A 60,948-nucleotide genomic window follows, 5' to 3' on the forward strand; every position below is an offset into this window, starting at 1 on the left:
CTAGAGCAAGGGTTTCACATGTTAAAGATGCAAAGACTGATTCTGGGTGAGTGGGGGAGGGAGGTGGGCATAAATGGCTTTCTCCAAAGCTCCTCCGCTCGGTGAGCAGCTCCAGAATGGTCATATTCAAACTCAGAGCCGCTTCCTGCCACAACAGGCTTTTATTCTAATCTGCTGCTCTTGTGAGTGCTCCCACGTGAAAACAACTAACAGCACCTCTCACCAGTGCTGGCCAGTTGCTTGAGGAGCGTTGAGGGTGGGGGGCCAGAGGTTGACGTCAGGGTGTCTTCTTCAGTTGCTCTACCCTATCTGTGTGAGTTTTGTCTATTTTTGTCAATCCTGCAAGCCAGGGTCATCTTAGAAGAGGGGACCTCTGTAGAGAAAATGCCTCCATGAGATTAGCCTATAGGCAAGTCTCTTAGAAGGCATTTTCTTGATTGGTGATTGGTCTGGAAGCCCACTGAAGTGGTGCCATACCTGGGCAAGTAGTCCTGTGTTGTACAAGAAAGCTGGCTGAGCAAGTCCGGAGGATCAAGCCAGTAACCAGCATCCCTCTATGGCCTCAGCTTCCCTTTCTGCCTCCAGGCTCCTGTCTTGGCTTCTTCCCTGCTTTCTAGTCATGGTGGACTGTATGTAAACTGTAGACTAAAATAAATCCTTTTTCTCCCCAAGATGCTTTTGGTTATGGTGTTTTATAACAGCCATAGAAAGCAAACTAGACAGGGTCTATCACTGAACCTAGAACACACTAATTCAGCTGGGCTGACTAGCCAAGGAACCCTCAGGATCTACCCCTTTGCCTTTCTAGTGCTGGGATTGTAAATGCTGTCACACCCAGGTTTTACATGAGTGCCCAGGATGGAACTCAAGCCCTCACGCTTGTGGGACCAGCACTGTCCAGTGCCTACCAGGAGACCTTCTCCAGAGCAATGCTTTCTGATGGGTGTGCGTCCCCATTCCCAGGAACATCCTGCCTTTAATCTTGAAGCAGCCTTAAGGGATAGGGGTCAGGAGCACTGCAGTGGGGTTGGAGACTATGAGGGTGACATGTGCCTGGGTGGTCTCCTCCTCTGCTGCCTCCACCTGCTCCCAGAAGGAAGCTCAGTGTTTACAGACCTGCGGGCACCCAGCGTGGCTGAGAATTTGTACCCAGCCTGTGTATGTCGAGTACCTGGTACAGAGCAAAAGAGCCTGGGACCTGGTGACCACCGCAGATGGACAGCTCAGCTACCTTGCCCTCTCAACCAAACGTTCCTTCTGCTGGATGGGAGGCTGGTGTGGATCTGGTCTGTGTGGGATGACCTGGTCTTGTCAGCTGCTCGCAGGGAGTCCCCAGGCTTCTCAGCACTCTCTTGGAGGCATGGGGGAGGGGCACAGGGAAACCTCCTCAACCCTGAAAGAGGCTGCCAGAACCCCTACCCACCTAACTCATGAAGGGGTTTCCCTGCCCCATGCCAGCTGAGCATACGCCCTTTGCCTCCATGGGGCCAAGGCAGAAAGTGGGACAGTGCCAGGCCCAATTAAACCTGCCAGGGGAATTAAGGTCAGCAGGATGCAATTATGACTGTTGGATTTAACAAGGCCAGAGGGAAGGCTTCTCTAGCCAGAGTTCACGGCTCCTTAGGCCACTTGCCCTGGGCAGCTCTGCCTTCCAGGAGCGCGGGCTCTGGGTCCTGCCCATCTCTAGACAATCACATTGGGAATGCAGGGGTTAAATTCACCCAGCGCTGCTTCTTGGCTGCCCAAAGGAAACCAGTCAGGCCAAGAGGCTTTACAAGGACCTGCTTGAGGAGACACTCCCCGCCTGACCCTTCCCGCTTGCTGGGCTGTGATGGAAAATCCAGGCAGTTGAGCAACTGGCCTTTCCCTCGCTGCTTCCACTCCAAGCCTTCTTTGAGAGTCACTGCGGCTGTCATCAGCACATCGTTTTCCTTGCCCTCTCCCACTCTGAGCCTTGTGGGTCCTTCCCAGGCCTGTAGGAAAGCTCTGTTCCTGCCACAGACTCTGTCCTTGCTACTGAGGTTGGTTGGTAAGCACACAATGGGACATTTCAAGTGTCTCTTTGTTTGGATTTTCTGGCTTTTTATATGGCCCATTATAGCTGTGATTGGATGAATAAATAAGTGAAGACATGTCAGCACAGATACACACAGAGCATGGTAAGGTGATGCTGAGCTCTGAAACACACAGAGAGCATAGTCTTGAGGACAGGTGGTCAGGGATGAGTCCTAAGCAGAAGGCGCAGCCCCCATTGCCACAGCTCCTGGGATCTGTTTCAGATGAGGGCTGCTTGGTTTGGGGTGCAACAGATTTGTCATTTTGAGCAGCTCTTCAGATGGTTTGTATGCAAACCCAAGTTGGAAGAGTGTGAAGCCAAAGACCCACTCCCTGGAAAGCATCGACAGAGACCTCACAAGAGGGCCAGCTGTGGGGTAGCTCATCTCCTCGTAACTCACGTTGGTACAGCAGGAGGAAGGTCCCACATCCTTGTCCAGGGCAGCCATGCTTATTAGCCCAGATGTACACAGAAGCACCATAGGGTTTTCATAACCTGTGATGTCTCCACCCCTCTTGAACTCAGGCCAGCTAGATCAGAACTTAGGGGCATCTCCCCAGAAGAATCTGAGATGCAGTCAGGGGCTTTCCTGAGGGCAGGAACTGCTTCTCCCTTGCCTTGAAATCCCGCCAGGGTTGGGACAAAGTGATGCATGTGACAGGTGTTCCTTTTGACTTTGGGGGCTGTATGCCCATCCTCACGTCTGAGGCCTCCTGCAGGCCCAAGTGTTAGGGACCACATCTCCATCATTCCCTGCATCCCAGTGGTACCTGGTGCTGTTGGGGTTGATGGTGACAGACGCTGATATTCATGGTGTGCGGACTCTGTACCAGAGACTCGGGTTGTTAGCTCCCCTCATTATATACAAAGCAGATTCTGTGATCGTTCCTTTTTTAAAGAGAAAACTGAGGCAGAGGAGAAACTGAGCCAAGGCTTCAGAGGCAGAGCTAGAATTTTAACTCAAACTTGCCCTGGACCCCGCAGGCTTCATTTCTTCTGTGTGCCAGGAGCAATGGTCACTGAAAAGCAAACTCCTGTGTGTGAAGATAATGAGAACTAGGTATGGTGGCATAAGCCTTTAATCCCCGCACTCAGGAGGTAGAGGAGGCAAATGTGGGCTATGAGACGAGGTCTTACGTAAATAAATAAATAAGAAGAATATTGAGACATTGTCATCAACTTGGTGGCCCCAGTAGGAGTTCTATTAATATGAAAGAATAAATACTCCTTCTTTGGCATGGCTCTGGGACAAGGGAAACCAGCCCAGCCCCTCCTCTGCTCCTTCCCCCACCCCAGCCCAACTTCTGCAGCATAAACAGCAAAGCTAAAAATAGCTACCTAATGACGTCAGAGGAACAAGGTCATCTGAAAATTGCCCAGAGCCACTGGACACCTCCCTATAGGATCAAGTGGCGGGAGGGTACCCCGGTCCTGTGCAGCTGTTCCAAGAACAGGAAATGTCCCCGGAGCAGGCTTGAGTGCAGCGCCCAGGGAGGCAAAGGCAGCAGAGTGAGGCAGAGATGAGCCGCAGAGGTGAAGCGGCCGTGTGGAGCGCAGACCCGGGAGTTTGTTCCTGACTTTGTCTGTTCGGGGAGTTAGTCTCAACTCATGATCCCAGGAAATGGCTCAAGTGGGGAATGTGTGTTCTGTCCTGCAGACAAGCGGCTCCTGGCCTGGCTTGCCTCTGTGCTATTTTTAAAGCTCCAGGTCTCTTGGCTAACTAAGTTGGGTGACCATAAGAATGAGGGGGTTCCTGGCAAGCTCCAAGCGGCTGCTGGGTGGAGGGTGCCCTGCCTGGGAAGATGGAGGATTTCCCAGCCAACAGTGAGGCAGGGGCTGGGGAGGCCCCTCCCGGGTGTAGCCCCCCTGACACCTGGGCCACTCTGGCCATCCTTCAGGACTGCCGAAGCCTGTGGCCTTGATGAGCAGCAGCCACCATATCCCACGTCCGGCAGGGCATGGCCCACACCGAGGGGATGCCTGTTCTGTTGGCAACAGGTTTAAAAGGGAAAGGATCTGCCCCATGGCCTCTAAAAGGCTTAACTGGAGACTCCCACACACACAACGTTGAGGTCGGTGGAGGCCCCAGCTCAAAAGCAGAGAGCTAGGCTTCACCCTAGCCCCAGAGGACACCCACACCCAGGCACTGGCTCTCCTCAAGAGACTTTAGGGGTACACAGACCTTGTCACTTCCAGTAGCATTTAGAAAAAAATCTCTGGTCTGTCATTTGACTTGTTGGATCTATGGAAAGGTTTATCCATCCCCTATCCTTCAAACAGCCACTCAAGGAACAACTCAGCAGCAGGGACCCCTGGGCAGGGAAACCCCCTCCAGCCCTGGGTAGGCAGGAAAGCATGCTCAACTTGGGTGTTTCTGATTAGCCTGGGCACTTAGGGTCACATGAGAGAGTGGCTGCCAGCTCTACAGGAACCTGAGTCCGGATCAGCAGGTCCTTTCCCTGGCACAGTGGTCCCCACACTTGGGCATGCAACACCCTCCCTTGGAGGGCTTATGAAAACACATAAGCCTGGGCCCATACCAAGGGTGTCTGATTCACTGGGCCCACAATGAGGGTGGTGAGTTTGCACTTCTAGCTGTGAGTGATATGCATTCTGTGGCTTCGTGGAGAAAGTTCTCAGGCCAAGATGCTGAGCCTCCCTCCCTCTTCCAGAAAGCTTGTGGCAATAGACAGCAGTGTCAGTGCGGTGCACGGAAGGAAACACAGCCCCTCACCTCACCATCCTGCCACGCTGACTGTTTCCTGCACTGGTCTTTCATCATCTCACTACAAACTTCAAGAAAGAGGGAAAAGGCCAATGTGCAAATGTAAGGAAGCTGAGGACAGTCCAAACCAAGCTCAGTGAGCCCGCCATCAAGACAGCAGCCAGCAGGACAGATCGCCACCAGCTCAAGCCCATACCTAGCTCCTCTCACTTATCCTCCCTTGCAAAGAAGGCTTCTGGTTTCCTTTAGTTGGCTGCTAACTAGGGGCCACTGAGCCTGTCCTGTCAGGCTCCATGCCAAAGGGTAAGCAGCAGGGGCTTCTGGCCACGGTGCTGACACAGGCCCACTGACAACTGAGTATGTGACCCGAGCGTGGTCACGGTCACAGAAGCTAGCAGTCATCCTCAGTGTCCACGGTGCCCACGGTCATTTTAGAGCTGGGGAAAACTCCCCTTCGTGGAACTGGTGCAAAGACCCAGTAGGGACACATGGCTCCAGCCTCTCCCGCCTCATTGCCATCTTTGAGACAGTCTTTAGCCAAGTGGGCTTCAAGCTTGATACAGCCCAGAGATGACCTCGATTCTCCAGCCCCCACTTGCCCAGTGCTAGGATTACAGATATTTGCCACCATGTCTGGTTTAACACAGAGGCTGGGAATTGAACCCAGGGCTTTGTGCATGTCAGGCAAGCACTCTATCAACTGAGCTACATCCCTAACTCCTACTGCTCTGACTAAGATTAGATTGAAGTCTGGAAAACTTAAATGTCATGCTTGAGGCCATTGAAGCCAGAGAAGCAACCCTCAGTCCCCTAATATCAGGTTTATTTAACTATCTTGAGCTCCTCCTGGACTTTGTACAAGAATACAAAGCAACCAGGCCCCTTGGCCGCCAGTGCCATAAAAAGCAAAGCACAGTGGGGAGAAATAAAAAGGAAAAGATGAGGTGCCAGCTTTCCTGTGATATCCTAAACCACCTCCAACAACAGGAGGAATACTTCCAAAAGAAACAATTCACATCTTGGATCAGGGAAGGGTAGCTCTATGGAATCTGTTAGTAATTGAACATTCTGTGCAGTCTTTAACCAGTTCCAAGGTCAAGAGAAACATCAGAAAATATGTGTGTGTCAGAGGACAACATTATTCAGGGATTAGTCCCCTGGAGTGATCTGGCTAGATTTCCGCTTCCAGAACAACCCTTGGAAAGTCCTCAACAAGATAGCATGCTGGCCTCCAACATGCTTTCTTGAAGTGCACATGGAAAAGCAGGGCTGGGAGCTAGACAGGTTCTTGCAGTGCAGAACAGCAGCGTTTGGAGAACATGAACATAAAGTGGAAAGTGGTCTCTCAAGACATGACCTAGGGAAAGGAGCCTCACGCATTGCCCTGGCTGTACTTAACAGAGGTAGAAACTAAGCCCCTGAAAAGAGGAATAATATGTTAAAGGTCGTTGCTTGTCAATAACAGAAGTGAGCGGCTATCTCTGCTCCCACACTTTCAGCTCACAGCCCCCAGAGTAAGAAAGGCTAAGGACTGTCTCCTTTCAGATCTTACCTGAAGGCTTGGGGACAACAGGTCCAGTGTGGGCATCAACTTGAAAATATGGTTACAAGGCTTTAAAACAAAATAGCTACAATTATGTCCAGGAAGGCTTGGCTGGGTGCCAATATGGTTTTTATTCTGTTTTCACTGGGCATGGGTGTCAGCTCAAAAGAGCTTTCCATTATGCAAGTACAAATAACTTGCAAGTAAGTATTCATGCCAGAATAATCTTACTGCCTGTGCTTTCCTGTGGACCAGGTAGTGGGAGCAGGTCCCCGTGTGTGAAGGTCAGGTGTCAGTGTCCAGAGTCCTCACTCTACCTTGTTGAGGCAGGGCCACTCACTGACCTCCAGGATCTGCCTGTCTCCCTGTCTGGCTTTTTCCATAGGTGCTGGGGGTACAGATTCAGGCCGTGTGTGTAGAGAAGAAGCACTTCACCATGTCTTCCCATATCACTCACTAACTGTAGCTCTTGAGAGAGCTTGTGTTTCTGCGTCTGTGCATGTGTGCACATATTTGTGTGTTTGGGAGCATGTGTGTGTGTACGTGAAGGCCAGAGGACAATCTTGGGCGGTGTTCCTTGGGGCACTCTTTAACTCATTATTTTTCCATTTGGGGGCTTTTTGGTTTGTTTTTTGGTTTTCTAAGACGGGGTTTCCCTGTGTAGCCTTGGCTGTCACAGAGCTTGCTCTGTAGACCAGGCTGGCCTGGAAATTCCGGGCGCTGGGATCAAAGGTGTGCGCCACCACAGCCCGGCTATTATTTTTCTTTTTTAAATCTATTATTTTTAAAATAATCTTTTTTCTTTCCTTTTAAAAATTCTATTACATTCATTTACTTATTGTGTATGTGTGGAGGTCAGAGATTAACTTGCAGAAGTCCATTCTCGCTTCTCACCATGGGGGTCCCTGGAATTGAACTCAGGTCACAGGGCTTGGCTACCCACCAAGCCTTCTCCCCAGCCCAGCCCCAACACATCTAAACAATTTTTTTTTTTTTTTTTGCGACACAGTCTCACTGATCTAGAACTCACCAGTTAGGCTAGGCTAGCTGGTTTGCAAGCCCCGGAAATCTGCTTGCCTACCTCTCCTCCTAACTGCACTTGGCTTTTTTCACATGGGTTCTGGGGACTGAACTCGGGTCCCCATGCTTGCAGGACAAGCAGTTTACCGAGTAAGCAATCCCCATGACATATGAAAGGGAGGCAAGCGGGGACAGTCCTTCACAAAGTAAGCATTTTCACCGGCGGGGAGAGGGGGCACTCAGAGGAGCAGCATGCTGCTATCAAGACTGGTGTAAGTGTGGTATAAGTACCGTATTATAAAGAAGGGGAAGGGAGGGATTGGGGAGAGGCTAGGCTGAAGTTTCACCTGGGGGCATGGCAGCAGTGCAGTGTGGCCGTCAGGAAGTCAGCAGGAACCTGGAGACTCCTCTCCCCTCACCCCCAAGCACTGTTAAGCAGCGTGGCCCCAAACTGCGGCTCACGTTTACTGTTTAGTAGTCTGACACGCTGAGACCTCTTCTGACCTTTGTTCCCAAAAGAAGACCCGCAGATGCTATCAAAACCCAAACAAGCTGGGCAACTGCCCTTGGCAGCAGTCCCTGGTACCCTCACACACTGGCCCTCCGTGCTGGGAGTGGCCGCTCCTAGCAACTCCAGGATCTGCAGATCAGGAAGGGAGAGTATCCCTGTCCAGCCTTTTTTTTTTTTTTTTTTTCCTGGAGAAGGGCAACTGATGCCTCCAAGTTGGTGTCTTTCCTGATAAACCTAAATCTCCTCCAGCCTGCCTGACTCTGCAACCACATTTTTTCCAAGTGAATGGCGGTATTTGGGCACTGCTTTCAGAGATCCTGGGACCACAACATACAAGTCATGGCTTGAGCTCAGCTTCTGTCATACAAGACAGTAAAGAGCAAAACCCGTCAGCCCATTTGCACTGTCAGTAATGACATGCCCCATCACACACACACACAAACACAGCACCTAGATGGTGGGTATGTAAGAAGACAGAGGAAATAGTGACCCATGCCTCTGCACATCTTTTCTGTAGCAACTGCATTGGCTTTAACTTGGTAACAAATTGTCCTGGAATTCTTGGCCTTGGAGCAAACATGTCAGCTCCCGGGTTACACCTTCGTCACTGTTCAAAGTATCACACGCTTTAACCTTCCTGCTCTTTCCATAGGCCTGGCTTTGTCCTGTCTCCAGGAAACTTTATATGTTGCCTAAAATGAGCATCCCAGCAGGCCGCGGGGCACATGGCAGCTCAGGCCTCAGAATGTGGATCACCTCCTCGGGATCCACACCGCCAGACTCAGCCCCTGCAGAAACATGAGCCTAGCCACGTGGCTCACAGCTTTTTTAACTGCCACTGTCAGCACAGAGACACTTCCCCAGAGACTTCAATGAAATTGAAGAGTGATGCCAGAGGTGGCCTGGGGTATACACCTGTAACTCTAGCCCTTGGGAGGCTAAGGCAGGAGGATCATGAGTTCAAGGCCAGCTGAGCTACAGAGTGGGGTCAAACCCTGGATAAATTTCTCTTTACAGGAAATGGAGATTCAAGCAGGCCCTCCAGCTAATAATGAGCAAGGCCCCCAAGGCTCAACAAAGCCAAGGCCGGATGTGATCTGCCCCTGGGCCTCAGGACTGCCACCTTACTAGATTATTCCCATGAGCCTTCATACTCAGAAAGCCAGGACACGCTCAAGGTAGGGCAGGAGTTTTGTCATTCAAAGCCACAGCATACTGAAAAGAGCAAGGAGCAGAGTGATGCGATTTGTACATAAAAATAAAGGCAAAAGTGGGAACGTGTGTGAACACATGCAGAAGCTGGGGGCAGGGGAAACTCAAGAAACTGGTGACACCATCTCTGGGAAGAACTGAGCAGATGGGCTCGCAGCTTTGAGCCATATGCATGTCGTAAAACTTTCTAAAACAAATTTTAAAAATTAATGCAATAAGCCTGGAGGTGGTGGTGCACTCTTTTACTCTGGAGGCAGAAGCAGGAGGATCTCCGAGTTGAAGGCCAGCCTGGTCTACAGAACAAGTTCCAGGACAGCCAGGGTTACACAGAGAAAAATAAAAACAAAAATGCAGTATGCTATAACTTAATTTTTTAAGGTATGTCCCTGGTGTGTGTGTGCATGTATATATATATATATATATATATATATTTTTTTTTTTTTTTTTTTTTTTTTTTTCCTTCCTTAAGGAGTAATGGAGATATAGCCAATGGTAGAGCACTTGCCTAGGATGCCCAATGGATTAAGTTTAGTACCTAGACTTCCTGGCTAAATGTATGTGGGCAATGCTTGATCATTGTATGCACATACAAAAACATTTGAAGGAAACAGAATAGTTAACTTCTAAACAGGAGGTGAAAAAAGGACAGCTACATGGTGTCAGTAGCCTGTATCGTTTTGTTGACAAAGACTAGCATGACTGCACTTGTTTTAAAGCTGCAAACCTCAGCTTCACTTCCATCAAGCGCTGTGCTCCACGGTGCTGAGCCCTGAGTCCAGCCCCAGCCCTTGCTGCACGTTCGGATTCAAGCCTCCTCTGAAACGCGACCCTAAGCAATATCAACTGCAGTCTGCCCACACTCAGCCCCACTTCCTAGGGACAGAACCTCCATGGAAAAGAACCCAAAAGGAACGAGACAACTAAAATGGTAGCCAACCTACAGAACACAGGCAGATGATGGGCTGAAGAGTGACAATGACCCTACAAGGGTTAGTACAGAAATATACAATGGGAAGCCACAATGTAGTCAAAACTATCATGTGATACACTCCCCAAATCATGGTGATTTCAGCGATGAGTCTACCAACACCCACCTGTAACTCCGGTTTCCACAGGGATCCGACACCTCTGGCCTGCACAGGCACCTGCACTCATACATACACAACTAAAATTAGTTTTTTTCCAAAACTTAAAATTCAGTATGAAGTAGTTACATGTATAAAGTGCCCAGATACAGAAATTCTTTCGTTTGTTTATTTTCTTGAAACACATTTTCACCCTGGCCTTGAACTCAGCACTTGCCTCTGGCCAGGTGCTGGGGTTAAAGGTGTGCACCACCGAGCCCAGCTTGAATGTATGAAGTTTTATCTCAGGGCATGTTCTTTGTTCAGAGAAGCTTCCGAATTACCTTTGAGTGTGGAAAGATGAAACTGCCAAGACAGCGTGAAGGATGAGGAGACCAGATAGCTGTGGCCTCTCCACCTTCCTCAGAAGGTCTAGGTGGAAACATCAGTGCTTACTCTAATTCTGTTCCACTCTAGCCTTGCACAAAGTTTTGTTCCCAGATCACCCAGGTCACCCTCGACAACAACCCAGTCCTCTCAGGATCATGGGGACATGACCGACGTGCCCAACTGTGCCCAGCGCCAGTGATGGTGAGAGCTGGTACAGCAGGAAGAACGACAGGGGACAGGCCTGGAGAAGGGACCAAGACTTGTGGAGTGAAAACACTGTGACCAGAAAAAAGTGAAAGCTGCAAGAACTGAGAACAAAATCCCAAGGACTGGGTAAAACTGGATTCTCTGCATCCCAAGGCAGATCCCTTTTGTTTGATCCATTCAGAGGAGCTGGAGCGGTGGCTCTGCTTAGGAGCACATACTGCTTTGGCAAAGGATCCCCACGCCAAGGAGGCTCAAATGCAGCAGCTCCAGCTCCGTGGGATCTTTTGGTCCACCCCCAACCCGGGCACTAAATAGTAAAATAAAAGCACTCAGAATCCAGTTGTGTTTACCATGTCTACAGCAAACTCAAGCCCAAGCTACAGTCAGTTCCTTCCTGGACAGCTCCTCATCAGAAAGATCCCGGGCTCCCAGGCCACCCTGGCTGCTCTCTATCAGACAGGAAGCACAGGCAAGCACCATTATCTTGTCTTCCCGATTAAAGTACAAACAAGTGTTTTCTGTTACTTTCATCCTCACTAGATTAGCAGAGGCTGAACCAGTGCCAACCTGTGTGAATGCAGCACTGTACTGTGAAATGAACCGATGAGAGATGATGAGAAAAAGCGGTGCTCTTTGCACTGTTTTGTGGGCTTCCAGGAGGAGATGGCCATCACACTGTAAGAAATGCTGTCTGATTCTGTCACCTTTGGCTCAATTTACAAAGGCTTGTAGAAAATAAAATTTTAAAGTAGTCACAGCATAGACAAAACAAAAAACAAAAAAAACAAAAAACAAAAAGAAGAATATAAAAAAAAAAAAAAAAAACAGGCTTAATGTCACACACAATGCTGAGGACGTTTTTTGAAGATGACCTGGGATTAGTTCCCAGCACCCACATGGTGGCTCACAACCATCTGTAACTCCAGGGCATCTGACACCCTCCGGGTCCACGCAATCTGACAAACTCCTCAGACATCCATAGACACAAGGTATGCAAGAATTCCACATGCATACATACAGGTAAAATACAATTCGAGTTCTAGGACAGCAAGGGCTACACAGAGAAACCCTGTCTTAAAAACCCAAAAATATAAAATAAAGAAATCTTGAGAGAGAAGAATAGATTACAGAAACTTCTGAAGTTGAAATACATACATGTGTAGTAGGCAATAACTGTGAGCCTACAGACAGCCCCAGCGGAGCGCTCTCGTTTAGATATCAAATATCTCCCCTATGCTGGTGTGCTTCTTGGTCCCTAGCCTGGCACTGCTTTGGAAGGTTGTACAGTTTTGGCCTGTGAGGCCCAGCTAGTGTATTTAAGCTGACAGGGACCGACCCTTGAAGGTTACAGACTAGTCTTAGCTGCCAGCCTCAGCTGTGCTTTCTGTCAGACTGAACTTCGTCACCTCACCATCCCCAGGATGGACTGCATTCTCCGAAAACAGTGAGCACAAATAAAACCTTGTGACCTTTAAAGAGAAGGTCGTTCCAAGCCAGGCTGGAAGATGTCGGCTGTGCCACTCCACTGTCAGCAGCAACAGTGAAGATCGTGCTTCAACAGCAGCTTTGTAGGGTTTCTATGAGTCCACACAGTGTCCTCCTTGGTGCCATCAGCAGGTTCCTTGCCTCGCCGCTCGGGGCTCCTTCATAAACTCTTCCTGAACAAAGAACCAATCTGACAAACTGGCAGCTGCTCATTTACTCTGTGACTAAACCACAGCCTAGGACTTGACTGCCTTTATTTTATGCTTACAGTGCACATATAAAAGGGGTTGGGGAGATTAGGTAAAAAATTAGACTGTGCCAGAACAAATGTTTGAAATTCCAGCCAGAGATAAGACTAATAGCAAAAAGCCAACTAATGTCTGAAGGAAATAACTACAAGAAGTCTGATTAAAGCCTAAATGAGTTGTGTCTCATTAGCTTCAAAAGTTTGTATGTAGAATGATCTTCACAAACACTGGCATCCACAGTTGTCAGGTACATTGCCACACATGGGTGGGTAAGTCTGAGAGAGGGTTCTCTCCATGCCTGTGTGACGTAGAGAGCAGCTTCTACTGGAATCGAGTGGAGAACTTGGGAGACACGGGCACAGTCAGAGGCAGCTCGCTTGATTTCACCTCCACTGCTGAGTACTTGCGTATTGGATTTGCCTTGTGCACCTGCGGAGTAAGAAAAGAAAGTTATCACTGAGGGGGACGCCACAGAACTATGTGCAGAATTGTTTCCTTTTGTCTTTTAGACAAAAATGGTTGGACAGGGTTATAGGTCCTAATTACAAAGTTAAGGGGAAGAAGGGCACAGTAAAATGGAGGAGTGTGATGGCCAAACAGGTTTCTACTGTTGCTCACTGGGCCCCTCACTAAGAATTTCAAACTTATCCCCCGTGTAACTTACTGGGGAGCAACAGGGCCTTGCTTAAGTGTAGCACACAAAAGTTACAAGTTAAAATGTTGTGCCAGGGTCTGGAGAGATGGCTCAGCGGTTAAGAGCACTGGCTGCTCTTCCAGAGGACCCAGGTTCAATTTCCACCACCCACACTGTGGTCCACAACCATCTGAAACCCCAGTTCCAGAGCATCTGACACCCTCTTCTGACCTGAGGGCACCGGCACACACATGGCAGATATGCCGACATGCAAGCAAAACACTCATACGTATAAAATAATAAATAACTCATTAAAAAGTTAAAAATAAGTGTAATGATGTCTTTCTAAAGGGGACCTGCTGTCCTTTTCCGGTTCCTGTAGGCACTGCATGCAAGTGGTACACAGGCATACAAGCACTCAAAATGCTCATATCTAAAGAAAAAAAACACTTTTTTAATTGCCAGAGTGAAATTTTACACTTAGCTGATTGACAGTTAGTACTCAACAAAATCACAGACCAAAACAAAAAGCAAAAGAACACTAATCAAGAAGGGCTGTGAGAGTGCAAGAGCACTTCACCACAGTGACCAGCAGCACCGATTCACCACAGTGAGCAGCAGCACCGATGCACTGCGCTAACGGGCATTGCCGTGGGCCCGCTCTGAGAAGTGCTCTAGGAAACAGATTTACACTGGGAACAAGCTCAATAGGCAGGTACCTGGGGGAATAACCACGGAGAAGTGACGGCTGACTTTCAAAGTGGACCAAGAGAGACCGCACTGCCCGCTCACACCGCCATGTGGATGTTGACCACATCAGCCCTTCTCCACCAGAACACACAACAGAGACAACCCAGGGCTCATCAATTACCAGTTCTCTCCGAAGCCTGGCTAGCTCCTCCTTCTGCTGCTCCTCTTCTTGTTGCCTCACTTCCTCCAACTGCTGCATTTTCCAGGCCTCCATTTCAGCCATTTTCTTTTCCAGCTCCTGCCGTTCCTTGGCTCTCTTCTCAGTGGCCAGCTGAAAAGGTTCCTGAACTAGTGAACCAGAAAGGTTCTCTGAGCACAGAAACAGAGACAATATTGATGCACATGCAGTACACATAAACCTAGCCCCCAGGACTAGGCCAAGCAGAAAGACATGGCTAGCAACTAAAAGCTACTGAGGAAGAAGCCTGGAGAAAAGCCGCAGCACATGCCTTAGAACGCTGAGAGGTTGGAGAGGCCTCTGGAATCATTCAGTATCAATGAGACAAGTGCGGTGAGGTAGCTTGCTCAACACCGCCTGCTGCTCTTCTACATAGGCACTTAAGACAGAAGAAGAGCCCCAACCTCCTGCCATGTTGCCCATTGCCTGAGAAACCAGTCTTTTTTGGATACAGAAAGAAATCCCAGCGCCCTCCCTTATCCACTTGCTCCCCTTTTGGCTGTGGATCACCTATGACTGTCACTGAAAGGCCAGTTGTGTCTGCCCAGCACACTTGACCACACTCAGGGGCGCTACGGGGTCCAACAAAAGCAAAAGGCTGGTCTAAGGGAAGAAAGCGACCATGCCCTCAGATAAAGCATTTCTTGATGACAGAGCATTGTTCTGACACAACTGAGTCCTAGCTTCCCCTGCAAAGTGTGACATTCTGTCCCAATCCCCAAGACTATACATAGAATACTACCAGCAGCTGATTTCTTCTCTTTCTTGGGAACAAAGGGCTCTTGGAAGATGACAGTGTTTGGACGAGCCTTGAAGCAAGCTGCTTCCTTTTGCTGCTTCAGTTCTTCCTCCAGCTGTTAGAAGAAAGTCCATCAGCCAGTAGCATACAATATGTCATGACTACTGTAGCAGTAACACATATCCTGAGGGTTCTAGACTAATAAGACAGAACGTTCCATCCCTTTATTTTTCATAAATGAGTAGTCAGACCCAGAGGCTTGATTAAATCCTGGTTAGTTTTTGTCTTGAGGTGAGACAGAGAACAGTGAGAGTGGCAAAATTACATTCCAATTATACCAACCTATAACCAATCATTTGTCTTTAATCTTCTATTATGATAAAGAGCAATTATATCACATATCATATTGAAAAAACAGCCTGTCTTATTGAGAACCAATTCTCCCATCCTGTTTCTTACAAAACACCAACTTAAACAGATGAGATCCTACAGAAAGAAACTCCTGACTGAGAAGGTGTCTCACATTCCCCAGGTGACTGCTGAAGCAGACATGAGCAAAACTCAGCCTGCTGCCAAATGCAACTTGAACTGATAACAGTCTCTACATGTTCAAAGGGTCAAGTAAATCGAGAGGGGTGAGAAAATACTCGACAGAAGTTGTAGGTAACCTATAAAATCTAAACCAAGTATTACCTGACATTTTACAAAAAAACCTAATGTGACTCCTGGTTTACATATAGACTACATTAAAATGATCCAATCTGTCATCCCGGATGATTTCAGTATACATAGTAGATTTACCTGCCCAATATACCTAAAGGCCTGCCCACTCACCTACCCACCAGCCAACCAGCTGTTCCCTATTCCTACCTGGTGCTTCCAAATCTCAGCTTTGTAGGCACCTCTCTTGTCCGTCTCCAAGGAGAAAGGCTCAGCTTGAGTCACATTCTTTACCTTTTTCTCTGGCAGATTAACAGTGTCAAAATGGGGCAGAGGAAGTGCCTTAAACTTGGGCACCTAATGGAGAAGCAAACATAAGAATAACGTAAGGAACTTTCATCAGTGGGGAGACAGGAAAACCTATCCCACAGAGGACATCAACAACTTCAGTGCCTCCCCACCTTCAAGTCTCTGAATAAAATAGGTTAATCACAGAAAATTATAGAGAATTCTTGCCAGACATGGCAATGCACACCTATAGCCCCAGATCTCTAGGAACTAATGAAGGTTCAGGAGCTCAATACACCTGCTTAGACTACATGGTGAGACAATGTCCCCAAAGACAAATGAAACAACAACAACAAAAGCCTCTTATCAAGTATGCTGGTAAGCATTTTGTCAACTTGACACAAGTCAGGGTTATCTTGGAAGAAAGAAGAAACTTCAACTGAGAAAGCATGGCCAAACAAGCCCTTTCTTCCCAGGTTGCTTTTGGTTTTATCACAGTAACAGAAAGTAAACTGAGACAGAGATAAAGCAATATTTACTCCTGAGTATGTGTATGAGCCTGAAAGACAAGGAGAGTAAATCAGTTTTCAAAGCAGAAAAACAATGGACCTTTTTAGAGCCAAGAGAAAACCTAGGTTTTCCTAATGCTTCCCAAGCTGGCAGTCATAGCCTCCTTGTGCCAGAGAGATCACTTAAGTTACCTGCCCAATAAGTAACCTCACAGGGGGTCTTGCAGGCATCAGTGGAAAGCAACAATATTAATTTTATATAAAAAGTATACATCTATATATAAAGTTAACTTTATATAGAACACTCCCTGAGTGAGGTGTGGTGATGCATGTTGTAATCCCAGTACTTGGAAGGCAGAGGCAGGAGGACAACCACAGATTCAAAGCCAGTGCGCTCTACACAGCAAGACACTGCTCAAACCAAACCAACAAACAAATAGGGGAGAAAAAGGCTCCCTTTGGGGGGAATTAAAGAATAGTATTTTGCAAACTACACCTACCTCCCCCTTCTGCATTTCTTTTATTTTCTTCTCCTTCTGCAGCTGGCGCTCTTTGTCCCGGGTGTCAAAAGAGAAAGGGCACACCTCCACGTTTCTTGCCTCTGGGATGTGGGGCTTATAAGGCACCCCATAATGTGGCACAGGTTGAGCTTTTATCACTACTGGTTTATCCTCTTCCTAAGAGAGAAAGTACAGTTTAGAAACAAGACCCATTTCCCCACTGCTCACCCTCCTCAGAATGTGTACTCAGAAAACACTATATGGGATAAGCCATCAATTAATACAAGTCACTCAACTCTGGATATCCCAGCTTCCTTTTCTTTCAAAGAGACAATGCCAATTCAGTGACTGCGTCATGGGTCAAAGCAATGTAAAGCATTCAGTAAATGACTAACACAATTACTCCTTAAGATTTTTAAGTTTCTCATAGGAATGTTAGGCTAACAAAATTAGATCAGACAGATAATGGAGGCCAGAAGAAAGGTACGAAGTAAGCATACTTACACCTTAGCCTCTGACTCAGACTCTAGACTCCACTAAAACATGTGACTGGAATTAATGGTTGCCAAACCCAGAATAGGACCAAGTAAGTTGTTTGGGTTCAAGCTAGTAACATAAGATTACCATGTATTTGAGTTCCAACTGAACCTATAAAAAGGTTTATGCCGAGATCTGCTATAAAATTACCCTAACTCTGGATATTTATAGATAAAATAGGAGCTGTAATAAGAAGCTAGCATGATCAATGACAGTTCACATTTTACAGTTCCATGAATCATCACCCTCTGTCACCTTTGTGACCCTTGATTATCAAGGATAATACAATGTAACTGCTTAGCATGAATTTTAAACTTCCCTTACTGAACAGTGACAAAAACTCAGGAACCTCTTGACAATGTTACAAAGATAGCATGATGTCAATGCTCCAGGAACAGACAAACCTCTAATGCTTCACTTTCCCGCTCTTTTCCATAGGCTGTAACATGCAATCACTAGAAGCTAAGGGTCACGCCTTACCAATTTTAGTGCTCTCAGAGGAACAAAACAGATGATCAAACATTCATATTATTCTTACAGATAACTCCAAACCAGAGCTCATTGCCTCTGGGCCCCAGGAAGGGTAAAGAGCGGCAATGACTCAGATTGGTCTGCAGAAGAAAAAGGAGGCTCCCTCCTCCCAGGCATCACCTCTTCTCTAGTGGGCACTCGGATCCTGTTCTTCAGTGCAAACACTGGCGACTTGGGGACCGTGGCTGGAATCACCTTCTTCTCAGGGACACCCTGGAGAGAACGCACGACTCAATCAGACATCCCACAACAACTTTCAGTATGCTGCACGAGATACCAACAACCAGGGGCGGAGATAGAACACAGACAAGGGGCCACCTGCCAAGCAAGCCTGACCCAGAGCCGTCCTCTGATCTCCACATAAGCATGGAAGAACTAACACTCTCATATAAACAGCACACACGCGTGCACGCACACACGCATGGACGCATGCATGGACACACATATGCATGCACACAAGATCATGTGCCAAGACGATAGAAGCCTACACTGCCAGCACTGTCAAGAGTCTAGAAGCCCCACTCATAGAAATCAAAACTAACAAATATGTAAATCCTTTAAACAAAACCGTGTGGTATTTACATGTAACCTATGCACATCTTTCCATATATTTTATGTCACTAATATAATTCCTAACACAATGAAAATGTGTTGCATATACATATTACATCATATTTGTAGAGGGAATATCAGTCAAAGGAAAAAGTCTGTACATGATCAGTGCAGATGCATGTCTTTCATCCATGGTTAGCTGAAGTCCCAGATGGAGAGCTCAGAATGGTAGCTGGTTATGCATGACACACTTTCCTGTGTTTTCTCGGATGCTCACCTCCCCGGCCTAGCCTGTGAGTGCTGCAGGAGTGGTATTGTTCTAGTCCTTAAATCTCTAGCCCCTAGGTAGACCCTGAGTTCCTCCTGAATACTGGGGTTATAGATGTCCGTAAGTCATGGCTTCTGTGTACCTGGGACTGGGCCAGCGTGCCACGCACTATACAAGCACTCCACCACCTTAGGCCCAGCCCTCGGGTTCTCAACGCCACTTTAGGGATCATGTAAGCACTTGTTTGATATCTACTTTTCTTGTTTTTGATTTTTTGTTTTGTTTTGTTTTGTTTTTTAAGACAGACTTTTATTACGTAGACCAATCTGGCCTTCAACTCAGTGATCCACCTGTCTCTGCCTCATGAGTGCTGGGATTAAAAGTGTGTGCCACCACGCGTGGCTGATATTGAATTTTACAAAATTATTTCTACCTCTATTATCTTGAACAACGTAGAAAACACGATTTTAAAAAAGTTTTAGTCACACTTTTGGGACTAGCTTCTAAAAGCTATTTAAGCCAGGCCTGGAGGCCTGCACCTATAATTACAGCACCCAGAGGGTGAACAAGAAGTCAGACTCCACCACACAGCAAGCTCTAGGCCAGCTTAGCTAATGTGAATCTTCTCAAACAAAATAGAAAAAGATGCAAACAAATTAACCTTTAAACATGAAGACTTGCTACCATGAAGGGATCAGAAAGATGGTGCCTTGGTACCAGACAAACGGTCTCTCTACGTGACAGTACTGCTGCCAGAGGATGCACAGCCCCTCACAGGACCACCGCAGCAGGGATGCTCATTCCACTGAAAACTTTAGAAGATGATTTCCCCATGTGGATGCGTGTTTGCATGCATGTACATATGTCACCATGTGCATGCCTGGTACCAGAGAAGGTCCAAGAGGGTGTCGGATCCCCTGGGACTGGATGCTATTTTTTTTTTTAAGATTTATTTATTATGTATACAGTGTTCTGTCTGCATGTACACCTGCAGGCCAGAAGAGGTAATGAGGTATATGCTGTATCTCATTATAGATGAATGGTAGTGAGTCACCATGTGGTTGCTGGAAATTGAACTCAGCACCTTTGGAAGAGCAGCCAGTGCTTTTAACCTCTGAATCGTCTCTCCAGTCCACTACAATTACTCTTAACTGCTGAGTCTTCTTTCTAGCTCCAAATTTTCTGTTTTCTAAAGACTGGTATCACTAACAAAGGAGACCCTGTCAGCAGACATAGTGAGTGCACTTCCACAAGATTCTTACAACAAAATCTGCCATTGCTACATCCTGGACAGATGGACAGCACCAAATCATGATGAAATGAACTAGGATTATGCGACATGGAAAGAAACAACCCAGAACCAGGGCTCTGCTCTAGCCCAACTCTGCTTCCCACCTGCATATGGACACATAATAGTCTCCAAGGCCAGCTTTCACAAATCCCACCAATCCCTGGGCTTGCGCCTTGAAACTCACCAATTACCACCCTGAATTTCTAGAAAACTCCTCCCAAAGGAAACCTGTCTCTGGCTCAGTTCTTTGTAGCTTCTCACTGAGCAGAGGAAGTCACTTTCTTGTGTCTCTTCCAATAAACCTCTTGTGTGAGGTTTGTTGTGCAGTGACTCTAGTATTCCTAGGTTTCCGACTGTCAGAATACCTTTCCCTTCAGAACAGCAACACTTGTATAGGGAAGCCTTTCTCCTCAGCCATAACACTTACACACAGCACCTTCCAGAAGACCTGGTGAGAGCATGTGGTCTGCTCTACCAGCCTGTAGCAGCTTGAGGACAAGTGCCTGTCTTAGTCCACCTTTAAGCTTCCAGTGTCTAGCACAGCCTGTAGACACATCAGCCTTGGCAGTAGAACATGAGGCTAGTTGCTTTTGGTTTAATGTGAGGAAACAGAATAAACAAAGTTGTGCCCAGTGATAATACATTACAGTTTTGTTCATAACTGACTCTAAAGCAAGCAAAGGAAAACATGACAAACAGTAAGCCAGGCACAGTGGCATGAATCTGCAGTCCCAGCAACCAGAAGCTGATATAAGGACACCTCCGTAGCCTAGAAGTTTAAGACAAGTCTGAGCAACAAAGCAAGACCCCATCTCAAAGGAAACATTAATTATTTAACAGTGTACAGTTTGTTAGTTTATATTTTCTAAGACTTGAACAACTACAGAGCCTGGTTATATAAGCAAGGTTCTGAAACCAATCTTACAGAAACTGAGGGATAAAAAGGGGACACATATGAAAAAGGGACACATGTCAGTCATCATACACATCAACACAATGACAACATGAGGATGTCAGCCCTACTAAACATCACCAAATGCTGCCTCCTCAACATGGTGCTCTCCGAAGCTTCCCTCTTCTCAAGTTCTGCAGCCCTTTAACCCACACCTCTTTTCAGAACACATCTTCCCAACAGTCTGCATTATCAAACCACACACTGACTCTCTCACTAGACTTAAAGAAACCAAAATCCAGTCCTGCTGCATCTCTTTGTCATCTCCAGCCCAATATGCTGCTGTCCTGCTCACAGTATCAACTGGAATATTTCTGGGTAGATACTCAGTCTCAGGCAGGACACTCTGCCAGCACCCAACATCTCAAGTATTCTTACCACAACATCTTCCAAGATCTTAGTAGGGCAAGGTCTGGAATGAAATTCAAAGTGCTCTTCCTCTGGTTTTTTCTTTGCCTCTCGCTCCTGAATTCGTTTCTCAATTTCCAAATCAAAACCAATAGGTTGAGTAGGAGGCTTAACAGGCTGTCTCTTGGGCAAGATTGGGCCACTTTCAAAAATCCTGGCATCAAGTTCCTGTGCTTTGAATTTGTATCTGTAACAAGGAAATTGAAGTAATAAACACAAAAGGCTTTGGTTGTTTGTTTTCAAGACAGGGTTTCTCTGTGTAGCCCTGGCCGTCCTAGACTTGCTTTATAGACAAGAATACCCTCAAACTCACAGAGATCCACTGCCTCTGCCTCCCTGAGTGCTGGGATTTAAAGGCCTTTTAAATTAAATAAAAACTACACAAAGTAGAACAAAATCTAAGCATTAAGATGCTCCACCATGTACAGCAAAATCTCTCCTTTTCATAACCATGTTCTTCGCCTCCTTAAGAAAAGAGTACATGATACAGTCTAAAATCCTCCTGGGCTGGGGCTCCATGAGGGCAGGGACTTATAGTCCTAGCACTCAGCGGGCAGAAACAGGAGGGCCAGAAATTCAAATTTGGGGCTGGAGAGATGGCTCAGGTAAAAGTACTGGCTGCTACTCCAGAAAAACTTCAATTCCCAATAACCACATGGTGGCTAACAGCCATCTATAACTCCAGTTCCAAAGGATCCAATGTCCAATTCTGGCTTCCAGGGGCACCAGGCATGCCAGCGGTACATAAACATTACGTGGAAGCAAAACTCCCAGAAACATTAAAAACAAACAACCAAACAAACAAACAAACAAAGTCCTCTTTGGCTAATAGCAACTTTGAGACCAGCAAGGGATACATGAAACCCTGTACTCTGGTGACATAGGTCTGTAATCCCAGCGATTTAGGAAAATCAAGATGTACTTGAGCTACAAAGCCATCCCAACCAACTGAGTGTGGCTCTAGTTGAAAACTAAAGTTTCAAAAATTAAAAAGGAGCTGGTGTTTAGCTTCACAGCACAGTGTTTGTCTTACACACAAAGAAGGGTACCACAATCGTCAGGAAGCTCTAGGGAGACAAGGTTTCAGTGCAGACACTAAGTTCTGGCTTCTTCCAAGAGTGAAGCTGCAGATCTCCTGAGAGTCGGGGAAAGGTAGGACTACCTAGACCAAGCTTATCCTTAATTAGAATTCAAAGTTAGCTCTGTCACCCCCATTGCATTACATTGCACTGGATGTTTATCAGAGTATGCTCCAGGACCTCCATAGTCCCACTTTCAGTCAGACAGGAGCACAGCCTACAGAGCCACTAAATGCCACACATTTTTCATGGAAAGGTAAACAGTCACTGCTGCCGGTCTTCCCCTGAAACAACCAGTGAAACCTACTGTTGCAGTTTCTCAAGCTCCTCAGCTTCCTGCTCTGCTGTACTTTTGCATGTCACAGGCCTTGCACGGTATTTGGTTTGCAGTAGGGGAGTCTGAGGATCTCGTTTGATCTTGGTCACAGATTTGGGGGGTAAGAGGCCTATAAAACAAAATCACAGACATCTGCTTAGTTCCTTGAGATCCAAGTCACCTGGCCCAAGATCCAGGCTACCTGTAAGTCCTGACCCAACTATGTAGAAATGGAACCAGAGTAGTTGACTTGGTACACTCAAGTCAGCTCATGCCAGTCAACCTGACAGCTGTTTCCTCCCTCCCATCATTTTTATTAAGGACAGTCTTTGGGTAAATTCTTCTGCTATCTTCTGCACTCAAAATCTAACCATGTCTGATAGGGCCCTTGCCACTGCATAGGCCTTTCTATTAACAACAGTAACTGATTTGCTTGTTGTTGACAATGTTTTTATTGTAGTTTTAAGACAACAGACCTTTACAAATCAGTGAGTAATTCCCACCTGTATGAATTTCACAAAAACATCTGTTTCAAAGTATCCAGGCCACTCACAGCAAGTAAAATGGTAAAGTCAGGCATGATGGTACATATCTGTAAGCCTAGCATTTAGGAAACTGAGGCAGAAGGATCAGCAGTTTATTGCCAGGCTGCACTACATTTCAATTTTCAAAACGACCTCACTATATAGCTACAGCAAACAGCGAGGAAAAGAAGGGGAAAATCAGATAGTCAAAACAGACAGTCAAAGTTAAAGAGTTGGAGACAAAGGGAGGGAGAACAACTATGTCAATGCATCATTATTTAGAGCAGTGGTTCTCCCTTCCTAATTCTGTGACCCTTTAACACAGTTCCTATGTCATGCTGACCCCAACCATAAGCTATTTTTGTTGCTACTTCATAACTGTAATTTTGCTACTGTTATTAATTATAATGTAAATATCTGTGTTTTCTGATGGCCTTAGGTGACCCCTGTAAAAGGGCTGTTTGACCCCAAAAGGAGTTGCAACATATAGGTTGAGAGCCACTGGTTTAGAGCATTACAAACATTCACAGAAGGTATTGGTTTCCCTGATCAGTAACAAGCCTATCAATTTTCATATTACTCAAGAACAAATTCTCCTTAAATAACAGTGAGAAAAATTAATTATCTGTCCATTCGCTGGCTTCTCTTTTGAAACACTGTCTGACTATGGTGCCTTGGCTAGTTAGAATCTTAATTCCTTGAGGATAAAAAGCTTCACTAGGAAGGGCTTTCCACTGTTGAACTTCTAAAGACATCGTGTCACTTAGAAAGGAACAGTGTGCCTGAGCAGCTACAGGGAGTGCCAGAATAGGGGAAACATTCCTCCTCATTGGAGGGGCACAGAGCCAGTAAGGTCTGTAAAAGACAGATTAAAAAACAAAACAAGACAAAAAAAAAATCACTATTTTCATAATAGACAATTAAAAGAAATACTGTTTTTAGGAAAAATGTAGCACACTGGTAGAGGGCTTGCCTAGCATGCACAGGATCTTGAGGCAGAGTCCCATCAGTGCACAGAAAAGAGAAATACTGCATTTAAAGCAGCCCATGTGGCCACATAAGCAAAGTGCTAAACACTGCCTAACAGACAAGAAAATCTGTACATTCCTCAAAACAAATCCTGTTTTACCCAAAATACTAGCCATATTTGTTTTTGTTTTAAGACTGAGTCCTGTGCAGCCCAGGCGAGTCTCAGTGTAGTCTCAGTGTACATGGGCCTTGAGCCTGTACCTCCAAAATGCTGATCTTACAAGCATGTACCACCAACCCAGCTTAGCCAGTCTTCTCATAACTGAAGTTTACATTGTTTTCAGTCTTTAGATTTTCTTATCTTCTTGTAGAAATTACTTTTTTTTTTTTTTTCTGGGAGAGGGGAAGTTTGAGACAGGGTTTCTTTTTTTTTTTAAGATGTACTTATCTTTTATGTATGAGTGTTCTATCTGCATGTACACCTGCAAGAGGGCATCAGATCTCAGTATAGATGGTTGTGAGCCACTATGTGGTTGCTGGGAATTGAACTCAGGACCTCTGGAAGAGCAGACAGTGCTCTTAACTACTGAGCCATCACTCCAGCCCAGAAATTACTTTCATAAAGACAGAGACAAATAAAATCTCTTCATCTGTTCACCACCAAATCTGTACAAATTTATCCTCACTCTCCCACTCCCCCTTCAATAGTCTCCTGCTGTGCTGTGGATGGGGAAGAGACTCTGGCCAGCAAGGCACTGGCAGGAAACTCACTCTCGTCCTTCTTGTTCCTCAGATGATATCTACTAGGGGTCCGTCTGTGGAAGGCTTCAACCTGCTGTGCAATGGGCACATATGTAGAAGCTGCTTCGTCAAATGTTCTTTTCTTTCCTTTGGACAGATTGAAAGGCTTAATAATAGTACATCCTTTAGTCACTCGGGCCTGTGAAGAAAAAAGTTGTTCGGCAAATTAAGTGAGATCTAGCACAGCCACATATTCAGCACAGGTGTGCAGTTACCAGCCCTTTATCATTTTTCTTCTTGTAAAAAATCTGGCTCTTAGGAGACTGTTTTGCAATAGAACATATGCAATTTTCCCCAAGTGTATAAATGTTTTGAACCAATCAAGAGCAAGTATTCTTAGAATGTAAAGGGAAAGGAAAGGAAAAACCAAACATATAAAATTGGCATGGGCTGCTGGGCCTGCATCGGTCAGACAGAAGCCTAACTTAGCATCTCCACATACACCCTCAAACTGACTGATGAAAAAGCCTACCCCATTGTGTATCATTAATTTTTTAAATCTTTTTTTGTTTGTTTGTTTTAAGACAGGTCTCTCTGCACAGCCCTGGCTGGCCTAAAACTACTATGTATAGCAAACAGCCTTGAACTCGTAAGAAATCCACCGCCTCTAGCTCCCCAAGTGCTAGGATTAAAAGTGTGCCCCACTATGCCTAGCCGGATCATTAATTTAAAACTGCTCTGAATAGAAGCAAAGCTCAAGGACAATGAGGCTGCAACAAATTCAGGGTTTAAGGCTGACTCAAGACGAGCCAGAGCAGGACCTCAGTTCAAATAAAGGGCAATGGTGACTACAGATGTGAAAAGCTCACTAGCTCCAGAACGCCACCTTAGGATCATCAGTGCTTCTGGTGGTGCTCTGCTAATAAAACTGGACACATGTGGGCACCAGTCGTACACATGATCTATAGACATTCATGCTGACAAAACATACATAAGCATAAATAATTAATTAAAAGGAGGGGATGCTGGAGAAGTGGATCAGTGGTTAAGAACACCTGCTGTTCCTCCAGAGGACCTGGGTTCAATTCCCAGCACCCACATCAGGTGGCTCAGAACTGCCTCTAACTCCAGCTATCCAGGTGGGGATCCTATTCTCTCTTCTGGCCTCCGTCATCACCCACATATACAATGCATACATTCACAAGATACATAGGTATAAACATGAATAATAAAAGGAAATAAAACTTTGCCTGAAGTCAGGAGTGGTGGTGAACATCCTGACTTACTGGGAGGCCATTATTGGGAGGCGAGGCCATCCTCAGGTACACAGTGAGTTTAAGGCAAGCCTCAAGTAATTTCGACCCCATCTTTGAAAAGGGGGGGGCAGGGGGGCTGGAGAGATGGCTCAGTGGTTAAGAGCACTATCTGCTCTTCCAAAGGACCGGGGTTCAATTCCCAGCACCCACATGGCAGCTCACATCTGTCTGTACCACCAATTCCAAGGGATCTGACACCTTCACACTAATGCACATAAAAGAAAAAATTAAATAAATTAAATAATTTTTTTTAAAAAAAGGCATGGGTCTACAATTCAAAGTGCCCACTACTCTTTTTTAAATTGAAAAAAAAAAAAAAAAAGCAGATGGTAGCGGTGCATGCCTTTAATCCCAGCACTGGAGGAGACAGAAGCAGGCACAAACTCTGAGTTTGAGGCCAGTCTCAAATACAAAGTGGGTTCCAGGACATCCAGGGAAACACAGAGAAAGGTCCTGGCTTCTGTAAGAAAGCATGCTGAGCCAAGTGTGGAGGCGCACACCTGTAATCCCAGCACTCAGGGAAGCAGAGGCAGCTGGATCTCATGAGTTCGAGGCCAGCCTGGTCTACACAGCAAGCCCAGCCAAGGCTACACAGAAAAAACGTTTCAAAAAACCAAAAAATAAAAAATTAAAGAAAGCAAGCTGAGTACGCCACAGGGAACAAGCGAGTAAGCAGCACCCCTCCACAGATCCTGCACCAGCTCCTGCCTCCACAGATCTGCCCTGCTTGGGTTCCTGTCCTGACTTCCTACAAGATCAACAGTGCCCTGGAAGTATAAGCCAGATGAACCCTATCCTCCCCAAGTTTCTTTGGTCATGATGTCTCATCACAGCAACAGTAACTGTAACTAAGACGGTCTGTATAATGTTATTTTATGTATGTTTTCATGGCTGAAGCTTTATATAAATTGGATAACCTGGTGTATCTTCCGGGAAGACAGTTTCTCCAGTTATCAGCACTCCTGAGTTGTAGTTTTATGTTAGGCTTGAGGCCTCCTGACCTTTCCCTTACCCATGTTAACAGGTCTATTGTGGTTGTCCTTAATTAGTTCATGTTCAGGTCTTGTTTAGCTCATATTTAGGTGAGACTCTATGGTCGTACCTTCTGACTTTCTTGGGAGACACAATGTCACAGAAAACTCCCTGATCCAATTGGGGCTGGGGCAGACCTCTCATATTGTGTCCAGTTTTATTAGCAGAGCAGCACCAGAAGCACTGATGATCCTAGGTCAACATTCTGGCACTAGTGAGCAGCTCACATTGTAGTCATCATTGTTTTTATTTGAGATGAGGTCCTACTTTCCACACCTGAGCCTGAGGTGTAGGAGAAGGCCTCTACAAATTTGCCACACATAATTTTATGTGCTTCGTGTTCCACATTTTTTTTTACTTTTTTAAAAAATTACATTTATATACTCTGTCTTCACACACACCAGAAGAGAAAATCAGGTTCCATTACAGATGGTTGTGAGCCACCATGTGGTTGCTAGGAATTGAACTCAGGACCTCTAGAAGAGCAGTCAATACTCTTAATCACTGAGCCATCTCTCCAAACCTTCCACCTTAATTTTTATACCAACTTGGTAATATGCTTTCCCAGAGAAGTAATTGGTAACAGTCACAGAGTTCACCCATAATGTGTATCTATCTTGATTCAAAGAGTAAGCTTTCCTCAATCATCCAATTGTAAACAATGACCACACTACAGCTGAGTCCTGCTGAATTAATAATAAGAATACTGCTACTTACAGGAGATGAAGGATGCTTTCGAAGTTCAGACATGAAATTCACTTCCTTATACTCTTCCTGATTCTTGGGCTGTTGTTTGATTCGCTCATCTGTGAGGAAGTGAAAGTCAACTGTTTTGGTGACCTGGCTCGCAGATTTCTTCACAGGTTGCCCTGAGGAACAGAGTAAAACACACAGTTAGCATTGAGAACAGAGAACACTAACTAGTAAGCCCCTTTCCAACACTAATCCTTTCTGTATTCTTATTACAGAGGATCTAGATTTTATGTCTGAGTTCTATTGGGTTTGAAGGGCTTTGTTCAGATGCAAACGAGGTAAGGAAGAAGAGCCCATCACTAGGCTGTAGTCTTTAAACAGCTCTGATAAAGCCATGGCCTCACCTTTTTTTTTAAAAAAAAAGGTTTTGGAACCCAGGGACTCACAAATTCTAGTCAAACACTCTATACCACTCAACCCCTATAAACTGACTTTAAAGGCAAATGTCTTGCTCTAAAAGGAAATTTTAACTCAGAATCCCTAAGAAAGGACCCTATAAACTCCAAGATACTTTTCTATCCAGGAGGCAGGACTCTCTAGCTTTGGTGCCACCAATACCACTAAGCCAAAACAAAGCAAGCCTACAAGCTCTTCAGTTATACTTTTCCTTCCAGGTGCAACTGAATGGATGGAGCTCTTTTTAATCCTTTAGGATGAAAAGAAAATAACAAACTGGCCAGGCCAACTGTCATCTTTCTCAATCCTTTTGGCTAGCACATAAGCAAAGAACAGCATGCCCTGAGAAAGCACTAGTTTGGGTAGTCCAGTCTAGAGGGTAACCCCTGAGAGGCAGATGAACCTACAGCCATCATTTTAAATAAAACACATTGCCTTATGCTGACTACTCAAACTGATTGTTTTTGTTTTGTCCTTGCTCTAAAGACCTCAAAAAATGCTACTAAATTTCTAAGAAGCACCCTCATAGTTAAGACTCAATCAAGTGAGGCCCAATCAACCTGGCCCTGCGAGAGCAAGCTTCTTGAACTCTTCATTCTTTTTCCGCATCTCCACGACCTCCTGCTGCATTTTCATTCTTTTCTCCAACTCCTGCTCCTCAGTACTTTTTAGAACTTTCTGCCTAGAAATAAGAATCAGTAAAAGAGAGAAGGAAAAAGGTTGAATAATACAAAAAACTCTAAAGCTGCTGCGTAGTTTCTCTGTATAATCTGTGCTATCCATCAAAACCAAACAGGTATCTACCAGAAACAGATGTTGGATTAATTAGGTAACATTATGAAAAAAAATATATATATGGGCACTTTACACTAGATATTATAAAACTTTCAGAGAACAATTGCAAAAAATAACTACACAAGACACTAAACATCACAAAAGACCCACACATTTGACCACACCAACAATCAATTTTTATGTCACATGAAAAAATAAATTAAAAAACCAGAAGAGACACATTTAGAATTTCAGCACTTGGGAGGCTAAGGAAAGAGAATTCTGATCGGAGGCCAGTCTGGGTTTCCTAGATAGTTTTAGGCCCAGCAATGTAGGAAAAAATAATTAATTAATTAATTAATTAATTAAAAAAAAAAAGGCCCACAGTAGAATGCATAAAATAAACAAGGCTGCAGCTCAGGGGTACAATGCATGCCTACCATGTTGAACTAGGCTTGATTCTCCAGGCTACCTACCTACCTACCTACCTACCTTCCTCTCTCTCAATGGAGAAACAGGAAAGAGTTACTCTAAAATAGTATAATAGAGCAGACAGAGTAAAGTCATTGAAGATTCCAACATCTCAGGTTCAAATACTAACATTTCATTTTATTATCTACCTATGAACTTGAATAAAGAATTTAGCCTATTTTTCTCCACTAAAATTACAGAATATGAATACTTCTGCTCCCAGAATCTAAGTGTTATGTAGACAGTGAAAGGCCTGACATATGGTGAGGCTCAACATGCCTATATCCTCAGCATCTGAGAGTCAAAGGTAGAAGGATCAAGAATTTAAGTTCATCAGCAGCTACATAGCAAGTTTAAGACAAGTTTGTACTACCTAAGACTCTATCTTAAAAAAACGAAGAAAAGAAAATTTCAATAAAACTAGAGGAATAAGAATTTCAGAGCTCTATTGGATAGCATGGTGAACACAGGAATAATGTAATGTATTGAAAAAAAATCACTAGCCTGCAAAAAGAACAGAAGTTCAACCCTAGAACTCAGGGAAGCAGAGGCAGGTGAATCTCTGTAAGTTCAAGGCCAGCCTGGTCTATAAAGCAAATCCAGGACAGCCAAGGTTACACAGAGAAACCCTGTCTTGAAAAAACAAAAACAAACAAAAACAAAACAAAAATCACTAAGACAATGATTCTCCAGTGTTCTCACTATAAGACAATGTTAAGAATCTGAGGCACAGGGGCTAGAGAGATGGCTCAGCAGTTAAGAGCATTTACTGCTCTTGCAGACACATGGGTTCAGTTTCTAGCATCTACATGGTGGCTCAACAACCATCCTTAACCTCCATTCCAGGAGATCTGACACCCTCTTCTAACCTCCATAAAACCAGTATAAATGTTGTGCATTGGGAAAAAATATATATATATACATCTAAAAAAGAAAGGAGAGAATCTAAGGTACTGGACATACTAGTTGGTTTGACTATTCCACAATCACTGTTAGATTATAACATTACTTTGTACCACATAAAATATTATAAGCAGTCAATTTACCAAAATGATAAATAGAGTTGAGTTTGGTGGTGCACACCTTTAATCCCAGTGCTAGGAAGGCAGAGGCAGAAAGATCTAAATGTGAATACATCCTGGTCTACAGAGCAAGTTCCAGGACAGCCAGGGCTACATAGAAAAACTCTGGCTCAAACAAACAAACAAACAAACAAACAAAAAAAGGTAGTATTTTGATGGTTAAATACTGTTATCAACTAGATTTGAAGCAATTGAAAGTTATAAGGAGGCAGATGAGGGGCTCAGCATGCAGCTTTGTAGGGAGCACTTAGAAACATATACAAAGCTTGGTCTCCAGTGCTATATACACCAGCATATCCACAACCCCAGCACTAGGGAGGTGGAGGCAAAAAGAGTAGAAGTTCCTAGGTTAGTGCAAGGTCAGAACAAAAGGTAATGGGACTGCAAATATTTTTGTTTTTTAGAAATAAAACTGGCAGTAAATAGTCATAAACTATTATCTATTAAAACAAAAACAAGATTTTTCAGAAAAAACTTAAATAATCTCTTGGCGAGTGACTACAACTAAACTGCAAAGTTGATTACCGACTAAAATCATGTACATTTACTGGGTAAAGGCAAAGAAGCTCAAGGAAGCCTGCGTGGCTAAGCCAGCGAGAACTCGCGCTAGTCGTGTCCTGGTCATGTTTTAAGCCAGCATCTTGTGTTCACTGCTTACCACCTCAGCACCCTTCCAGTCACAGACAGCTTTTAAGAGTCTCCCAAATGGCAGCTGTGCCAGTTTGATTGAAGATGGACCCATCTGTATCTCGTTATACTTGCTCTAAAGCTTACTCCTGGGAAAGAAATTTACCTCGCAGGTAGAACACCAGACACAGCATGTCTGCCCTTGACTTTCTCCAGGCTTTCTCTTTCATTCTTTCTTGAAGTAGCTGGAACACTGCCCTCTTCCTCTTCCTCCGGTTTCTTTTTATGAGAACTTCAGTTCAAAATGAAGAAAACATACATAAATTTCAACTTCCTAAAGCACATCCTCCTTTTGGGGACTAATGACACTCAAACCACAAGGTTCTTCGATCACATCATCAGCTCATACACAGAACAGGTCAACCGTGATAAAGCCCTCAGAGGTCAGGAGAGGCATCCAATGGTGTTTCAGAATACACAGTGATTTCATCAAGTCAACACACAGAAGGCAGTGGACAACCTTCCCGATAGCTACGACATCTGTTTCTTCGTACTTGGGAATCACAGCAATGTACCAGCTGCAAGTACTGACTGTACTTGCTCCAGCAGCATCTCCTGCAACTGGGCAATCCAAGTGACAATCTGAACAACTAAAATAAAATTGAAGATAGAATTTCTGGGGAAGACCTCACTTTCCAGAATGAATGCTAGCCTGCTTCCTTTATAATATAATCTCTTGAACATGGATATGTCTAAAGATATAGCAGTTACCTTCTGATAATGAAGCTCAAGCAAAATGAAAAAATAGCAATAGCTAAGAATCTACCAAAGCCAGTGGCAAACCAGTTTTGAAGTTTACGTTAAGTACATAAACTATTTAGACACTTTAAGAGTATTCCTCGCTGTGAAACACACCCTGGTTAAAACTAATAATAAGCATGAACACCATACAGTCTGGTCGGGGTCCGCCACTGAAGAACACTTGGAGACAAACCTGTGGACAAGTTGAGCACCTTCCAGAAAGGAGACGGGTAACAGCGTCCCTGGCCATAGGAGACGGGTAACAGCGTCCCTGGCCATAGCAGACGGGTAACAGCGTCCCTGGCCATAGCAGGGCTTTGGAGTTTTCCAGTCTACGCAGAGAGCAAGCAGACTCCAGAAGGGCCCACTGGTAACTGTGCTTTATAACTCACAACCCTCAATCAGGAGAGAAACCCAGCACGCGGGAGGCGACAGTGAAGAGCCCTGCCTACTTACGCCTTCATTCTTTTGTTAGGCGGGCAGTCACCAGCAGAAGTAGTGCATCTCTTTGCTTTCATTCCAACAAGGGCAGCATGGCTTTTTTCCTTCTGCTCCAAATTCTTCTGAGCGGAGAGTCTAACAGATCTTCTGTGGTGGAATTGACATAATTTATCTTATGATGAATACATTTACTACAGATACGAAAATGTTCTTCAAACAATAAAAGTGTGTCAACTACAAGGCCAATAAAATGTCTATTTTCTAGTAATCTAATTGTTATTTCCAACCATAAAATTCTGATATTCAAATAAGCTGGTGGTTTATAAATTAGACCTCAATAAAACTGATTTTTAAAAACACCAACAAAACAGGCTAAAAAGGATCATTCTATTATAATCTCAGCACTCAGCAAACAGAGTGAGCCCTGGCGTGTGGTGGTGCATGCCTCTACTTCTAGCGCATGAGGGGAGAGGAGCATCAAGCATGGCGTCACACCCTACAGAGAAGCAGGCAGATCTCTGAGGTCAAGGCCAGATCTGGGTTTACTTCCTCAGGGAAGACATAAGGAACACAGAGAAAGTGGAGGAGTCAAAATTAAAATACAATCACAGCAAAAGGGAAATAAAACAACAAAAAAGACCCATGACCAGGAAACAAAGTAGTGTCAGATCTAACCTAATTAGTAATAATAACATAGTAATATACATACACTCAAGTAAAACAAAACAAAATTATCAGATCAGTTTTCTTTTTTAAAAGAAGATCCCATTAAGTGCCATCTACAAAAACTAAATTTTGTTTGGTTACTATAAAAGCTGTCCACTGGGGACTGGAGAGAGGGCTCAGCCAGTTAAAACTGGCTATGTGATGGAGAGATGGCTCAGAGATTAAGAGCACTGGCTGCTCTCCCAAAGGTCCTGAGTTCAATTCCCAGCAACCACAGGGTGGTTCACAACCATCTATAGTGAGATCTTGTGCCCTCTTTAGGCATGAAGGCAGAACACTGTGTACATAATAAATAAATAAATAAGTCTTTTTTAAAAAAGAAAGAAAGAAAAGAACACTGTCTAATATAACAGACGACCTAGGTTCAATTCCCAGCACTCACATGGCTCCTCACAACTGTCTGTAACTCAAATCCAGTGGATCTAACTCCCTCACACAGAAATACATGTAGTCCAAACAACAAATGTACATTTAAAAAAAGTAAATTATAAATTATTTTTAAAAAAGCTGTCCATTAACATGAAAGGTAAGGATGGGGTGGAGAGGTCAGATCACTCAGCGGACAGAAAAGCCTGTGTCCACGCCTGATACCTGACCTGACTCTTCTTCAACTACTGTTCATGTACACAATGGCATATACACACACACAAAATATATATATATATAAATTGAATTTCAGAATTTTAAATAAGGATTGGTATGTAATTCCATAATAGAAAATGTGCTTAGCACACATGAGATTGGTTTAAACTCTAGTACCATAAAATATTAAGCATGAATAATAAAAGGCAAAAATAGAAAAAAAGTAAAATAGAGGATATATACAAATATAACCACAAGAAAGCTTCAGCAATACTAAGAAACAAAGAAAGGCGTTTGAGGGCTGGAGAGATGGCTCAGTGGTTCGACTCCCAGCATCCAGATGAGGCTCACAACTGCCTACAACTCCAGTTCCAGGTCTGACACCCTTTGACCTCCACAGGCACCAGCAATGCCCATGACACACATAATAAATGCAAGCAAAACCCATATACATAAAGTAAAAATGAAATCTTTTAAGGAGAGAGAATGGCAATTGACATCAGAAAAACAACTCTAACCATACAAAGCTTTTGAAATCAGACCGACGACAAGTTTGAATCCTTGCTTTGAAATGAATGTGCCTTGAGTGCACTAAGTATGTATAACCACTAACCATAAACTAAACCTGCAAGCTATAATCCATAAGCACGGAATGAGCATGAGGTACTGACACATGATCTGTGTAGTTCCTAGACTGTCTGAACAGCCTATAATACCCACTCTTGTGGCCCGACTCTTACCTCTGAGGCTGGACAGGAGTATTTCCTGCTATAGCCGGCTTAGCCTTCAGGGAAGAACAATCATTTGATGGAATGGATTGTTTCTGAAGATTTTCCTTGTCTGTCTCATTATAGTAAGTGTTGTCAACTACAAGAGAACAAAAAACTAGTCAGACTACTGCAGAAGTGTCCTGAAATACCCACTAATTATAAGTTTAGCCATGCAGTGGTAGCTCGTGGCATTAGTCCCAGTACTCAGGAGGCAAAGGAAAGAGGATCTCTGTGAGTTTAAGGCCAACCTAGTCTACAGAGTGAGTTCTAGGACAGTCAGGAATACAGAGGGAAACTCTGTCTCAAAAACAAAAAGTTTAAATGGTAGGGCTGAAGAGATCGCTCAAGAGTTAAAGACACTAGCTATTCTTCCAGAGGACCTGGGCTTATATTCCCAGCATCCATATGATGGCTCACAACTGTCCATAATTTCAGTTTCAAGAAATCTGACATCTTCTTCTGACCTTTGAAGGCAGGATATACAGACATATATGCAAGCAAAACAACCACAGGCATAAAATAAAATTTTTAAAAGTTGGAAGTTTAAATGGGTTTACCCTGTAACAGGAGATAATTCCTCTCACAGATACCATAAGCTATCAGATTAAAAGCACAGAGCCACATATATGTTACTTCTTTTCAATTTTTTGTCAATGGGTTCCCTATAGATACCGGCCAAAAACATATTCTAGGCTACTGCCATTGCTCTTAGCTTCCCTCCAGAACTTGATGCTAAGATCCTATTGCTGAAGACACCATACACTGGAGTCCTAATACATGGAGAAACCAGCTAGTAGCACTAGTCCTGCTACCTGGCTTTCACAATGCTGAAGCTGTATGTATACTCCAGGGCAAGTAATCAATAGTCTTTCTCAGATGTGAACACTGCCAGTTGCAGTAACAAATGCGTTGGCAAGACATGCCTGCCATTGCAACAGTGACAGAAATATTATGAGAGTAACCAGCCACTTTCTGATTGGATTTAAGGCCCACCCAGAAAATGGAATTCACTCCTGCCCCTATTAGTACGTCCAAGAACTTGTGGGGGAGGTGATGGGTCCTCTGGGAGAGCCTACTACTCTTCTGCTAAATGGGCACAGTACTAAATTGCCCCCAAGTACTTATCTTTACACCCACAGGTTAGTGCCTCACCCAAAACTCATCAGAGAAGCTGCTTTTTCTGTAGTGAATGGCAGTTAACAGGGTCAAAGCTGGTCAATATGTAGAGAATAAGAGACTGTAGACTGGTCAGATCTAAACAGGACCTCGCACCCATTACTTCTAAGGCTCAGGGATCATTACAGAGTAAGGGGGTGGAAAGCCGGAGGTAGTGGATACAGGGACAGTATCTAATCAGATATGACAGGGCAGTTGCACACAGGAACTCCTAGTAGCTAGGATTTTAGGCACCAACCAAGAACAAGATCAAGTCAGACAAAATCCCAGCATGGACGGAAATGAAGTTGCACCCCTAGCTGAGGAATTATTGGCAGGACTATTGTCAGCTGATGGCTGCTGGGAGAGGGAAAGCCAGTTTTCTTCAGGGATGCTCGTCATGGTCCTATGCTGATGCACACACTGGACTAAGTGGACTCAGTAGTTTAAAAAAATATATATAAAGCCAGGCATGGTGGCTCACGCCTTTAGTCCCAGCACTTGGGAAGCAGAGTCTACAAAGTAAGTTCCAAGACAGCCAGAGCTAGGCTATTACACAGAGAAAACCTGCCTCAAAAAAAAAAAAAAAAAAAAGAAAGAAAAAAAGAAATTGAGAGGAAATGGAAATAATGATGGGAGGGGTAGAAGGGATAGGAGATAGATTTGACTACATTGTATTATACGGGGCTGGAGAGATGGCTTAGTCATTAGGCACATTTGTTGTTCTTTGGGAGAACCTGAGTTTGATTCCTGGTACCGACTCGATGATTCCAGTTCCAGGAGTTCCAACGACCTCTTCTGACCTTCATGGGTACACATACACATATGCAGGCAAAACACTCACCCATACAAACATGAATAATTCTAATATTTTAAAGGAAAGTATGCATGTATGAATTCAAGCGATAAATATTTTAATTAAATTAATAGCTCTCCAAATGAGGAATAAAGCTAATCAGCACTCAATCTCAAGAAAAACAAACTATATACAAATATATGTATATATACATAAGTGTATGTGCATACCATGTGTGTGTGTCAATACAGAATTTAAAATGAAAATCACACAAACTCAAATATCATCATTCTTAAGCATGGAAACCTTAACTCAGGTAAAGTTATGCAGAAAACCTGCTTATAAAAGCTACTTTGCCAGTATTTCATATAAGCAGTTATCAAAGTATCATAATATCCCTTATAAATAATTATGTATCAATTAAAAAACACTTTTCAGGTTGGTGATAGTGACCTAAAAAGGCCAGCCTGGGATACATAAATTTTTAGCTGGGATGTGGTGGCCCATGTCTTTAATCACAGAACTTGGGAGTCAGAGGCAGGAGGATCTCTGTGAGTTTCAGGCCAGCCTGGTCTACAGAGCCAGGGATATACAAAGAAACCCTGTCTTGAAAAATAAAAATAAAAAAGAAAGAGAGAGAAAGAGAGAAAGGAAGGAAGGGAGGGAGGGAAAGAGAGAGAGAGAGAGAGAGAGAGAGAGAGAAAGAAAGAAAGAAAGAGAGAAAACACTTCCAAAAAAATTCATAAACTAAGGGCTGGACTGCAGCCCAGCAGTAAAGCGTTTGCCTAACATACTCAAAGCCCTATATTCAATCACTAGCATAGCAAATAGAAAAAACAACAACAAAGAGCAAAAGAAACGAAAACTATACACCAACATTATTCATGAACTCTGGTACAGTTACTATCACTTTTTTAATTTAGCATACAAGCCCAATGTAGTAGCACATGCCTGTAATCCTAGTACTCAGAGAGGCAGAGGCAGGTGAACCTCTGTGAGTTCAAGGCCAACTTGGTCTACAAAATAAGTCCAGGACAGCCCAGACTACACAGAGAAACTCTGTTTCGAAAAACCAAAAAGAAAAAGAAAAAATATTAGCATTCAGAGTAGGACTATAATACAGTGGTACAGCACTTGTCAAGCATGCATGAGGTCCTAGATTTAATCCCTATCTTTAGGGAAAAACAAATAGCAAATAAATCCGAAAAGCATATAAAAAGAAAAACACAGCTAGGTACAGTGGTCAAGCTGAGCATGTAAGAAGTAGAGGCAAAAAGACATGAGTCTGAGGACAGCCTGAGCAACACAGAGACTTGCCTCAGGAAAAAGAGCAGCACGGTTTGTTGTACATTCACCAGCAACTGAATCTATCCATTTCACTAACAAACCTGGGGGTTCCCTCAGATCCGAAGCTCTAGTCGCCACCAGCTTTTGTCAAGGCGCTGGTGGAAGCTGTTTCTCCTTACCTGCCTTCAAAGGTGTGCCCCCGCCTTGCTGAAGCTTGGCTCTTCTCAAGGAAGTTTTACCCTGAAAAGGCTCTCCTATTCCATTCTTCCCAAGAAACTTGTTTTCCAAGTTGGCCTTCTCATCTGTGAAATAATCAGTAAGAAAGCAAAACAAAGGAAAATCACATATTAAAATGAGGAGTAAAGCCCACTTCCAGCATGTTTAACAAAAACACAATTCTGCAACTAAAGGAAAGTACCACATATTACACGGCAAGAACAAACTGCAAAATTATTTGCAAAGACTTGCAACATCCAGTACCTTCCAGAGAAGGAAAGTTGCAGATTCTGTATTGTGTGTGACTCCTTCCCATTGTTAAGACAGTGAGGGCCACTTGGACATTATCTGGCCTTATCTACTATTTAGTACACCAAGTGCCCTTGAAGAAAGTTTGGCCACCAGAAACTGTAAGATTACAAGGGACAGTGTCTACCACTGAGCGTGGGATGTGTGAGAGTGGAGCAGAGCAAAGTTTTCTCAAGGAGTTTTATCTTGGGTTCTTCTGTGATTAAAGCTGATGTAGAATCCCTGTCCCAGCAATAACACACTGTGTCAAGCTGCAGGAGCACAGTGAGCCCCTGGAGAACTCTACTGTGCACAGACATTCTGATAATAACCGTGAAAAGATGTGATAAGACGAAGGAAAACAAGAAAGAAATATACTACAGCTAAGATGGTTTTCTAAGTACAGAATTATTTTTTCTTTCAGACTCTGTATTTAATCTCATTGCTATACTAGTATTCCCTTTTTGTGGATACTGGGAACATAAAGAAAACTTGTAAAAGCCAGGTGAGGTGGTGCACACTTGTAATCCCAGCATTCAGGAGGCAGGGGCAGGCAGATCTCTCTCAGTTCAAGGCCAACCTGGTCTGCAAAGCAACTGGGATGGACGGCCAAGGCTACACACACACACACACACACACACACACACACACACAAAACAAAACAAAAAAAAAAAACAAACCCTGTCTCAAAAAGAAAAACCAAAACCCAAAAAGAAAATGTGAAAAGAAATCTTGAGATAGCTGGTGTTACTTCTGAGCTGTAGTGATATGGGACATGGACAAGACTTCTCTAGGCCTTCTTATCCCTTCAGCACAGCCCTCTCCTAGGCCAGACACCATCTCATCTGGACTCTGCGTTTTAAGTGGTGCAGCCACAATGATCATCTTTGTTCCTACCACATATTGATGTTCATGTTCCTTAATGAGGAAGGTGGAGACAAGAGAAAGGATAAAATGAGAAGCATCTTCAACAACTGGACTCACTTATTCCGAAGTCATATCAAAATAACAACTGTAAGCTGGGGGCTGGCACGATGGCTCCATGAGTAAGAGCACTTGCTGCTCCTGCAGAAGACCCAGATCTGTTCATAGCACCATGTCCAGCAGCCCACAAGTGCCTGTAAAGTAGGCTCAATGATCTCAGCCCCTCCCCTGACCTCTGTGGGTACTACACTCTTTCACATGCAGGTAATGTACACATAAATAAAAATAAAAATCTTCAAAAAATGTTTTGGCCTGGTTTTAGACTTGTACCATTTTGCAGAACTCCAATCAGGCTGTCTTACCTATTTATGGATTGGGTTGTTAGTATCATAGTGCCTCCACTTAAAAATTATTCTGGGAAAGCTGGAATGGTTAGGAGTATGTAATCAATCATCTTCGAAGACATGACCTTGGCTTTCAAAACCACATTAGGTGGTTTACAACTGCTTGTAATTCCAATTTCAAATGAACCAATACCAATACCTCTGCAGGCAAATGTACTCACAAGTACACATAACCAAAACAGATACAGATGCATATACAAAAGTAAAATTTTCTTAAAACACACACAAAAGGTATTTGGTGCTGGGGTTGTGCTCAGGTTGGTGAGTGCTTGCCTACTATGCACAAGTATTTAATGCAGCCCCAAGTACTACATAAGCTGGGAGAGGTCAAATACTCCAATAACCTCAGCACTACGGGATTCAAGTAAGATGAGAAACTCAAGATCATCCTCAGATATACTGAGTTCAAGGCCAATCTGAGATACAAGAGACCTCAACTCAAAAAAGTTAAATTGAAAAATGAACTGACACTCAGTTTCTAGCACCTGGAAGGTGAAGGTTGGAGGCTGGAAACCTTAAGGGTCAGATTTGCCTCTGTCTCCAAAAATTAAACAGCCTGAAGCTGGAGAGATGTCAACAGCAAGCCAGGCACAATCTAGTCAGATCTCTTGAGCACAGTCTCAGAAACAGACAAAGCAAGACTAATCTCAAAGGTAATCAAATATGTAAAAGCAACATGGGATCTTTGTGATTTTTAGAGCCATTTAACACCTTGACTGAGATGCAAGCTTCAGGAACCTTGATTGACAAAAGCTACCCACACACACCCTAGAGAAATCTAAGGCTAGCAGGATGTAGCAATGTCAGGTGCAGTCTATACCCAGATGACAATGGGTAAGTTTTATATGATCACCACCATGACAGACATGCCTGAATCCTCAAGTTTCACTAAATCCTGTTTCATCTAGTTGAGCCTTATGTACCTACAGCCTTAGTATTTGTCATTCTGAATCATAAAATAGTAATACTTTCTATTTACAGCCCATTCCTAAAATACGGGGCATTTCAATTTTATCTGACACTTGAGTTCAAAGGTTAGAGTTTGAACTCTCACACAGTCAAACCCGCATACAACTTCTGGCTGCACAATTCTTATAGCAGTATACTTTGAATTACAGCTGATTTTATATAGTTATGATTTAATACTCTTTTGTAATATTACTTATATACCGTCCTATATCATGTCATATGCGGTCTAAATGTGTGTCTATTTAATACATTTTTATAATTTACAATAGATTTGTAAATGTTTTATTGTAAATAAAAGATTATCTACATGTGATATATTCAGGAATCTTTTTTGTATTTTACTAATATTTCTAAGCTTGATAGTTTATCTCTAAGTTTTTTTCACATTGAACCAACATCTCCCCTCAAAAAAGGACCTATAAACTGGGTGTGGTAATACATGTCAATAATCCTAGCTTTGGGGAGCTGGAGGCTAGAAGATTTTTAGTTTCTGGCCATTCTACATAGTAAGGTCAAGTCCAAATTGGGCTGGCTCTGTAGTGAAATAGTGTCTCATAAAAAAATAAAAATTTTTTAATTAAAAAAAGAAGAAGAAGAAAGCAGGATGGCAGAAAGGTAGTGGACAGGCATGCCAAGCGCCTGCTTCAGCAGCACATACGCTAAAGTTGAAATCACACAGAAAAGGTAAGCATGGCCCTTTTACCAAAGATGACAGGAAAACTCATGAAGTCTGCCATATTTTTTAGAATCGTCTTATTTCTTTCCTGTTTCTGTGCAACTGTATTGTAATCTTAAATTGTCTGTAAAGCTGTTTTCATCTCAAAAAAAAGAAGAAAGCTGCAAGGCAGTGGTGGCACACGCCTTTAGTCTCAGCACTCAGGAGACAGAGGCTGGTGAATCTCTGAGTTTGAGACCAGCCTGGTCTACAGAGTGAGTTCCAGAATAGGTAAGGCTACATAGAGAAACCCTGTGTCAAAAAAGGAGGAAGGAAAAGAAGGAAAGGAAGGAAGGAAAAAAGGTAGGAAGGAAGGAAGCAGGCCAAAAAAAAGAGAAAGGAAAGAAAAGCTTGGCATGGTGGGTCACACCTGTAATACTAGCATTTCAGAGGCTGAAGCAGGAAGACTGTCAAAAGTGCTGGCCAGTCTAGGCTACAGTCTGAAACCTTGTCTCAAAAAACTTAATTTCACATGTGAACAGATTTCTGTAGTTTAAAAGTTAACTGTTTTTCTATTAAACCACAGGTGAGAAGGAATCATGGTGTGGAAAGAATGTATAATTACTTTGGTAGCCTCTTGTTTTTTAATTTGTTTAATTTTATTAATTTATTTTTATGCATATGGGTGTTTTGCCCTCATTTATGTCTGGGGAGGCCTGAAGAGGGGCTTGGATCTCCAAAGACTGGAACCACAGATAGCTGTGAGCGGCCACAGTGGGTTTGGGAGTTTGCCAGTGCTCCTAACTGCTGAGCCATCTCTCCAGGCCTTCTTTTACTCTTGAACTGTCCTTAGCACACAAGATACTAACCCTTAAAATGGCAGAGAAACATCAGGGTGGTGGTGTACGCCTTTAATCCCAGTGCTCAGGAGGCACAGGCAGGCAAGCTCTGAATTCAAAAGCGCAAGTACTGGGATGTATATTCTATAGATACAGAGTAACCCTTTCTTGAAAACAAAACAAAGCAAAACAAAGCAGTGAAAGTAGCCACTTACCAAACCATGAGTCCACATTTTCAGTATCTTCTTCAGCATTCAAAGATGAAAAATTGATAAAGTCGGTGGGAGCATCAAAAGAGTAAGTAGTTGTAACTTGTGACATTGCCCCCAATTAGTGTAGGAGGACTCGCTTTTCCCAAGACTCCAACACTCTTCTCAATAGATCGCCTTCTGAGGAAAGAAATGGTTACAAAAATTAGGTTGTACATAAACATTAGGTATTGATCCCTACCAACTACTTTGGCTTTACATTCTCAATTCAGAAAATCTTCTAGGGCCAGGCATGACACATGTAGGCCTTTAATCCCAGCACTTGGTAGCACAAAGCAGGTGGATCTCTGTGAGTTCAAGACCAGCCTGGTCTACATAATAAATTTCAGGTCAGCCAGGGCTACATAGTGAATTACCTGCTTTAGCTTGTGGACTTAGAAAGAAGCCAGTTTGGGGCAAGTGAGAGGGGTCAGCAAGTGAAAGTACCTCCCACCAAACCTGACGACCTAGTTTGGTTCTCCAAAATCCACATGGTGGCGAGAGAAAACTGACTCCCGCAAGTAGACCTCTGATCTCCATACATATGTTGTGGCATGCATGCACACTCACACAAATAAATAAACATTTTTTTTTTTTTTTTTTTAAAGAAAAGGCCAGTTAGGCACAATGGAACACGCCTATAATCCAAGCAGAGGCAGGCAGATATCTGAGTTCAAGGTCAGCCAAGTCTACAAAAAAAAAGAAGAAGAAGAAAGAAAGAAAAAAAAGGTCAAGTTTGATGAGTACTTACAATATGCCATTTACTATTGGGTGTTGCATTCATTATTAATTTTCCTTCAATCTACCATTTTCTTATTTTGAAGCCTTCCTCCACCTATGTATTCAATCTCAACCTGATAACCTAATTTCTAAAACACAACATCAACTTTTTTTTTTAATTTTATTTATTATGTACACAATGTTCTGCCTGCATGTGTGCCTGCATACCAGAAGAGGGAACCAGATCTCATTATAGGTGATTATGAGCACCATTTGGTTGCTGGGAACTGAACTTAGAACCTTTGGAAGAACAGTCAGTGCTCTTAACCTCTGAGCCATCTCTCCAGACCCCAACAACATTAACTTACACCTTTCAATCTTAACCCAAGTCCAACTAAGTATTAACCAGTACATAACTCCAAAGCCACAGTGTTAGCTTATCTCCTCTACAACAAGCACTCAACTCTGTATCAGCTAACTCCATAAACGTTTCTCCTGGCACACTTCACATCTGAAGACAAAAGCTCATCTTAGTTGTTTATATCAGGGTGCTTAGTGGAGTGCCTTATAGATACAAGAGTGAGACCTGGTTTTGCCAACTGTGTTTTATTCCTTAGAAAGATCTTAAGACAATGCTATTCCTGGGCTGCAGGTGTAGCTCAGTGGTGGAAAGCAAACTCAATATGCATGAGGAAGTGAGTTTGATCTCTAACACTGAGGGGCAGAAGATAAAAAACAAAACAATTCCTGGGTACCTTTGAAGAAAATGACCTCATACATATCGAAGGCACAAGATGCAGAGTGAGTACAAAGAACAAGTCAGCAATACGAACCTAGCCCTGATTCCAGCAAAACCGCACTCCACCATGTGCAGCAAACCTAGTAAGTTTAACTCTCCTGCTCTAGTTCTAGCAAGTTAACAAGACAGCCGAAGTAGTCTGAAAAACTGCCTTTATAAAGGCCACACTCACTGACAAACAGAACTGTTTGTCCTAGAAAGCACCCTGAGACGGTAACAGGGCACAATGCCTGTGATTCCTAGCACTCAAAGGTAGAAACAGGAAAACTCTGGCCAAGCTAGAATCTAGCCTGGTTTACACAGCAATTTCCAGGCCAGCTAGGGCTACATAGAAAGACCCTATCTCAATAAAAAGAAAAGTAGGTAACAATAAGGGAAGTAAGGAAGTAGATAACAATATTTATAAAAAAGTTATCCCCTCTCTTGGGATCTGTGGGATGGCCCAGTACAAAGGCTTTAGCTTACCATACCTGACAATCTGTATTTCACTCTGGTACCCATATGAAAGGAGAGATGTAACCTCTGCAAGCTATCCTCTGACCTTCATATGTATGCCATGGCACATATATACACACAAACATTTTTTTTTTTTTTAAACTTTAAGTTGAGTGTGGTGAAGCATGCCTTTAATCATACCACAGAAGACAGAAGCAGGTAATCTCTGTGAGTTTGAGTCTAGCCTTGTCTACTTACTGAGTTCAAGGCTAAGTCAGAGCTATATAGTGAAACCTTGTCTCAAAAACAAAGACACACACACACACAACCTTTCTCTAAATGTCTATAAAAATTAATTTAATTTTTTATTTTATATTGGTTTTTTCAAGACAGAGTTTCTCTGTGTAGCCTTGGCTATCCTAGACTCACTTTGTAGACCATGATGGCCTCAAACTCACAGAGATCCACCTGCCTCTGCCTCTCCAAGTGCTGGGATTATAGGCATGTACCACCGTCCTGGCTTGAAAATTAATTTTATAAAATTCATACTCATTTAAACCAAAACACTTGTAAAAAACATTGAACCAGAGCCAGGTGTAGTAGCATACTCATGTAATCCCAGCACTCGGGAGGTAGAGGCAAAAGGATGGGAGTTCAAGGCTAGCCTGGGCTACATAAGACCCTAACTCAAAACACACACATACACATAGAGCAAGGTATGTAGTTTATGCCTAGAATCCCACCACCCAGGAGGCAAAGGCAGGGTGACTTACTGCAAGTTCAAAGCTAGCCTGGTCTACATACACAGCAAGTTGTAGGGCAGGCAGGGCTCTGAGAGTGAGTAAACAAACATTACAGTCATAGCTGCAACTGCAGTATATTTTGAATGTTTCACTATTCTACACAATACTCCATGGCAATGAATTTGAGTATATACCATCACTTGATGAAATGTAAAAATTGCTTCATCTGGATGTGGTGGTACATGCCTGTATTCCCAACACTCAGGAAGGCAGAGGTATATGGATCTCTGTGAGTTCCAGGTCCACAAAGTAAGTCCAGGACAGCCAAGGCAACACAGAGAAGCCCTTTCTCAAAAAAAACCTCAAAAGCAAACAAAAAACAAACAAACAAACAAACAAAAACCTTCTAAGCTGGGCAGTGGTAGCACACACCTTGAATCCCAGCACTCAGGAGGCAGAGGTAGGCAGATCTCTGTGAGTTCGAAGCCAGCCTAATCTTCACAGTTCCACAACAGTCAGAGCTACATAGAGAAACCCTGTCTCAAAAAACAAACAAACCAACCAAAAAACTTTCTATAAAAAATTCTTATAGCCAATATTCTGTACATATTTGTTATTTTCTCTAAAATAATTTTATTTATTTATTTTTTTAATTAATTACAGGTTATTCACTTTGTATCCCAACTGTAGCCCCCTCCCTCCTAAAATAATTCTTATGATGCTGAGCCAGAGTATCTTACTGCATACTGTGAAAATATTCCTCAGAAGAACAGCATATCACCAGGGAGTGTTCCACTTCCTCAATTCCCATCACCACCAACGCTATACATTGGCACCCTGCATACTGGACGTCTCTGAAATCACTGTCACCATATTCTGAGCTCAGTCACCCGACCTTCACTACTGCCCAGTGGCTTGGCCAGCATTTCCTTACCTTCTCACTGCTGAGAAAGTACTTCTGGGTTTTAGAGTATCTCAGAAATATTTGTTTTAACAAACAGCAGATTTCTACAGTGACATCATTATACATATTATACATACCACACAACTTCTCCCTGTGAACTCATTACAGCTGTAGCTCTTTATAGCAGCATTCTAGATGAGGACTTAGTATAGAAACATGATATCTCAAACTGGAAAGAACTGCAGGTATCATCTGATTTTGTTTTTGTTTTTCAAGACAGGGTCTCTCTGTGTAGTTCTGGCTGTCCTGGAACTCACTCTATAGACCAAGCTGGCCTTGAACTCAGAGATCCTCTTGCCTCTGCCTCCAGCGTTTTGGGATTAAGGGTGTATGCCACCAAGCCCAGCTGGTAACATCTGATTTTTGCAGTTTATAGATATGGTTAATTAAAACAAACCAGGGCTTACCAAAAACCCACATAACAATACTAAAATTGTGGTTTAAAACATAGGAACTAGAAATGCCAGACTGCATTACGTACTGAATCTGTTATTTCTAATGCCCATTCACAACCTTAAAAGCATCACTTATCGTCCTTATCCGAGAAGAGGAAGCTAAGGACCAGAAAGTACTGTTTCCTGTCTGGTCATGTAAAGAGCTATCTCCCAGATGCAGCACAGCCTCTGACACGCCAATGACAGTATCAGGAACATCAGGTCTCCATTTGTGTACAAGACAGCACTGCATTTGTTTTCCACAGTCTTCGGACCTGAAGAAGGCTCTCTATGACGCCAGTCTAAACTTTTCACTCTCCATTTCCACTTTCATTATTCAAGGTTTTTCGTTTGTTTTGTTAATTTGTTTTATCTTGGGGCTTTGTTTTGTTTTTTCGTTTATTTATTGCTGCTGGGTTTTTGTTTGCTAATTTGTTTTGTTCTTGTGTTTTTCCTTTTTTTTTTTTTTTTAGACAAGGTCTCACTATACAGCCCTGGCTTACCTGGAACTGGATTTGTTCAATGGGATCAAATGGGGAGGCAGTTAGCCTCTGCCTCCGGAGTGCTGGGATTAAAGGCATGCAACATGACCTAGCTTTTTGTTGTTGATGGTGGGGGTGAGGGTAAAGGCAGGGACTTACATAAGACAGGTTGGCCTGGAACTTGCTATGTAAACCACACCTCCCACACACACACAATATATACATACAAATTCATACCATATAGATATATATATAGAGAGAGAGACAAAGTTGTTTTTTTGTTTTGTTTTAATTAGTGAAGGATTTCTCTGGCAATAATTAAAAATTCCCTGCTCGAAAAAAGGACATTTTTAGCTAAGCATGGTGGTACACGCCTTTACTCCCAGCACCCAGGAGGCAGAGGCAGGTGGGTCTCTGTGAGTTTGAGGACAGCCTGGTCTATAAAGATAGTCCAGGACAGCCAGAGCTCTTATGCAGAGAAACCCTGTCTCAAGAAAAAGAATTTTTTTCTTTTTAACAACTATTCTAGAAGACGTGGGAAAGTCTTGGATTCTCATGATCTCAATAGCTAACTGAGGTCACTGGGAACACTTCCCAGCCAGGACTATAATGAAGACAAGCAGAGCTGGGAGAAGAAAGACGTAAGAATATAACACATCATAACCATATTTAGCTCTCTAAAAACTATGATTCCAGCGACTCTCTTGAGAAGCTAGCAAACACTCTTGGATAATGTACTTTTTTGACCTTTACTTAAACGTCCTTCCTTTTTTTTTTTTTCTTTTCAATGTTATTTATTTTGGAATTTTTATTTATTTTTATTTTATGCGTATGGGTATTTTGTCCGCTTGTATGTCTGGGTATGTAGCGTTTGCAGAGGCCAAAAAAAGGTGGTAAGATTCAGCAGGAACTAAGCTGCCATGTGAACGATAGAAATTCAAACCCAGGTCCTCTGGAAAAGCAACCATGTTCTTAACTAACTGCTGAGCCCTCAAAGTCCCTTTCCTAACTCTTAATACGCTGAAGACTATATTAAACCCCTTTCTTGATAAACTCTAACTCAAGCTACATGTGGCATTCTAAAGGCAAAGGCAGGCAGATCTCAGGTCAGCCTCCTCTACATAGTGTTTCAGGACAGCCAGAGCTGCACAGTGAGACCTCAAAATAACAAAATAAAACAAGACAAACAAAAAAGCCAGGCGGGAGTGGTGCTTGTCTTTAACCCCAGCATTCAGCAGGCAGAAGCAGCTGGTCTCTGAGTTCCAAGCCAGCCTGGTCTACAGAGCAAGTTCCAGGACAGCTGGGGCCACCCAGAGAAACCCTGACTCCAAAAACAAACAAACAAAAAAGAAAAGAAGAAAAAAAAAAAGGTGGGCGAGGGGAGGGGAGGGGAGAAGCGACCGTGATTTCACCACACCTTCTGTCTGGGCCTCTGTGATTTCAAAACAAAACAAAAAAGACTAAAAAGGCAACAAACTCATATGTTCACAAAAATGGATGAAGAAGTCAGTGTCAGTAGTGAGACTGGAAAGGGACCTAGAAGCTGTGGAGTAGGAGAGATTGCACTGTAAAGCTTTTGTGTTCTTTGAAATTATGTTTTACTATTATATAAACATTTGCCTTTTCATTGAAAAGGCTAGTAGGCTGAGCAACATTATTTTCCTGAGTTTGCACTTAAAAAAAGATTGGACTTCTTGAATTTTTCCTAAATACTCTTGATAATGTGCACAATAATTTCTAATCAATTGGTTTTTAGAAATAATAGTGGTCCGTAAATTGACCACTAACTTGATTTATCCAAACATTACATATTCTTTCTAGTATGTACACATATTTTTAATATTTATTTTTTATGTATTTTATGTTTGTGAGAGTTGTTTCCATGGGTACCAGAAGGGGCATCAGACTCCATGATGGATAGTTGCGAGCTGCCACGGGGCTGCTAGGAAGCGAGCTCCAGACCTCTGAAAGAGCAGCCATGCTCTTAGCTGCAAAGCCCCATCTTTCCCCACTTGCATGAGTGTTTCGCCTGCATGTACGTATGCACACCACATGTGTGCCTGCTGCCTACAGAGGTCCAAAGAGGCCATCAGACGCCCTGGGGCTGGAGTTACAAATGGTTATGAAGTACCATGTGGGTGCTGAGAGTCAAACCTGGGTCTCCTAAAAGCAGCAAGCACAGCACTTGAGAACCTGAGGCAAGAGGACTGACTCAAGTTTGAAGTCATCCTCGGCCTATTTACTGAGGTCCAGGCCAGCCTGGACTACAAAGTGAGACTCTGTGTCAAACAATAAAAATACCATGTCTCTACTAAAAGTGGGATCAAATTAACAAATATGTATCAGTAAACAATTGAGAACTCCCATCCTCTTTGTTAAAGGCTGGCAAAGCACAGGAAGTAAACCAAAAGTAGAGTTGGGGATGTAGCTCATGAGAAAGTAAACAGAGGAGGGGAGGAGGGACCAGGACACAGAGCAAAGTAACTGCTAAATCAAGATGGTTTTACAACACTGCCTCACCACAAACAATAAATTTATTAGGATATCAAAGTAACAAAAATTAATGCCTGATGGAGTCTAGTGGGATGCCGCACAGGTCAAAGCTAAAGACAGCTGTTTAAATGAGAGCCCCATGAATGGTGGGAACTGGATCCTTCCTGCACCCCTTAATCAAGATTGAATTTCTGTCAACAGGTCTCACTGAAGGAGGAAAAAAAAAGCAGATACGTCAACCACACAAATCAAGCTGCCAAGGCAAGAGAATTAGCTTCATATTTCAAAATTATCTGAAACTGCCACAGTGCAGACTCCTGAAAAACTACAAATATTCTGAGGAGAAAAATAGTGTTTAGCTGGGCTTGATGGCACTTTAATCCCAGCACTGGGAGGCAAAGGCAGGTGGAGCTCTGAGTTCAGAGGCCAGCCTGATCTATACAGCAAATTCCAGGTCAGCAAGGGCTAGTCCCTGTCTCAACAAAATAGGTAAGTGAAAATAAAATTTAAAAGAAAAAAACAGCTTTTAATGAAAAATGATCCTACAAGAAATCCTAGGGAAAAAAGTCTAGGGCTGGAGAGATGGCTCAGCAGTTATGAGCAGAGATCACGGGTTTGATTCCCAGCATCTATAAAGTGGCTAACAACTGTCTGTAACTTTAGTTCCTGGGTATCTGATGCTTTCTTCAGGCCTCTATGGGTACCTAGCATGCACATGGTACATGTATATACATGGAGGCAAAAATATCCACACAAAATAAAATGCAGTAGAAATATTTTCTAAATAGTATGTTATGTATGAATCAATGTTATGTATGAACTAGTTCTCTAAAAAATTGCCTATTAAAAATCACCTATAGTCCATCTTTTTCCCAAAACACTGAAAAAATATATATGTATATATGTGTACATATATATATGTGTTTTTACATATATGTGTATATATATATATGTACATATATATATATGTAATCCTTTTCCTTAAACAGACAAGAAGCTGGGCATAGTGGTACATGCCTATAATTCCAACACTCAGGAGGCAGAGGCAGGTAGATATCTGTGAGTTTGAGGGTAGCCTGGTCTACAAAGTGAGCCGAGGACAGCCAGAGCTATTACAGAGAAACCCTGTCTTGGGAAAAAGAAAAAAAGGCAATAGAGCTGGCTAGTGGTGACAGACATCTTTGATCCCAGCACTAAGCAGGCAGAGGATGTAGATCTCTGAGAATGAGGCCAGCCTGGTCTACAAAGTGAGTTCCAGGACAGCCAGGGTCAAGACAAAGAAACCCTGCCTTGAAAAAACAAACAAAAAAACAAAACAAAACAAACAAACCCAGACCCAGGGTGCTCCTTCCTTAACAATACATAAAAGTACTCAGCAAGAGCAGAGAATATATAGGGAGGAGGAGGGCCCATGAAAGTTTTCTGAGAAGTGTTATCTAAAGAAACCTACAGATTAAAAATTAATCTAAAATTGGGTGGTAGAGGCACATGCCTTTAATCCCAGCAGTTCAGAGGCAGAGGCAGAAGGATCTCTGAGTTTGAGGCCAGCCTGGTCTACAGAGTATTTTTGGGTAATGAGGGCTCTACAGAGAAACCCTCTCTGGATAAACAACAACAAAAATTTCTGGGGAAGAAATGGGTGAAAAGGGAAAACAAATAAAGACAACTACACATGAGGAAGATTGCAGAAGAAGCAATGTAACCTGTTTCTACATTCATCTGAAGTTAGCCTCTCGTTGCCTCTTGTCTCTCTTCACTCACCCTCAAACCAAAAATAACTAGCCTGACAAGCTCTATAAATCAAAAGGTGCAGGTTCAGAAGGGGTGGGGGAGCTGCAGAGTGCATTCTAAGCGGGCCTGAAATTGTAGGCTAGCAGCTCCTAGCAAAACAGAGCAATGTGCTAGAAGCCCGAGCACCTCACCACTCAGCTTGTGAAACAGAGAGGAAAGCACAAGCTAGCCCGTTGGTAATTCAAGAGAGTAAACAGAAGTCAAGGCTTCATTCGAAGCAGTCAGTTAAAATAATCTCATCCAAGCAATAGCATTTTCTCACGAAGGCTCCCTCCCCCTCCTTCATAGGGGTAAGTGATCTCACTACATTAACACATATTTTCATTTTACCCAGAGAGTAAACGTCTTCATTTTTTTCCTAAGGAATTAAAAAGAGTCAGCAAATGGCAACATATCCAGCATCTAATTCTGACTATTAATCAAAACTTACAAACTGAATCCGAAGAAAGTTTAATGGACTTTGTTTCCACATTGGCTAACCTGTATGTTGAAATCTGATCTGTTTACAGAAACAGATCTATGAAGCTTCTAAAAACTGGCCAATTTAAAATCTAAAAACAACCCCTCACCATCCAAACACTCAGAAGTCAGCACAGGACACACTGGACACTTTGCTCTAATTCACCACTGCCCGGAAACACCAAGCAAACCCATTTTCATTTCTTTCTAGAACTTAATTTCAGACAGGCATGGAGTCATCATGAATGGAATCACAGCATTTGCACTGCTGAAGCAGCAGGATAACCATCAGTTAGAGGCCAACCTCAGCTACACAGTGAATTTGAGACTGGCCCACAGGACTTCATCTCAAACACCAAGCAAGGAGAGTGAAGAGGCTCTATCCCTGTCTATGGTGGAAGAAGAACCAACTTCTAAATTATCCCCTGGTCTCTACCCAATGGCACTCACACCTCTGCATGCACCATACATACACACACAACAAAACAATACAACAACAAAAAACTTGTAGCTGGTTGCAGTGGTGCATGCCTGTAATCCCAGCACTTGGGGAGGCAGAGGGAGGTGGAACTCTGTGAGTTCCAGGCCAGCCTGGTCTACAAACTGAGTCCAGGACAACCAGGGCTATACAGAGAAACCCTGTCTCAAAAAATAAAAAATAATAGTAATAAAAAAAATTTGTAAGTTTCGTACTGGACTGAGTTTGTTTTATTTGAAACAGGGTTTCTCTATGTAGTCCTGTAAATCTCTATGTAGACCAAACTGGCTTTGAATTTACAGAGATCCGCCTGCTTCTGGCTCTCAAGTGCTAAGATTAAAGATGTGCACCACCAAACCTGGCTCATATTTGTTTTCTGTGTGTGTGTGTGTGTGTGTGTGTTCATATTAACAAGACACATTCACTCAGAGTTTCCCTAGCCCCACACCTCCCTTGACACAGTTCTGAAACAAGATCACGTTCCCCAACTTAGCCTTAAAATGACTATATTGCTGAGAGTATAGCCAGGATATAGACCTTCGCTCCTAAAGCTTCTGCCGCCACCTTCCATGTGCTGGGGTTATAGGATGTGCCACCAACCAGTTCGTTCTTGGTTCTTGTTTTGTTTCTTTGAGACAGAATCTCAAAAAAATATAGGTAGGTTGGCCTTAAACTGAGTATGTAGGCAAAGCTAGCCTGGAACTTCTGATTCTCCTGCCTCAACCTCCTTAATCTGAGATTAGCGGAATACATCCTACCACCATACCTAGCTAGAGTATCATTTTTTTTACTTGAAATATAGACTCAGACAAAAATCTATAATGTCAGTCAAGTTAGGCACGGTGGCACAGGCCTATAATACTAACTACTCAGGAGGTGAAAGCAAGAGGATCACAAGTTCAAAGCCAGTCTGGGCAGCAGCACGAGACCCTGACTCAAAATAAAAAGTATAAAAAGGGCATTATGGCACTCAACTCTAATCTAATCTGAGCTCTGGAGGCAGGCAGAGCTCTGTGTTCCAGGCTAGCCAAGGCTACATAGCGAGACACTGTCTCAAAACTCCAAAAAAAATAAAAAAGTTCACAAAGGGGAGCTGGAGAGTTGGGTCAGGAATTAAGAGGATGGGCTCTCTTCCAGAGGACCTGAGGAAGGTTCTAGCACCCACATGGTGGTTCACAACTGTCTGTGACTCCAGTTCCAAGAGAACCGGCACCTGCTTCTGGCCTCCATGGGCACCAGACATGAAAGTGATACACAGAGACACATGTAGGCAAAATACTATATGCATAAAATAAGATTAAAAATATGCACAAAATAAAGTAAAAAATTAAAAGTAGAAAAAGGGGAGCTGGAGAGATGGCTCAGAGGTTGAGAGCACTGGCTGTTCTTCCAAAGGTCCTGAGTTCAATTCCCAGCAACCACAGGTAGCTCATAACCATCTATAATGAGGTCCGGTACTCTCTTCTGGCATATAGGCACGCAGGCAGAACACTGTATAAATAATAAATAAAATAAATCTTTGAAAAAAAAAGTAGAAAAAGGATTGAGGCTAGCTCAGTTGTAGGGCATGTGGCTCTGGCTTCAATCCCCAACACAACAGCACATGCCTAGCATAATGTCTCTAAAAGGTACAATTGTGGGTGATTTTACTTTTTCTTTTGCAAATTGAAGAATTTTTTCTAAAATATGTATTAGCTTTAAAAAGACACATTTAAAGTTATTTCAACATTTATGAGGCTGATATGCTAACAGCTCTCTTACTCCCTTGAGTTTCAGCAACTTACCCTGGATACACTCCTAACCTACAGTTAACTTGTCTCTCCAGTCCACCTTCTACATTCTACAGCCTCACCTCCAAAACCACAATCACCTTCTCAAGTCTTCTGAATTCTTGCAGCCCAGTGGACACTTCTTTATTTTAATTACACTTTATTCACTTTGTATCCCCCCATAAACCCCACTCTCCTCCCCTCCTAATCTCACCTTCCCTCCCCCTTCTTCATGCATGCCCCTCCCCAAATCAGTGGGCACTTCTTATGAAGACCCTGGAAGTAGTAGAAAGGTATTTGAAAAGATCTTTCTGTATGGCCAGGTAGTGGTGGTGGTGGTGGTGGTGTACGCCTTTAATCCCAGCACTCAGGAGGCAGAGGCAGGTGGATCTCTATGATTTCCAGCCTAGTTTTCAGAGTGAATTCTAGGACAGCCAAAGCTACACAGAAAAACTGTTTTGAAAAGCAAGTAAGTAAGAAAGCAAGAATTCAGTCGGGTGATGACTCCAGTTGTGGCTGCTGTATCAGATGGGGTACCCTTACTCAACTGGGACTAACACATTTCCTGGCATACAGTACACAGCAACTAATCTAGCAAATGCCTTTTTCTCAGTACCTGTCCATAAGGACAACCAGAAGCAAAATTGCTTTCAGTTGGCAATGCCAACAGTATACCTTTACAGTTTTACTTCAAGCTCAGTGTCATAACTTAGTTCAATTGTCTGTCTCTTCCACAAAATATCACATTGGTCTACTACACTGACAACATTATGCAGACTGGACTGAGTGAGGAAGAGGTAGCAACCATTTTGGACTTGTTGGTAACATATGTACATCAAAGGATGGGAAATAAATCCAACCAAATTTAAGAGCCTTCTACCTCATTGAATTCTTAGGAGTCCAGTGGTGTGGGGTATGCAGAGATATTCCTTCTAAGGTGAAGGATAAGTTATTGTACCTGGCCCCTCCCACCATCAAGAAGAAGCAGAATATTTTAGTGGGCCTATTTGAATTCCGGAGATAGACGATTCCTTACTTTGGTGTGTTATTTTGACCTCTTACCAACTTTTGCTAGCTCTGAACAGACCCTGGAACAGAAGGCTCTTCAGCAGGTCCAGGCTGCTCTGAAGGCTGCTCCACCTTAGGATCTAACAAACCTGATGGTACTTGAGGTATCAGTGTCAGAAAGGGATGCTGTCTGGGGCTTTTGGAAGGCCCCTGCAGATGAATCACAGCAGAGACTTTTGGGATTTTGGAGCAAAATCATCTATAGACAACTATTTTCCCTTTGAGAGACAGCTCTTGGCCTGCTGTTGGACCTTAGGGAAACAAAAAGTTTGACCGTGCTATGATGTGACCTGGGTTAGCAATCATGAGCTGGTGTTATCTGACTCACCAAGTTATAAAGTAAGACAAGCATGGAAGCTATCTATTATCAAATAAATGTATGTGATCAGACCCAAGCAGGTCCTGAAGGCATAAGCAAGTTATGTAAAGAAGTTGCCCAAATGCCTACAGTTTCTACTCCCATTATAATACCATCTGTTGCCAAGCATGCACCTATTGCCTCATGAGGTGTGCCCTATCATTGGTTGACCAAAAAGAGGAGACTAGTGACTGGTTTACTGATGTTTCTGCATGTTAGGCAGGCACCAACCAGAAGTGCCTAATTACAGCATTACACCCCTAAAATACCAGCAAAGGGAAATCTTCACAGTGGGCAGCACTTCAGCCATATCTGGGGCTCAGTGTTGGTCTCTGCTGTTGGCAGTTGTGGCATTCAGAAGCAGCTGTAGCCACGTCAGCTTTGGTGAGTGGGAAACCTCCATTTTGTCATCATGGACACTTTGTTCGGGAGCCCAAGGGCAATAGCGGGGTGGCTAGAGGATTGGGCTCACTCTGGCTCACTTCCCAGCCAGAGACTTGAAGCAGTGGACCCACAACCACAGAATCCACTAGTCTTACCATGTTTCTCACCATCCTGAAGCATCTGGCTTGAAAGATGGGATGACCTTTTGAGGACAGTTACAGCAGCAGTGAGGTGACGGAAGCCTGGAGGGCTGGCAAAGAGTTCTCCAGAAGGTAGTATATGATTTGAATCAGCATATATATTACATATATATAACATTATATATAGCCAGAACCCATGGAATCAAGGAATCAAGGCGTCGAAAGGAAGTCATTCCATGTACTATCACCCCTAGGAACCCAGTAGGAAGTTTTGCTTCTGTTCCCTAAGCCCTAAGTTCTGCTGGCTTAGACATTTTGGTTTCACAGTGGGCAGCAGTCCTGCCAGGAGTCAAAACAAACATCCCATTGAACTGGAAGTTCAGACGTCCCCTTGGCCACTTTGGGTTTCTGATGCCAATAGCCAAAGAAAGAAATAACAGTGTAGGAGGAGGGGGCGTGATTGAGCCAGATTGGAAAGGAGAAACTGGATTGCTTCTCCACAGTGTAGGTAAGAAAGACTAGGTCTGGAGTACAACAGATCCTTTAGGGTATCTACTGTGTCCTATGATTAAAACCAGTGGGAAACTACAGCAATCTAATCCAGGGAGGACAACAAAGGGCACAGACCTCTAAAAAAATGAAGGGATGTGTCACTCCTGGGGGTGGGAGAAAGAGTTTGCTGAGGGTGGAGGAGGAAATACAGAATGGGTAGTAGAGGAAGGTAGTTATAAATACCAGCTAAAGCCATGTGACCAGTTGCAGAAATAAGGATTAAAATTGACATAAGGGCTAGAGAGATCAGCGGTTAAGAGCACTATATGTTTTTCCAGAGGACCTGAGTTCAATTCCCATCAACCACATGGTAGCTAACAATCATCTATAATGTGTTCTGATGCCCTCTTCTGGCATTTACTCATAAACAAACAAACAAACAAATAAACCTTTAAAAAATGAAATTGACATGAGTGTTTCTGTCATATTTTGTTCAGAATGTATTTATACAGATTTTTGTTTTCTTTCCTCAATTTCTTTTTAATTCTTATTTTTACATTAATTACATTTTATTCGCTTTGCATCCCAGCTATAGCCCCCTCTCTCATCCTCAATTTCTTTATCATGCAATGAAGCATCAATTAAGAGAATATCATATTTAAGTTTTAAGATACCAAAAGAATGTGCCTCAATGGACAGTACCATCTAGTTTAATATTCATAATGCATTTGCGGTTCTATGAAGAATAGCTGTATCATGTCAGGTGTAATTATGACCTGGCTATTGTTTTCATTTGGAAATTAAGAATGGCATAAGTAGATATGATTATGTGTCAAGTTGAAAAGGGGTCAACTTGTGATGGCTATTCTTAATTGTCAACTAGAATTAACTAAAACCCAAACAGCTAAGTACACCTGTGACTTTTTTTCCCTTAATTAAATCATTTGAAGTGGGAAGATGCACTTTTAATAGGAATTTCTTGAGGTAGGAAAATACACTTTTAATCCAGATCGTTCAAGGAAGATTCACTTATTAATCTGGACCACATCTTCTGCTGACAGCCTATATAAAGGACATGGAAGAAGGAAGCATGCTCTTTGCCTGCTTGTTTTCACTGGCAAGTCCATTCCTTCACTGACATTAGAGCCCAGCTGATGCAGCCAAGCTTGCAGCCTGAACAACTCCTGGATTCTTGGAACTTCCATTGGTAGACAGCCATTGCTGGACTAGCTGGACCACATTCTATAAGTCTTTCTAATAAACCCTATATGTGTGTGTTTGTGTGTGTGTATGTGCGTTCATATATGTATGTATGTTTATATCTGTGTGTGTTCTGCTCCTCTAGAGAACACTGACTAATATAACACTTTTTTTTTTTTTTTTTGGTTTTTCAAGACAGGGTTTCTCTTTGTAGCCTTGGCTATCCTGGACTTGCTTTGTAGACCAGGTTGGCCTGGAACTCAGAGATCCACCTGCCTCTGTAATCCCCTAGTGCTGGGATTACAGGTGTGCATCACAGAGCCCAGCTTCTTTCTATTATTGTTTAATTTCCATCTTTTTCTTTTTGTTTTGTTTTTGAGACAGGGTTTCTCTGTATAGCTCTGGCTGTCCTGGAACTTGCTCTGTAGGCCAGGCTGGGCTCAAACTCATAGAGATCCACCTGCCTCTACTGAAATTGAAGGCATGCACCACCACTACCAGGCTTCCATCTTTTTCTTATAAAGGATCTTGGGCTGCTGATTTACATGTGTCTGTCTCAAATACAAATCTATATAATAACTCAGGCTAATCAATCAATTATCAATTCTGCTTCCTAACTGCTACATGCCAAAAATAGTGAAGTTTGTGAGAAGATACATAAATTCTCCTCTCTGATCTTCTCCCAAAAGTTTATACATATACATATATCTTTTTAAATAAAATTTTGAAAAGGAAAGAGGCTGGATGTATAGGCTCACATTATAGAGAACAGATCCAAGAAAACCTAAAGGAAAAATATAAAGGGAATGTAAAACTCAACCTCTCCTGATACCAGAACCAGAAACAAAGGATTTTTCCACATAACTTTTTTGACCGAACTTAATTGTACCTTCAAGATAATCTGATGAGAATCTGATTCTACTGTGCACATTAGCATAAGTCTGTCCAAAAGAATGCATTTATTTGCATACTAAAAACTTCAAAATTTCCGACCCACTTAGTACGATCCAGTTTCTCCACACTTGCTTTTCTGCTGTCAACTTAGACAGAGCCTTCCTATCCATCCAATTGAACACATATGCAGCCTGGTTGTTCTCATCCCTGCCTAGCCAAACCCTGCTTTCAAGAGTCAGTTTGTATCCCAACATTTCAGAAGTCCAACCTTCCCTGTATTCAGTCTTATCAGCTCCACTTCTAAATAGCTAGAATACTTGTAAAACAAAAACAATGCTTTTACTTACATAATGGTAACTTACTCTGGTTCTGTCTTAAAAACAGAAATTGATAGAGTTCTTGCTTAGCGTACAAAAAGTTCTGGGCTCAGTCCCTAGCACAACATAAACAAGAGTGCACACCAGAAACCCAGCACTGGCAGCGAAGAAAGAAGGATTAGGAGTTCAAGAGCAGCCTATACCAGCTGGAGAGATGGCTCAACGGTTAGAGCACTGGCTGCTCTTCCAGAAGAGTCAGGTTCAATTCCCAGCACCCACATGGCAGTCTGGAACTCCAGTTGCACCCACATATAGACATGTGATTAGGCAAAACACTAATGTATATAAAATAAATTGTCTATAAGGGGAAAAAATTTAAAGAACAGCCTATGCTATATAGCGCCTTTCAGGCCCACACAGGCTACACAAGACCCTCTCTCAATAAGAGTAATCATTACCAACACACACACAAGGACAGAGCACCCTAGACACTCCCTCACGATGAGCAAGATACTGGGTTCAAACCCCGATTCCACACACATGCACATACAAAGCATTAGCCATTTTGATCTCAGGCATACCAGAAAACCCTTGAATATATCATGTATCTGTACACACACAGTATCTAACATCAGCTAACCTAAGCACATGATATACTCTCAAAGGTCAATCAGCTGGTCCAGTTGGCTGAAGGCCACAATAATGCTGAACAGAAAATGACAACTTCGATACCACTGCACAGACACAATCCAAACGAGAGAACTTGACAGGTGTTGTATACACTGAGGCCACACACACAAGAATAATCGTACTAGCCAGGCCCAGCGACACGCCCCTTTATTCCCGGAACCTGGAGGCAGAGGCAGGCAGATCTCTGTGAGTTCGATGCCAGCCTGGTCAACATAGTGCGTTTCCAGGACTGCCAGGGATATGTAAGGAGACCCTGTCTCAAAACAACAGTAAAAAGAGCATTTTTCTATAGTAGTAAATAGTTCTTTAACAGTTTGTGTTTTTGTTAAATATGAGAGAAAGTCAAATAAGGGCAAAGGATATGAAGACAGAAGGTAAGGATGAGCCAGAAGTGCAGAAATAAATAAATAAATAAATAAATAAATAAAGCGGGAATCGTTTGGTGTGAGTCCTTGCTACTATTGAGAAAAATTTATGTGCTTACAGATCAAGAAAATAGGGGGTAAGCACAACCCACAATACTATATGATCTGTGTCACAGCTTTCCTTCCCCTCAAATCTATAAACGTCCCAAGAAAGAAAGCTAGAAAGGCAGAAACTCGATACAAAGGCAGAGGGTGGTAAGGATAACATCAAATGAATTTTATATTCCAAGCAGAACACAATCAAAGTGGAATTAAAGTCTACCTCGGTTGTGCTGGCAGACAAACATCTCAGACAAACGCAGCTGGCGGTGGCCACATCTCTTTTCCTCCACCAAAGCTATTTCATGACAGGGATATTTCCAGCCACTAGGCCTCAACTTCCTCCCCTGAAGTAAAGCTAAGAGCGCTTAGTGAACACGCTTGGTGCGGAAACTGGAGAGCAGTGCTAACACGAACAAGCCTACTGGCTGAGTCCGGAGCAGCCCCTGCTCCGGGGTTCCCAGGAACACTGACTCCGAACCTGAGACTTCTCCGCGAAGCCCCCTCATCGACGCCCGAAGCCCGCGCGCTGGGACGACCCCGCCACCCTCTCAGGAAGCTGAAGGAAGGGTCCACGGCGCACCGCGGCTTCCCTCATATTCCCACCACTCACCCGGCTTCGCCTTGCACCAGCGAAAAAAAGGCAGCGCCGCCCGTCCGCCAAGGGACTCGACTGGTACAGTTGAAAATTTGAACTCAGACACCCGGTCGAATGCGCCAATGAGAGAGCCGGAAGCGCACAAACCTCGCCCTCTGATTGGTCTCAGAAAATGTAGCAACGCCGGAAGTTAGGAGGCGGGACAATATGATAACTGGCCGGAGCGCCTTCAGGGAAATGTAGTCTCTTGCACAGATGGGCCCTCGTTGAAACGACTCTACTACAAAACCCAGAATCCTCTGCTTCCACTTGGATTTGTTTAGGGATGGGATAGGGC

The 60,948-nt window shown here is 43.3% G+C and overlaps 1 protein-coding gene and 1 non-coding gene across 4 annotated transcripts; one reads left to right on the forward strand and one right to left on the reverse strand.

The window, feature by feature from the left end:
* Window positions 1–12,419: 12,419 nt before the first annotated feature.
* Window positions 12,420–60,740, reverse strand: Tpx2 (TPX2 microtubule nucleation factor). 3 transcript variants are annotated; one of them, XM_021639685.2, is made up of 17 exons: window positions 60,627–60,740; window positions 42,407–42,580; window positions 38,076–38,198; window positions 34,629–34,755; window positions 32,596–32,727; window positions 31,505–31,630; window positions 28,945–29,066; window positions 27,953–28,104; window positions 24,918–25,086; window positions 22,645–22,783; window positions 21,229–21,445; window positions 17,908–18,000; window positions 16,720–16,896; window positions 15,633–15,779; window positions 14,766–14,877; window positions 13,967–14,154; window positions 12,420–12,890 (listed from the first exon to the last, which is right to left on the reverse strand). In XM_021639685.2, exons 2-17 carry the CDS (start codon window positions 42,510–42,512, stop codon window positions 12,783–12,785), a joined length of 2,238 nt encoding a protein of 745 aa, XP_021495360.1. In that variant the 5' UTR covers window positions 42,513–42,580; window positions 60,627–60,740; the 3' UTR covers window positions 12,420–12,782. The 3 variants fall into 3 exon arrangements, with proteins under 3 accessions (XP_021495360.1, XP_060239050.1, XP_021495361.1); XM_060383067.1 differs by having other exon boundaries at window positions 13,967–14,133; window positions 42,407–42,577; window positions 60,627–60,687; XM_021639686.2 differs by having other exon boundaries at window positions 42,407–42,577; window positions 60,627–60,686.
* On the forward strand, window positions 41,337–41,440 carry LOC132653926 (U6 spliceosomal RNA). Its single transcript, XR_009591746.1, has one exon. It is a non-coding gene; the product is annotated as a U6 spliceosomal RNA (small nuclear RNA).
* Window positions 60,741–60,948: the final 208 nt, after the last annotated feature.

Source organism: Meriones unguiculatus, chromosome 4, assembly GCF_030254825.1.
Source record: "Meriones unguiculatus strain TT.TT164.6M chromosome 4, Bangor_MerUng_6.1, whole genome shotgun sequence".
NCBI classification, from domain to species: domain Eukaryota; kingdom Metazoa; phylum Chordata; class Mammalia; order Rodentia; family Muridae; genus Meriones; species Meriones unguiculatus.

Excerpts from the sequence above, each read along its gene's own strand:
- Tpx2 (XM_021639685.2), bottom strand. The coding sequence starts at position 42,512 with ATGTCACAAGTTACAACTACTTACTCTTTTGATGCTCCCACCGACTTT. Across the intron at positions 25,087-27,952 it reads GAAAGCATCCTTCATCTCCT|GCCCGAGTGACTAAAGGATG; the intron begins GTAAGTAGCAGT and ends TTTTCTTCACAG. Across the intron at positions 14,878-15,632 it reads CTGAGATTTGGAAGCACCAG|CTGGAGGAAGAACTGAAGCA; the intron begins GTAGGAATAGGG and ends TTCTTCTAACAG.